This window comes from Musa acuminata, chromosome BXJ2-7, assembly GCF_036884655.1.
Source record: "Musa acuminata AAA Group cultivar baxijiao chromosome BXJ2-7, Cavendish_Baxijiao_AAA, whole genome shotgun sequence".
Lineage (NCBI taxonomy): Eukaryota > Viridiplantae > Streptophyta > Magnoliopsida > Zingiberales > Musaceae > Musa > Musa acuminata.
The window spans coordinates 29,634,446-29,695,393 of NC_088344.1; the positions used below are offsets into that span (position 1 = coordinate 29,634,446).

General features: G+C 38.5%; 5 protein-coding genes and 1 pseudogene across 5 annotated transcripts; 4 read left to right on the forward strand and 2 right to left on the reverse strand.

Moving 5' to 3' along the window:
• The first annotated feature begins 9,588 nt into the window (after window positions 1–9,588).
• On the forward strand, window positions 9,589–11,521 carry LOC135617511 (cytochrome P450 CYP94D108-like). Its single transcript, XM_065117833.1, has one exon. It carries the CDS (start codon window positions 9,695–9,697, stop codon window positions 11,252–11,254), a length of 1,560 nt encoding a protein of 519 aa, XP_064973905.1. The 5' UTR covers window positions 9,589–9,694; the 3' UTR covers window positions 11,255–11,521.
• A 385-nt stretch (window positions 11,522–11,906) lies between these two features.
• LOC135617513 (probable L-ascorbate peroxidase 4, peroxisomal) lies at window positions 11,907–19,345 on the reverse strand. The gene is made up of 9 exons (XM_065117836.1): window positions 19,108–19,345; window positions 16,283–16,407; window positions 15,265–15,314; window positions 13,721–13,786; window positions 13,592–13,640; window positions 12,891–12,973; window positions 12,732–12,811; window positions 12,505–12,607; window positions 11,907–12,316 (listed from the first exon to the last, which is right to left on the reverse strand). Exons 1-9 carry the CDS (start codon window positions 19,218–19,220, stop codon window positions 12,119–12,121), a joined length of 867 nt encoding a protein of 288 aa, XP_064973908.1. The 5' UTR covers window positions 19,221–19,345; the 3' UTR covers window positions 11,907–12,118.
• Window positions 19,346–19,538: 193 nt separating this feature from the next.
• Window positions 19,539–27,140, reverse strand: LOC135617512 (3-dehydroquinate synthase, chloroplastic-like). The gene is made up of 8 exons (XM_065117835.1): window positions 26,659–27,140; window positions 26,413–26,563; window positions 26,156–26,323; window positions 25,856–26,082; window positions 21,974–22,097; window positions 20,168–20,230; window positions 19,949–20,092; window positions 19,539–19,875 (listed from the first exon to the last, which is right to left on the reverse strand). Exons 1-8 carry the CDS (start codon window positions 27,000–27,002, stop codon window positions 19,744–19,746), a joined length of 1,353 nt encoding a protein of 450 aa, XP_064973907.1. The 5' UTR covers window positions 27,003–27,140; the 3' UTR covers window positions 19,539–19,743.
• A 2,742-nt stretch (window positions 27,141–29,882) lies between these two features.
• LOC135617514 (rac-like GTP-binding protein 5) lies at window positions 29,883–34,486 on the forward strand (annotated as a pseudogene).
• Window positions 34,487–35,501: 1,015 nt separating this feature from the next.
• Window positions 35,502–36,569, forward strand: LOC135616190 (ubiquitin-conjugating enzyme E2 5B-like). Its single transcript, XM_065115379.1, has 4 exons — window positions 35,502–35,696; window positions 35,794–35,921; window positions 35,984–36,088; window positions 36,178–36,569. The coding sequence occupies exons 1-4, from the start codon at window positions 35,627–35,629 to the stop codon at window positions 36,319–36,321; spliced, it is 447 nt and encodes a 148-aa protein (XP_064971451.1). The 5' UTR covers window positions 35,502–35,626; the 3' UTR covers window positions 36,322–36,569.
• A 12,292-nt stretch (window positions 36,570–48,861) lies between these two features.
• LOC103975157 (putative UPF0496 protein 2) lies at window positions 48,862–49,962 on the forward strand. The gene has a single exon (XM_009390067.3). The coding sequence runs from the start codon at window positions 48,862–48,864 to the stop codon at window positions 49,960–49,962; it is 1,101 nt and encodes a 366-aa protein (XP_009388342.2).
• The last annotated feature ends 10,986 nt before the right edge of the window (window positions 49,963–60,948 follow it).

Consider the following 60,948-nt stretch of genomic DNA (forward strand, 5'->3'; position numbering starts at 1 on the left):
CATAGAAGACCCACTTCTATGGTACCATAGCTTTCACTCCTTGAATCCATAGCCCTTCTTGTCATCGTGTTGTTCACCGAAGTGGAACTCCTAGTAGCTCCCTATCATACCTCCATATGATATAGTCCATCACGGGATTAGATTCGTGTGTATCGCATTGCCGCGAACTATTCCACCACGATCCACTGCACCATGTCATCTCTTGGTGACATCTTCATTGCATTCTAATCCTTGTGATATGAACTCGGATTATGATCCCTTCATGTGTGGCCTCTGCTAACACATCGTAGGGCCTTTTCCACCTTCAATTGTGTTTGCTCATTTTGTAATTGGCATTCATCCACCTGCTCTTGGGTCATACCTAGATGTAATACCGCTCTAGGATAGTCCATCACCTAGTGGCTCCTAAAGTCCACCTACTTCATTGAAATTAGTGCACCATTATCTGGATCCTAGGCCTCTGCCCCTACCAGCACAATATCCACTATACACTACTCCCTTCATGGCAACTTGAATGATAGTACTATGGCATATTCTTCAAGAGTACCCGTCTCCGCGTCCTCTTGCCTCGTGTCAAGGCCTTCTGAACAACTTCGCCTCCACAAGTTAAGTCACCTTAGTTCCTCCGTCAAATACTTCTTTGAGGTAACGTGCATATGCCTTGAAGCTCCCTTCGTCTTTGGCACCATACAAGATGAGCCTGCTCTATCATAATGAGGGACCCATGGAACGACATGATCTCGCTCTTGCCTCTACAAGAGTTCATGTCCTTGACCTTTGTCCAAGGAAAGCTCTATGCCTCCGCTCCATATTTCATTTTCTTTGTCAGCTCCCTTCATGCGTCTTAGGTACTTTGCCAAGTTGCATCCAAGTTGCTCTACTCCTCGATTTGTATTGAGTTGATGATGGTCCTCACACCCACCATTCCACGGGTCAGCCCTCCATTGAGTTTAATCTCCATATCAACTCCAAGTGTGCCATCATTTGTGTTGCCTTGGATCGCTCCCCCACTTGATCTCGCATTGCATCCCCCTAATGCATTACTTCAAGTGAGATCATACGACGACTCCTCGCCGCTCGCTTAGTTTGTTGAGCTTTTTGAAGTTATTTTTTGAGGTACTCCTCCTTAATATGTGCAGTTCGTTGCATATGGTTCTCCCTTTGGAGAGTCGGGAGTTATCCCACTTGGATATCTATCCCGTTGGAGCAATTTGTCTCTTCACTTCCTTCTCTTTGAAAGTTTTGAAGACCACCATCCCCTTGGACTACTCCACCTTGCTTAAAAAACTATGCATTATTCTGCCTCCTGCAAATGCACTTGCTAGATTGTAACTCCACGTCAATATAACCCCCGCTGCACCCCTCAAGGCCTAGCAACATGCTAAACTCACTGCACACTTCAACCTCCTACGGATGTATCCTTCTCATGCTAAATAGAAAGTTTCAATGCTCTATAGCGCTGAGTTTCGGTCGCCTTGGGATGGCCACGAACACTCCATCGTTCATATACAAGCTTTTGCATGAGTACTAAATTCTTCAAGTTAGTAATTCCCCTCATCTTTGTGAGCTTTGCATAACTCTTTCAGTCGTTGAACAACTTATTCCACTTTATATGGTCTCATCCTTTACCAAGCGCCTCGCTTGCCTTGAGCACCATCAAGTATGGCTGCCATCGTTGAGCCATAGCTCAAACTCAGCTATCCTAACCTTTGTGCGCTATGTATTCTTCTCAGCTTGCTTGTCTTCATGGTGCCATTCTTCTGAATGTCAATCTCAAATGCTCACTCCTTTGAGCGACTCCTTTTCCCTACATCTTCATGCCTGTTTTCCCTCCAAACGGTCGCGCGTGCTGGCTGCCCTCAACGAAGCCCTGTTGGGTCCCCCATGTTTGAATGTCAAGTGTTTCTATGAGTGCTTATCCCACTCTGATACCATTTATTATGGACTTAGCTGGTTTTGCCTCAGTCGTGTGGCACCCTTGCGTGTCCGTCCGCAAGGGTCAGCCTCCCCGAAACCTCTTATGGTCCCTTAGGACCTATAAAAGAGAAATAGGTTAGAGAAAATGCCTCACTCGGGATCCACAAGCAATCATTTTGAGAAACACTTCATAGCCAATGCAAATTACAAATAGACTTTTACAAGCTTTGAACGATCACACAACAAAGGGTCCAAATAGTCCACTACAGATCGAAATCTCTCACAAGTGTCCACATAACACAATCTTTATTTACAAGCATAAAATGGCCACCAAACCCAACTAAATTGGGGCTGTTAAGCCTTCGATCATCCTTCTACATATTGTGTAAAGCATATACAAACAAAAAGATACGAACATACATGAGCATTATATTAAACATCCTATTTACAGTTTTATCCGTGATAGTATGTACTAATTCACCCCCCTCCCCTCCCCTCTTAGTGCCGACTTGATCATAACAGTTGTAAAACAACTGAACAAGTTTAGGATAAATGGGTTCACTTATTTGAAGAATTGGAAAGACATCTGTGTTAGCGAACCATTAATTGGTTCCAAATCATTCAATTCTTCTAGATCTATATATTTTCCCTTATGTATATTTCTAAACTCAAAGGTTGGGAATTTAAGGGCATGTTGAGGGGAATCAAAGAGTATGGAATCAAAGGTTTCATCTAATTTCCTCTTTTCTTTGTCCCTTGAGGATCTTCGAAGTATCATGGAATTATATTAACAATGAGAGAGCTATATATAAGTAGCAAGATCAATCAATGAATTGAGAGAAAAGTTTTAAGGATTACCCTTGTAATGATCTCCAAGAGGGTTGAGATTGATCCTTAGATTTGTAGAAGATAAGGGTTTTCTTGGGTTTCTAGAGGAAGAGCAAGGAGAATGAGAAGTGGAGAAAGGTTTAGTGATGTGGAGGAGAGGTCGAGGAAGGTTTAGGGGTGGTTCTACTACCAGCCCTAACTTTGATTTTTATAGGGCAAGGTTGCGGGTGGTGGTATCGCTAGCTGGGTAGTGATACCGCCACTTGAGCAGTGCTACCACCTATAAGCAGTGCATATTGGCGGTGCTACCATCAGTCCAGTTGTGCCACCGCCGGTGCACTGTTTTGCTCAAGATATCGCTGTTGGTTGTCTTTATCTAGCATTTTTACTTTTCTTTTGAGATGCATCAAACAAGTACTCTTACCTCCTTTTCTTTTGAGACAAGTAAGATCACAATAGAAAGAGGAAGGATTCATATGGAAAAGATCAAATAATACCAATGATCTATGAATTAGATTCTTCTTTTATGAATTGCAAAGAGAAAGAATGATAGTAAATGATCTCAAAAAAGAAAACTCAATTTTCAAAAGTCAAGAAATTCAAAAAATATAAAAGAGGAACTCATGCATCAAAAAGATTTAACATATCTAATTCTCTTCTAATAAAATTAAATTATTTCTCATTTAATGGTTTTATAAAAATATCAGCTAGTTGATGTTTAGTATCAATAAATTCTAAAGATATATCATGATTATTAATATGATTTCTAATAAAATGATGTCTAATGTCAATATGTTTAGTTCTAGAGTGTTGAATAGGATTTTTGTTAAACATATTACAATAGCGTTATCACATTTTATAGGTACGTTTTTCAAGTGAATTCCATAATCTTCTAATGTATTTTTCATCTATATAACTTGCGCACAACATGCACTTGCTACTATATACTCAGCTTCAATTGTAGATAATGTAACCGAGTTTTATTTCTTGGAAGATCAAGAGACAAGTGCATGACATAAGAGTTGACATGTTTCATATGTGCTTTTTCTATCTATTTGACCTAAGAGTTAATATGCATCAACATAAGCAAGTAACTCAAAGTTTTTAAATTTTGAATATCATAATCCTAGATTACGAGTTCCTTTTAGGTATCTAAAAATTCTTTTAATAGCTTTTAAGTGAGATTGCTTTAGATTAGATTAAAATCTAGCACATAGTCCAACATTGAACATAATATCAGGTCTAGTTATTGTGAGGTATAATAAACTACTTATCATACCACTATAAGTCTTTTGATCAAAGCATTCTCCATTATTGTCTATATCTACTTTTGTAAAAGTGATCATTGGTGTATTAATAGTTTTAGAACTATCCATATTAAATCGTTTCAATAAATCTAAAGCATACTTAGTTTGACTAATAAAAATTCTATTACTCAATTATTTAATTTACAATCCTAAGAAAAAAGTTAATTCGTTCATTAAGCTCTTTTCAAACTCTTGACTTATACTTTTGGGAAACGATTCACACAAAGATTCATTTGAAGAACCGAAAATGATATCATCAACATATATTTGGATAATGAGAAAATTACTTTCAAAATATTTAATAAATAATATAGTATCGACCTTGCATTTCATAAAATTATTTTGAATAAGGAAAGAACTAATTTTAATCCATAGAGAGCCTTAGACAATTTAAACACATAATTCAAAAAAATTACATTCTCAGGTGATTATTCAACATAAACTTCTTCGAAAATAAAGCCATTATGAAAAGCACTTTTAACACCCATTTGAAATAACTTAAAATTATTACAACTAGTATAGGCAAGGAGAATCCTTATGGTTTCAAGTTTAATCATAAAAGCAAAGGTTTCTTTATAATCGATACCTTTCTTGGTTGAAACATTTGGTACTAATCTGGCCTTATTTCTAATCACGATATCAAGTTCATCTTGCTTATTTTTAAAGACTCATTTAGTACCAATTTACCAAATGATCACTAGGTTTAGGAACAAGCTTCCATACCTCATTTCTTTTAAATTGATTTAATTCTTCATGCATTGCAAAGGCCCATGAATCATCTTTTAGGGCTTCATCAATGCATTTAGGTTCAATTTGAGATAAAAAAAGACTACATTCGCATAAAATTTTTTAAAAGAAGAACGAGTTTGAACACCTTTTGATGTGTCTACAAAGATTAGCTCCTTAGGATGAGCATATATATACTTCCAATCCTTAGGTAAGGATTCTTTGGAAGAAGATGCATCCAAGTTGCTTAAGGGAAGAGAGTGTTCATTCAAATTTAAAGCATTAAATTCAAAATCATCATCAAAATTATTTTTCTTAAATTTGGAAAGCTCATTAAAAACAACATGAATATATTCCTCTATAACCAAAGTTCTTTTATTAAAGACACGGAAGACTTTAGAAATTGAGGAATAACCAAGAAAAATACATTCATCGGATTTAGCATCGAATTTTCTTAAAGCATCTTTTTCATTTGAAACAAAACATTTACAACCGAAAACTTTAAAATACGAAATATTTGGTCTTTTGTTATTCCATAATTCATAGGGAGTTTTGTAAAGTAATAGTCTTATAAGAACCCTACATAGCATGTCATGTTAACAGCTTCGGTCCAAAAATATTTGGATAGGCTACGATCGATTAACATGGTTCTTATCATTTCTTGTAAGCTCATATTTTTTTTCTTTTAACTACTCTATTTTATTATAGATTTCTTAGAGTAAAAAAATTATGGTTATACCTATTTGACTAAAAAAAAATTGAAAATCATTGTTTTGAAATTCACCACCGTGATCACTATGAATAGATGAAATCATAAAACTATTTTCATTTTGAACAAGTTTATAAAATTTTAAGAAATATTTAAAACAATCACTTTTGTGAGTTAAGAAGTATGTCCAAGTGTATTTACTAAAATCATCAATAATTACAAATGCATATTTACTATCTCCTAGGCTTATTATATCAATTGGTCCAAATAAATCTATATGGATCAATTGTAGAGATGCTTATTTGATTTTTTAATTTGAAACTACTTTTTATTTGTTTTCCTAATTGATATGCATCACAAACTTTGTCTTTGACAAACTTGATGCTAGACATTCCTCTTATAAGTTCTCTAGTTAAAATTTGAGAGATTAGTTACATTCTAGCATGACCTAATCTCCTATGTCAAAGCCATGCATCATTGTTTAAAGCCAAAAAAACACGTTTCATCGTAAAAATCATCAATATCAATAGTATACACATTATTTTTTTTTAAGACAATCATAGATCTATTTTTGTGTAGTATTTCAATGATACAAGCATTAGATTCAAATTTGATAATATATCCTTTATCACATAATTGACCGATGCTTAGTAAATTATATTTTAAACCATCTACTAATGACATCTTCAATTAAAATGTTTGATTTGTTACCTATATTTCCTTTCCCAATAATTTTTCCTTTGTTATTGTCTCCGAAGGTGACAAATTTTTTGTTTTGGCTAGTGAGCTTAGAAAAATGTGTTATCTCTTACTCCTAGATTGTGATTGTAGACATATCTACAAGAAATGAGATTTTCTTTTAGGTACTCATTTAACCTTGAGTTCCTCATAAATATATCTACCTATCATTGAGTGATTTATGGTTCCTTTAGGAACCCAAACTAATTTGTGTGGACTATATTTTTTAAATGGACATTTGTAGGCAAAATGATCATATTTTTCACAAAAATTATATTTTTCTCTAGGTGAGACATGTAATGTAGGTCCTTTAACAAAAATAGTTTACTTTTGTTGAATGTTACTCATAAAGCCAATTCCTTCCTTTCTATAAACATAACTCTTATTAGCAAGGATCATGTTTAGATATTTATTTTCTATTTTAAATTATTTTTAGCATTTCTTGTAGTAAAACATTTTCTTTCTTAAGTGAATCTATCTCATCACACTTAGTGCAAGAAGCTAGCATACTATTTCATGCTCATTTTTTAATTTATTAAATTCACTAACAAGAGAAGTATGCTCCTTCTTTAACAAATTATATTTTTTACCAACTAACTTATATTCATCATATAGATCATTGAAAGAGATAAGTAAATTATCATAAGTTAAATAAGATTCGAGTGTTGAATGGAAAACAAGAGGGTTTTGCTGGCAAACAAGAGAGATGGCTTTTGCTGGCAAACAAGAGGGTTTTTCTATCACTCGTCCTCCTATGTTCAATGGAACATACTACACGTATTAGAAAACTAGAATGAAAATCTTCTTACTTTTTATGGGTTTCGATTTATGGAACATTGTTGAAAGTAGTTTTGAGAAGTCTTCCAAACTAATGAACGAATGAAATGATTTGGAAAAGAGGACTTTCTCTTTGAATGATAAAGCAATGAACGCTTTATTTTGTGCTCTTGATAAGAACGAATTTAATCGGGTTTCTATATGCGAAACTGCACATGAGATTTGGCACACACTTGAAGTCACACACGAAGGCACAAGTAGGGTTAAAGAGTCAAAAATTAATCTTTTGGTTCATAGCTATGAGTTGTTTCGTATAAAACCAAGTAAGACTATTGGAGACATGTACACTGTTTTACGGATGTCATCAATGGTCTAAAAGCACTTGGTAAAATTTTTTCTAATTTTGAACTTGTTAACAAGATATTAAGATTATTTTCAAAAAGTTGGGATCCTAAAGTAACGGTAATACAAGAAGCAAAAGATCTTAATAACTTTTCGTTTAAAGAACTTATTAGGTCCTTGATGACCTATGAAAATGACATGTATAATATAAGATAAACTTGGGAACAACCTTCCAAAGAATAAGGACATGACACTTAGAACTAAAGAAGACCACTTGGGTGAAAACTCAAGTGATGACGAAGATAATGATGATGACTTGCCACTTCTTACAAGAAGGTTTAAAAAATTCTTAAAAAGGAACAAAACAAAACAAGACACTAAGAAAAAAAAGTGAATTAAAAAATGACCAAGTAATTTACTATGAATGCAAGATGCTGGAACACTTAAAAAATGAATGTCCCTAAGTAAAGAAGAAGCAACCAAAGAAAAAAAAGGCGCTCAAAGAAACTTGAGATGATTCGATTGCATCCAAAGATGAGGAGCCAACTAACAAAGAAGAAATTACTAACTACACTCTAATGACGGTCATTTAAATTATTAGGATCGAGTCGACACTAAGACTAAGACGGATAGCGGGTAAATTAGTGCTCACTATAAAATTTTCTTCGATTCAGAAAATTTCAATGATTTTGAAAATTTTGATTTGATGAAACCCATATCCGAATTGATATCAAAAGTAAATGAAATAAACAATTAAAAATAGAGAACAATAGTAATTAAGAGCAAAAGAGAGTGCACACCAAATTTATAGTGGTTCGGTCATTGTGACCTACATCCACTCCCGATTCCTCCTCCGTTGAGGCCACCAACGTCCATTAACGGTCTTCCTTCAATGGACGAAGATCAACCACCCTCTTACAATACTTTTTTCTTTTCACGAGTTTAGGAGATGACCTTTACAAGCCTCACACCTCTTCTTGAATGATTATAAAAGTAGAAGCAGAGGACACTTAGAAATTTTACAACCCAAAATCTCAAGATTTTTGTTCATACTTTCATTCCCTTTTATGCTGAAAAGAGTGGGGTATTTATAGGCCTCAATGGCTTCAAAAATGAAGCCAAAAAATGTCTCATCCCGGGTTTCTAGGATATTGATAGTACCATCGTCATTATTAGGCGATACCATCGCTTGCAGACTGATACTAGGCGATACCACCGCCTAGTTTAGGCGGTACGACCGCTTGACAGAGCCTCGGAGACTAGGCTCTAGTGATACCACTGCCTAGCAGCATTAACTGCCGGCGATACCACCGCCGAGTCTGAACGGTACCATCGCCCAATCTAGACGGTACCACCGCCTAGACCACTTGAGAGGCTAAGCCTCAAGCGATACCACCGCCTAGTCTAAGTAGTGCCATCGTTTGACATGGCTCTAAGTGGCTGAATGGGCCATCCAACCGGCCCAATTCAACCTTGTTAAAGGTCCAATTGGCTCCTAATTGAGTTAGTAACATTTTTCTCAAAACTAACTCAAATTAAAATTCTAACTATGATAATTAAAACTAAAACAATTATGATACAAGTAATCTAAGTTATCCGGCACGTCAATTATTCAATCGAACTCTCGGTAAACTTCTAGCGAACTCTCAACGATCTTCCGACGAGCTTTCGGCAAACTCCCGATGAACTTCCAACGAGCTTTCATTGCATCGTCCCCAATCCTTAAGTGTATCTCCCGATTCATCCGACCTGATACCCGATCATTGACTCTAACCCGACTTCGACTCTTTTTAAATTATTTTATCTTTCTCACGATCATAGTTAATCCTGCATCACTTATCTTAACACATGGATTAGATCATTAATTTACTCATTAATTTCATCGTCAAAAATCGATATTCAACAAAAGTTACACGTAATCTTTTAGAAAATAAAAATCCTAAAGGAATAAAGAAAAAAAAATGCGTTTTGTGCCACTTTGGGTTTTAGTCTTAAATATTACAACACGGTATCGACGTGGCATGTCACGTTACATATATAAAAAATATTTTTTATTCAGAAGCTACAATAACCGATAGTAGCTGTAAAATAAACATTATATAAAATAACCATCTTAAATATTGTGATGCATCTGCCTCGACATTGCTTAGTTTTTAACACGTCAAGTTATCTCTCTCTCTCTCTCTCATAAGAACTGCTGGCATAAAAACTTTGACTACGCGTTTCGCGATCACTCGCGCATGCGTCGATCTGGCATCGCAATGTTTATGTGCCACGAGTTGCTCGCCTCCTTTTCTCGTTGAACTACTTGCGAGGAAGCATGGTGGTGAGGTAAAGAAGGTGATCGGAAATGGAGTTTTTCTTGGGTTCTTCTCTCTTCTTCCTCCTCCCCCTCCTCCTCTTCTCTTTCCTTTGCCCCGCCCTTCTCTTCTTCAGTAAACGCCCCTTTTCCTCTCCGGCCAATGGCTGCAGCAGCCTCAAGGGCTACTTCGTCATGGGACACCTCCCCCACCTCATCAAGAACAGGCGTCGGCTACTGGAGTGGTCTGCGGAGCTCATCCTCGCATCCCCCACCGGCACCGTCACCGTCGCCCCCGTCGTCTTCACCGGCAACCCCTCCAACGTCGAGCACATGGCCAAGGCCAACTTCGGCAACTACCCCAAGCACGGAGCCTTCATCTCGCCCGTCCGCGACTTCCTCGGCTGCGGCATCCTCAACGTCAATGGCGAGGAGTGGCGCCTCCAGCGCAAGGCCGCCAGCTACGCGTTCAACACTACCTCACTCCGCGCCTTCGTCTTCGACAAGGTCGACCGCGAGATCGTCGGCCGGTTATTCCCTTTGATGAGGGAAGCTAGTCAAAGCGATGAGGTGTTGGATCTCCAAGATGTGCTCGAGCGCTTCGCCTTTGATACCATCTGTAGCCTGGTATTGGGGGAGGATCCCGGGTGCCTCGGCGGCGGCCACGGGAGCGAAGAGAAAGAGGGGGAGAGGTTCTTCCGCGCGTTCGGCGACGCCGTACACCTCAGCGTCGAGCGGGCGCTGCAGCCACTCCCGCTGGTCTGGAAGGCCAAGAAGTGGCTCGATATCGGGTCAGAGCGGCGGCTACGGGAGTCGATGGCGATCGTCCACGGATTCGTCGACAGATGCATGCGGTCGAGAAGGATGCGGACGAGCGGGGACGGCGGCACCGATTTCCTTTCTCGGTTCGACCAGAGGGAACTCAATTCCAACGAGCTCATTCGCGACATCCTCATCAACTTCGTGCTTGCAGGGCGCGACACGACGCCCGCGGCACTGACCTGGTTCTTCTGGGTCCTCGCCTCGCAGCCCCAAGTAGCGAACAAGATAAGGGAAGAGATCGAACTCATCCGATCCCGACGAGCTGAGGAAGACGGCAGCAGAGCCTCGTTCACGATGGAGGAGCTGCGGGAGATGAACTACCTCCAGGCGGCGACATCAGAGTCGTTGCGGCTGTACCCGCCGGTGCCGCTGGTGCCAAGGAGCTGTTCAGAGGAGGAGGAGCTGCCGGACGGGGCGCGGATGCGGAAGGGGTGGGTGCTGATGTACAACGCGTATGCCATGGGGAGGAGGGATGAGATATGGGGGGCGGACTGCAGGGAGTTCAAGCCGGAGCGGTGGCTGGAGGAGGAGGAGGGGGTGTTCCGGGCCAAGAGCCCGTTCGTGTACCCGGTGTTCCATGGAGGGCCGAGGATGTGCATGGGGAAGGACGTGGCGTACGTGCAGATGAAGGCGATCGCGGCGAGCATCCTGGAGAGGTTCGAGATGGAGGTGGTGGAGGCGAGCGGGAGGCATCAGTTGCTGATGACCATGAGAATGGAAGGAGGGTTGCTGGTGAAGGTAAAGGAGAGGAGCAGTGGGAAGTGTGCTTGGAGCGCATCATCTATATGAAAAAATATATATTATTGACTAATGAAATGCATTTTATCCTTGATCAATATGTAAGGACATGATCACATGTAAAATTGAATTTACTATCATCAATTTCAATGAAGCATCTGAAGCTACGTAGGTTTCGATTTTCCAAGTTTATAGGTCACTAATTTCACGTCAAGCTTCCAAGTCTATGGGTCATTATTTTCACGTCAAGCATTCAAGTAAAAGAGATCGTCACAGTTTATTCAATCTCATATCTCAAATGAGAGGTTGATTGTTGTAATGATATACAGGGATGGATGCATTTAGTACCATTAAATATATTTTGACCACGACATTCCAAGTTATATGTGAAGGCATCAACAACATATTAGCTAAACAAGACAACAAATGCTTCAAAAATTTTCTATGACATGAAAGCCATCAAACACTTGTAGAAGCAAAATGTTCCAATTACTTAGTTGGTTATTAATTGTTCTAAATTACTTGACTCGCTGCTTTCTTTGTAACTCCAACAGTACGAATTGCTGGTGTGAGGATGCTAAAATTTTTAAGGCATATAAATATGTGAGAAACTTGTATGTGTATCTTTCTGTGGTTTACAAATGAGCCTACTGAGCTTATTCAAACAAAGAAAGTCTAAAGAACCATCAGATACTATAAGATATGAGCAAAGTGCTGTAGTATATGCTTAAGTTCAGAATCTATAAGATTTATTTGTCCTAGAATAACATCAAAGACTCTCAAGTTTATCACAGTATTCCAATAGAAGAAATATAAAACTGTGGCGTATCATCAATTATTACTTCAGTATCACAGTATCTGTCTTGTACTTGGATGCATTAGATATGTGGGGGCAGAAGATGAACCTGACCAAATTTATTTTCTCCTAGAGGCTTCATAGCAGTAACTAAGGATCACAACAGCGGCAGCAACAGCAACTCCAAAAGCACTTTGTGCTAAAACAGCACTAGTTGCAATTGTTTTGGTGGTAGAACCAGTTTGTCGTGAAGTAAATCCCAGTTCTGATAATTTCTTGTGTGATTCTGCATAATCTTTGAAAAAAAGCTCCTCATCCTAGCAAAAGTTAGCTTTGATTGGCTTATGAGATGAACAAAATATAAAAATGTAGAAAAGAAAAAAAAATCATCTAGATATTCCTAGTGTTGTATTATAATGTATCTGTATGTAAATGGTATTTTCTATTAACCAACAAGTTAAAGAACATGCCAATCATCGTAAAATAACATACAAATCAAGTGTACCTTAGCATACAGCTCAACATAGCGTCTAAACTCAGGGTCATGTAACAGAGCATTATCAGTTGGAAGCTTCAAAAGTCCCTCTGTTTCTCCCTTGAGCAATTCACTGTCAAGTGACAAATTTAAGTGGGTTTCTCTAGCATATTCATAGTGCTCTTAAGTAAGCAATAATAAAAATGATCCATGGAATTTTTTTGTTTTGCCTTCAAACAATTCATTGTTCATCTTACATGAAATACGAGTTGTCAAATTTGAGGGGTTCAACTGTCCAGGCACCTTCAAATCCTGACCTTTCAGGATGAGCCCTTCCCTTTAAGAGAAAAATTATTTGTTAGTCGACAAACTTAACGTTCATGCAATGTCAGCAATTAAAATGATAAGGTGACTACCAGTGTGTGTCCACCAGAAAGTGCCACGATATCCTTATCTGATAAACCCATCCTGTAAAAGATGTCCCTCAGATGGGGCGCACCTGCAACCAAATGACATATATATGTACATATGACTGCTTGTAGACAACGGTATACCCTTATAGATCAACATTAAAAGAAGAATTTAAAAGAATGTACTCCATATCAATGATATGAAACATTTTAGAGAACAAAACCTAGTACATTTACAATAACGATCAACTCGTCTCCCCAGCAATGGGTATGTATGCTCATTGGATCTTGAAGAGTCTTTCGATATTCAAGTAAATGTGACAAGAACACTTGGCATCACAAATAAAACATAAACAACACACTTTTACCAATTTGGTATTTGCAAAACAAATCCATTGCATGAATATATGAACTCCACAGGATTGGAAATGTTGAAATATCACAGCAAATAACTCAAAAAGAGAAACTTAAAAACTTCAATTAAAACATAGAATCTGAAAAATATAATAATCCTAACCATTAAAAGTTCTACCAGAAGATTATACAAAATGTAGTTTAACTGACGTCATAAATATCAGGGAGATACTTTTTATTGTTTCCAGAAAAGCAAGCATAAAAATGTCAAGACAATTATTCAGTATTCACATCATGCAAAGTGCTACAGTCCTTTTGGACACTGAAATAAATAAATAAGTTTCATACTGAACCTTGCTTAGCATCAGGAAGCCGTCCTTCTCTTGGGCAAACTGATGAATCCTGGTACAACAAAAGAAAGCATAACCAGTATGTCTTTGTCAGATAACCAGTCGGTTACAAAAAAATGCCTTATCATGTACCCGTCTTCCTGGAACAAAGTCAATGGTCGGTCCTCCAGTCACTTCAACAGCCACAACTCCAGCCAGCTGGACATTATGATATTTTAGTTAATTTTGGTTTATGGCTCATTCGATGACAAATAAGAGTTGACATATAAAACAATCAATGTCCAGAAAAATAAGGAGGCCTAGGGCACAAGGATCTTGCCAATAGAATGTTTAATAATGTTAAGTGTAGCATTATCATGGTGATAGGGGTTGCCCTCTATTAAATAAGCATAGCTATTCTTAAATAGGTAATATGAAATTAATATTCTTATTCTTACCTTAAAGACTACAGAATCTACATCCTCTGGTAGCAAACAAAAAGAAAATATCAAAACAAAAAGAGTAAATATTCAATTAGATGCAATCCAAATAAAAGATAAAATGAGAGATAATCGTCTTAGATGACATGAACACGTAGAAGACATCCGGACGTAATAGTTAGACAAGGTGAGTCGATTATGATAAATGATATGAGACAAGGATGTGGTAAAGGGAAACCTAAAGAACCTTATTACAAATAATTAAAAGAAATCTGAATGCTCCTAATTTACTTAAGAGATTGTTTTATTCAATGAGGATGGAACATGCAGAAGACATCTGGACATAATAGTTAGACAAGGGGAGTCAATTATGATAAATGATACGAGACAAGGATGTGGTAAAGGGAGACCTAAAGAACCTTATTGCAAATAATTGAAAAATCTGAATGCTCCTAATTTACTAAGAGATATTGTTTTATTCAATGAGGATGAACCTTGGTGAACTAGTAAAATTGCTTCTTTGCGATTTGGCTGATCAAGAATTGAGATGGAAACATTCTCTCTGGTTGGAGGAACAAGGTAATATATTTTGACCCCCCCCTTAAACCCCGCAATGGCACGAGTCTAATGGGATCTCTGGTTTTGAGCTCAATAGTGTGAAAAGCTTCATGTAGCTGATGCCAAATATTGGGGATATTAAGCCTTATTGTTCTTGTTGTTGTGAAGGAGTAATTATTCAACTATGCGACAACATATATCGGTTCCCAAAATTCGAATTATATCACTTGCTTGCACATGTCCTTCACAGTTCATATCTCATCTAATGTTACTGCCATATCTTAAAAGATGAACATAGGACTATAAATGTCAGGATGACAATTCTAAACCAAGTGAGATGTCACCTTAAATTTTCTAGTCTTAACTTCTGCAGTCAGTGACCTCATAAATCAATCACTCTAGCTTAGTTGAGCTTTTTTAGTCATGCTTCATGATGGTTTTGTAGTCAAAATTGCTGACTTTTGCTGTCATCGTATTAGTGGCCCACATAAATCTCTGCTATAGCTTAGATGGGCTTTTCTAGTCATGTTTCATGATGACCTTTGGTATTCCTTGATAAAACCCAACTAGTTCCCTTGAACTTAAACAAGCAACAAAAATTAAAACACAAGAACCATGTTAACATCTCTTACATCTTTTCCAATCCACATAACTTTAATTTATTTACTACTAGAATCAGAAAGTTAAGCGTATGGTCACCTGGTAAAGATCAGCATATGTAATCCTGGGATGCTTCCTCTTCACAGGCTCTGATGACAACATAAACAAAAATAAAGGAAAAGAATACTGAGGTGACAGCAACATTGGTTTGAATGAAGACAAATTGAAATAAAAAATATAAATTCATGAGATGAAATGGTTTGTCATTGGTAAAGCTACAACGTATATGTGAAGAAGAAAAACTGTGGCAACTTCCAGAGATGTATAACATTAAATAAGGTACTAAGAACTGGAATTATACGATAAGTACTCTGATCTTTTGAAAAATCCAATAGCAGTTGAAGTCATCATTTCACTTATAAGAATAAAATTTGCAGTTCTGAACTAAGAAAACTTTGTGAAAGCTTCAAAACCTATTATCTCAACTTGTGTTACATTAAGAACCAGAGAACTATTGAAGTCTTTGTATTCAGTCTGCACTTGTGAAAAATGCACCATGACCTTTAGGAAGCACCCTTGCAGCAAAAGATTAACTGCATGATGCAAACTGCAAGACATGATTTTTCTAATTTCTTTCAGAATTTCATCTTTTACTAATCCTGAAGAGAAAGGGCAAAGTGAAGATCTAGAAAGTGAAAGTGAGATATCAATTCTGATTGTCAGACTGTGAAACAACGATAATAATTAGTTACTACTTCGAGTATATGTGATTCAAAATATAAATCGAGCAAACAACCACATAAGAAGTTTCCTTAATGAAGCCCTCTTAATGTCAGTTATGTTCCATATTGTTTCCACTTCAATAAGAAAATGATAGGATAAAGATAACAATGATGAAAATGATGGAAAGAATTTCTATGTCCCTGTAGAGTTGCAGTAGATTTATCTAGAAGTATGATTGCTTATATCCTTGCATTCCTATAATTTTATTGGGATCTGAAGCCTACAGAGTACAAACAAAGATGCAAACGTGAAACAGCAAGCAATAAGTTAAGGACAGTTTTTGTATAGATACCAAGTTTTTATGCATTCATATACAAAAAATTAAAAAACATACCACAGAGATCTATTGCTATTTTTAAGCCAGCATTTGAACCATGAGTGAACTCTTCCTCATGCCTAATTGAGCCATTTGGGCCACCAGTTTTGGTATTTACATCAAAAGTTCCAGCATCATGCCATCTGAAAGAAAATCAGAAAGACTCAACTTTGGAATTTTTCTAATAAACAGTAAGCACCAGAAGAACTACGTTATAAACAATTCTACTTTCAAAAAATTCTTAGGATTTGAAATATGATGGGGTAACCTTGCAAAACAGAAAAACCTTTGCAAATGAAACCATGAAGGAACTTGTAACATATGACCTGCAAAGAACTCTTTGGATAAAAAGCTTCTAAATGGATAAAAACACTCCAAGTGCCTTCAATAAAGTGTCAATTTAAACTGTACATACTTTTTATATGGTACTGGGTGTGCCCTTTATTTATACTTTTATATGGGATACCATGAAACAAATCATGTAAACAAAAATGGTAGACAAAGTTGCGTAGGATGACTAACATATCAAGTCAAAAATGCTCCAATACTGAAAAAGTAGGATTTAAGGCCTAGAGCCCCATAGAAATACAAAAATAGCTAAAGGAAACTGCCAAAATGTGCTAACTCAACCAAAGCCCTTCTGCATAACGTTTTATGCAGTTAACATTCGAAACACAACCATGTTTACTAAATTAAAAAAATCGAATTATGCATGTATGCGAGGTAATCATGCAACGCACATTCTTTCAACACTAACTATCTCATAATAATCCACCTTATATAAGCTTCATGTGCTCCTTTCCCAGGAACATAATACTAGACAACATCAAAAAAAAAAAAATATATATATATATATATATATATATATATATATATATATATATATAATATTGTACTGAAATGTTACAGAACATTAACCTAAGCTACCAGAACAAGCAACCATAAGATAACTCTATATATTTTTCTTCCATATTTAGCCAATACAGAGATTCAATACCTCTTTTTTTAACTTCAAATACTACAGAGACCATCCGAACTAGGGGTTGCATGCCAGACTAAAACACAAAAGGAAAGAAATTTATTATATGGCAAGTCAAGCCCATCACAATCAGCCACTAGCATGCTGTATGTACTTTATTGTTCCATGATGTACATGATGTGCAGGTATGTACCTCATTTATAAAATCCAAAGAAAGATTATAACATTGTTTTATTCTTATAAAGAAAGTCACTAAGCAAATAAAAGAACAACAAATAACTCCAAGATTATTGACAGAGACAGCAGCACAGACTGTTGAATGCCAGGGTTAGACTTGTGCTGCATCAACCTTTATGTATAACAAGAGTTACAAGAAACCAAAAAATTCAAACTTTTCTCTGTAGGACAATGTCCAAGCTTCCAAAGTAAGAACTTTGTAATTTGTATCTATCTTATAATCAAAATGAAATTCTGAAACCATGATACAGCAGTCCAGATCCAAGCTACTTAAGCCAATAGATCTCATAATATTTGAAGTCTACAAAGTGTATAAATGTAACTACTATAAATCTTTTAGGCTTCATTGATTGGGTAGTTTATACACTAGCATAGCATATGTTGTCTATGTCAATAATCAAGGTGTTACTCAAGAGAAGGAAATAAATGTTATGGAAATTATCACATATAACAGCAAGGAAGTTAAGGTTGTTGCCAATGAATTGCACAAATTTAGATCCTCCACACGAGAACACTGGAAGAGAGCAAACTTGTAAGAGGACATGAAGCAAAATGGCACAGTGATTATTTAAGTAATATTATTTTACCAACTCATTTATCCCACAAACAATTCCTATTATCACCAAATAAATACATATAATAAAATATAACATATAAAACCATTAAAAGAAATCATATCTTGTCACATAACCATATCATTTTCTTATGAAAAACCTCCACCAATGAAATTTTAACTTATAGGTCCCATTTGATTATGTTCAGTTTCACCCTTCATTTCATAATGTTCTTTTACCTATAGCCACAAAAATGTCCATAATGTTGGAAATTTTCTTAATGATGTAGGGTCTATAACGAAGGATATAGGTGTATGTAAGAGCCTGTGTGGTATTAAAAAGGAAAGCCCACAATAGCATAGAACAAAACTATGAGTGCCCAGAGAGCTGAAATCACGATGATTTAACCTATGCGTAACATATATCTCATCCAGCCAAGGTATGAAAGTTGAGTTTCCATATGATAGAAGCAAATTTTTTTTGTCAATTGGACACAATTTTATAGCCAAAAGACACATACCTTTATAAAAGGTGTTGAAAAGGAAAAGTTTACAAAAAGTGTTTTCTGAGCTAAAAGAAGTTCCGTTCAACCCAGCCATAGCTGAGTCGATATGCATCCAGGAGAGCTTCAAAATCCCCACAGCGCCTTGTTGTGTGGTTAATTCATAATTGATGTAGAAGAAGAGAGAAAAAAAAGGGTTCTGAGGCCAACATCTTGCCTTCAGCCAACACCATCCGGTAAAAATCCGTACAGCTGTTAACGCGATGCAATTAAGGGATTCAACATCAAAATTCACCATGTGATGTATCCGCTATCTTTGACAAAAGAATTCATCGAGAAATAAATTAATTAATCTAGACAGTACTTCTGCGCGAAAGGATGTTTTCGAGATAAATCGATTTGAGGGATTCCGACATCATCACATGGCATCACCACATAGATCACTAAAATAGCAACAAAGGTGAAAATACTTGGATCGAAAGAAAACACGCGATTTCGGGTAGCGTAAAGGAGTTTGCATGACGCATCATCATCGAGAGGATGGGTCTCGATTCGGGAAGGTCGTACTCACGCGAGGCGAAGCATGATGGGGGCGCAGTTCTTGCTGGCGATGAGGGCTCGAAAGTCTCGGCGGGCCTTCTCGATCTCCTTGAGGTACTCCGCGTCCACCACCGGGGCCGCCATTCCCAGAGGGAAATCGCGAAGAGGCAAATGGAGATCTCGGGGTTCTCGGTTTCAACAGGCGAACGAGTAGACGCCAAGGAGGAGAGAGAAAGATATGGTTCTATTGGCCACTCGCTTCCCGAAGCGCTTCACCAACCACACGCAGTGAGATGATAACAGTACTCGTTTGACACTGCCTTGAGATTGATCAGGCTTCGAATCGAACCCAACATCAGATCGAGTTCCAACCGTCTGATGCTTCTGGAGGAAGTAGATAGATCAACCCTTCGAATGTTCGAGTAGATGGTTGCATGCGTGGAATGAATGACATGTCAAACATGTGGTAACCAAGAAGTCATACATTATTTCTGATTACCCCTCTCTCTCACACACACAAACATACATTATTTCATACATTGTTTACAAGGAGACTTATTTATGTTCGAACAAATTTACTCAGACGAGCATTTTGATGCAAGAGCTGATTCGATTTACCAAAAAACGGCCCCATGGAAGTGACTGCAACTGCAAACAAGTCCAGCCATCAGTTCTTGGAGAAGGCTCGGAGAGTTTCATCCAGTGCTCTCTGGTCATAGTCACCTGTGAAGACACAGCTACCCAATGGACCCTTCAAAAGGATCAACCTCAGCAATCCATCAGCCACCTTCTTATCCACCTGTGATCAAGGAATTGTAGTTAACATCAGGAAGCTACCTAAAAAGAAAAAGGATAGTTTATCTGATACTTACTGCCATGACAGATTTAAATTTCTCCACAGTCATCATCTCGGGGGGTTGAGTTGGAAGCTTGGCCTTCTGCAGGATGCTAAAAACACGCTTCACGATAGTATCATCAATCCAACCTAGGCGATGTGACATATCCACTGCCATAACCTATTACACGATGAAGTATACTTGTCAAAACAAGATAAAAGGGAATGAGAACAAGAAGTCCATGTAATGCCTCACCGTTCCAGCTGCAACTGCTTCTCCGTGGAGCCACTGCCCATAGCCGAAGGCCGTTTCTATAGCCTAAGAACAACAATAAATCAGTAAACAACCAGTCAAGATTATTATGAACGACAAGCATAAGGTTAATGAATCTACAAGGCAAATGAAAAAGCAAAAATAATATGGATAATGAAGGTTCGCTAAATGGTATTAAGTTAGGTCCAAGTCATGGTTACTTCTCTAAGTTCTCTTTAAACAATTTTCATGTTTTAATAATTCAATTCCTATAGGCCAAATTACACAATTGCTCTTTTTGGCATTAGTTTCTTTCCAAAGGGCTTTGAGGCACACAAAATGGATGATACCATAACCAAGTCCAAAAGAGAAAAGTGAGACAACCATCAATGTGCAGAAAGATATTATCATTATTGTGACAACTGTTACCATGCATACATACAGTAGTTCCATATATTAGAACCAAGCATCAGAACTTTTACCACGTATATAATTGTTCCATATATTAGAACCAAGCATTAGGATTTCTTAGTTGAATTGTCACTTCCAATTGTTAGTTTTTAGTTAAAAACAGAATTTGAAGACCACTGACGGTAAAATTGAAAAAAAAAACATTCCACTAAACTCTTTCAGCAGGAAAATTATGGACTCCTCTTCGAAAGGGCACTACTGGCTGCTCTGCTCAAAAGATGAGAAGAAACATGATAAAAACTTATGGTCTAGTCCATTTCAACTTGTTTTTCAAGCTCAGTTGAATAGATTCATGGGCCAAATCCTAGTCATTGAGCATCGGTGTCATGTAAAATTCCTTTCCACTTATCTTGGGTCAGTAATTTGTTAAAAGGTTGACCAGGGATAGATCAGACATGTACTTGACAGGAAAACTGCACATTATGATCATCTGAAAAGTAATTTAGCTAAGAGGCATTTTCCACATTTTAGATTCTTGCAACAAATACTGATGCATCTGGGGATCAATACTGTTTTTTTATTTACTTCGAAAGGGCGCTACTGGCTTTCAGCAGGAAAGTTATGGCTGCTCTGCTCAAAAAAAAAGAAATCCACCAAACTCTTTCAGCAGGAAAATTATGGACTCGTCTTCGAAAGGGCACTGCTGCTGCTCTGCCCAAAAGATGAGAAGAAACATGATACAAACTTATGGTCTAGTCCATTTCAACTTGTATTTCAAGTTCTGGTGAATGGATTCATGGACCATATCCTACTCATTGAGCATCGGTGTCATGTAAAATTCCTTTCCACTTATCTTGGGTCCGAAATTTGTTAAAGGGATGTCCAGGGATAGATCAGACATGTCCTTGACAGGAAAACTATGCATTTTCCAAATTTTAGATTCTTGCAACAAATACTGCAGCTTCTGGGGAGCAAAACTGCTTTTTAATTTACTTCTGTGTAGTCATTGATGGAAATCCCATGATCATAAGCTTTCAGATAGTTGTCAATTACAGCACAATTACAATTGGATGAAGCTCTTTCCACCTTGTAATGCAAAATACAACAAATTATATGTTGAATAAATACAAAATTGATGGCTCAGTTTGGAAGCCATTTTGATAGAAATGTATATTTTGGCCAGTATGACGTTTGTCTGTTACTAGCATATCAAGTAACAAGTTGGACAAGAAAGCTGTAAATCAAATTTCATATGCTTTACACCATTCAATAGAAGTGACAACCTTAGCACTTCAGATAGTAAAAGAAGAAAAAAATATCTGGAAGCATAACTATCAAGTAAAAATGTGTTAAAAACAGAAGATAGTAGAAAATTTAGCTTGTAAATTCAAGACTCACATGACCAAATGTGTGTCCCAAATTCAGGGTTGCCCGCATGCCACTTTCCTTCTCATCCAAGGAAACAACTTCAGCTTTGTTTTCACAAGACCGCTTGATAGCATATGCTAAGGCACTTGGGTCTCTGCAACAACATTGAACATCTGTAAGGAGATTCAGACTACCTAAGTTACACATGCAAGGATTGTCTTAATGTTTGTCAACTGATAATATCATTGATTACTTGGCAAAAGCCCAAGATGAAAGTTACACCATAGCTTAAACATAACACAAGAGAGCTATGTAGTTATTTAAGAAGTTGCAATTCTTGCATTGAAACAAGTATGCCCACACTCATTGTCCTTGGTTTGGAGGCATACTAAACATCATTTTACATTTTCACTTGTTCTGAAAAAATATTGAAAGTTTCCTTTGTCGGATGTGCTAGCTATGGTAGATGTCAGAAATAAATAGATGATAAACATTGCAAATAATAGTAGATAATCATTGGTAAAAAAAGTCAAGCTATTTTGGATCAGCCACATGCATCCTTTGTAGTCATTTTTGTTAAGTAACAACGCTTTATGGAATGCTCCAATGTATATTTCCATGATATTCCATGTTCATGCAATCTTTTTAAGTTGGAACTTAGTACCTAAATCAGTCCTCCCACTTTCTCCAAGCTTAAGATCAATTATGTAAAGGATTAAAACGTGTATGCAGATTGGCATAACAAGTTGTGAATAAGCAGTAAACCATCTTAGCAAGACAGAAGCTGTCATACTGAAAGATCAATCAATCCAAATGCTCCTAGTTGCCATAGTGGGACATGTTAGTATCCTTTCCATCGCCAAAATGAAAATCAAATGAAACTTAAGTGGGCAAGTTTAGCTAATTATTTAAAATACTCACTAGGATTTAGATGAGGGGGCAAGTTTACCTACTTGCTAAGCCACCATACTGAAAGATAAATCAATCCAAATGCTCCTAGTTTCCATAGTGGGACATGTTAGTATCCTTTCCAATGCCAAAATGAAAATCAAATGAAACTTAAGTGGGCAAGTTTAGCTAATTATTTAAAGCTTCATAAATATTTACAAAACTGATATCTTTTTGTTTACCTCAAAGATGTTTCAAATGAAGGTTAGAACAGGAATTTAGACAGAGCCTACCTCATCAGGCAAAAACTATCACATGTATGAGCTGATCTTTTTGCCCAGTTCACAAGATTTGCATGTAGGAACTTCCTTCTTATATTTTATAGGATATATAAACTAGGGTTTTTAATTTCGAATGATACCGCTCGTACAGAGCGGTACATACCGGTCCACCAACAGACCGGTACACGAACCACCCTCTACCGGGCGTTACCGTCGATTGGGGCTGTTTTCGCCCCGTTACCACCCGAAATCGGTCAATGAGGGTCGATTTCGATCGTCGTCGCCCGCTACCGAGCAGTATTAGCCGAGGTAGAAGAAAAGGGAGAACCTAGAGATCCAGCGCCGCTCTCCCTCAACGATCCAGATCCGTCGTCACCCTCCCTCGCCGAACGTCGCAGATGAGATATCGCCTCCTCCTCGTCTAAGGCGGCGAGGCCTCGATGCCGTCATCGACTTCTCCTAATCCACGCGGGGAGCAGAAGCATCGGCGTGGGGAGAAGAAACCTTGGTGACGTCACCGAGGCTTCGCGGGGAGACCTCGGCATCATCAGTGACTTCTCCTAATCCGCGCAGGGAGAAGAAGCCTTGGCGTGGGGAGAAGAAACCTCAACAACGTTGCCGAGGCTTCGCGAGGAGAAGAAACTTCCAGCAAAGAAACCTCGGCGACGTCATCGAGGCTTCGAGGTTTACTTCTCCCCACACGGGAGAAGAAACGACACGATGTCGCCTAGATGACGTCATCCCTTTTTTATTTTTTAACTTTTTTTATTATATATATATATACACACACACACCAAGCGATACGCCAGAACGTACCGCTCGATATACTCGTACTATATCGTGCCGAGGTGAACTCGATACTCCTGTACGGTATGAAATTAAGAACCTTGATATGAACAACTAAATTTTCACTTACCTTAAGCCGACAACAATTGATTTATCTTAGAATTAGCATGCATACTGTTGAATCTCAGATTTTGATTATGAAATCAATTGATAAGTTTGTGATCTAATATGTGTTTTGAGTGACGCAAGACTAGCTTCGATCATGGAGAGACAATTTAATTAAAGTATGAAGAATCAATGTTGGACCGAAGTATAACATGTCAAAAGATTGGATGTCAAGCCGAAGGATCGATCGATGTGTCGGCAGAAGGCTTCGTGCCATGAGTTCGGGCATCGAGCCAAGAAGATCGAAAATTACGCCAAGGAAATCGGATGCTGTGGGAAGACAACATGCCGATTGGGCAATATGCCGAAGGAGAGGACGATGCACCAAAGGGTCGGACGAAGCGTCAGATGAATCGATGACATGTCGGACAACATGTGATTTATGCTTTGTAATAATTGTCTAAATCGAAGTAGTTTTAGGTCTAATTGAGTCGGTATTGAAGTGAAATAAAGCCAACTCAATTAAGGGCCAATTGAGCCTGAATCAAGGTTGAATTGGGCCTGCTGTTTGGCCCATTCAATGTCCTGTCGCAAGGTCTAGCGACGGTACCGCCAGACTGGACAATGGTACCGCCCAAGCACAGTCTTCCAGACTGTGTTAGGCGATGGTACCGCCCAGTGTCAATGTGTCAGGCGATAGTACCACTAGACTCGACGGTGGTACCGCCCAATGTCACAAAGTACTGTCGATGGTATCGCTAGTACCCCGAAATCCCGATGATTCAAATTTTTGGCTCTAAATTTGAATCCATTTGGGGCCTATAAAAACCCCACTCATTCCTGCTCAGTTTACACAAGAATTGAGAGCAAAAAAGAAATAAAACTCTGTTGTAATATTGTGAGAACTCCTCTCAAGCTCTAAGTGTTGGGTGAAGTTTAAGAGAGGGATGAGTGGTTGTAAAGGTTATCTCTTAAACCCATGAAAATGAGAAAAAGAAGTGTAAAAGGATAGTTTATCTTCGTCCGTTGGAAAGAAGATCGGTAGTGGAAGCCGGTGGCCCCAAGTGAAGAGGAATCGGGAGTGGATGTAGGTCACAACGATTGAACCACTATAAAATTGGTGTGCCTCCTTTTCTCTACTTGTTTACTTATTCTACAACTGCTTTACCTGCTCATTACTACTCTTGCAAATGTTTTAAGTTTAAACATCCTTTTTATACGATTTCATCGAACGAAATTTTTAAACCGACGTGATTTTACGAAAGCACTAATTTACCCCCCCTCCGCGCTTAGTGCCCATTCACGATCCTAACTCATACTTCTTAGAATAATTTTTTTTTAACAATTAAAATTATCAGCAACATGTATTTTTGGCATATCAAAATTAAATTTTCCATGTGAAAGTAAGAGATGTGATGGAATTTAATCTATTTATTTTTTTTCCCAATTGTTTTTTCTTTCTTAATGTATCCACAGTTGTAGTATGCTATTTTAGCTTTTCATGGCACTTCTCTGTTGAGAAACCCCCAAACTGAATAAAAAAAAGCCCATTGTCCCAAAAAGAAAATGAAAACAAGTGAAGTTTCCAAATCTAGAAGCAGATGAATTTGTATAAAACCATATATAAATATCCACTAACTAGTTTCTTTTGTTCTACCACCATAATTCAGTTGTCATATTACAAGATGTACAAATTCCTTCAATTAAGGGTAACAAGATTTATATGATTTGCAAAGCACAAATGCCAAAGTAATCTTAAAACAAACAAACAACAAGACAAAATCACTCAATTAAGTAAAGGAAACATGAAATTTCCAATAGTAACTTGTAATAAGGAGAAACTCTCAATTACCTTGCTAATAGAGATTGCATATTCTTTTCCTGCCACTCAAAGAACTCTGCATCCCTAATAAGTCCATACTTCACAACCTCAGCTATACCAGATGCTAATTCCCTATCCGGCAATGAGTTCAGAGTATCGGTATCTATTAGCACGCATTGTGGCTGGTAAAAGGCACCAATCAAATTCTTCCCAAGGGGATGGTTTACTCCAGTTTTCCCCCCAACTGACGAATCGACCTGAATTCACGTAACATCATATAAAATTTGCTATTACCGATTAACACCATAAATTTATATGCTGAGCAATTACCTGAGCCATTAGAGTAGTAGGAATCTGAATGAGGTTAACACCACGAAGAAAGGAAGCAGCAGCAAAGCCACACATGTCGCCAATGACACCACCACCAAGTGCCACGAATGTACAACGACGATCCATCCTAGACTCTATGGCCTTGTCAAAGACCTTCATCAGTGTTTCCTACACAAATTCCCCAGACAGTTCAATTCCACAAGAACCAGACTAGAATAGAAAGAAGAAAACGAGGAGTATACTTCCTAGGCACCAACCATATTCTTGTACTTCTCCCCATCCGGCAGAATCACACTCTCCACTGTAACCTTCGGATTTCCATGAGTCAACGCTTTGACGACTTTGTCAAGATACAGCGGTGCGATTGTAGTGTTAGTTACCACCAGGACGCTCTTTCCGTGTACATGCCTAAAACAACCATTCGATATCCTCAAACAAAAGAAAACAAATTGAACACCCAGGAAATCAGGAAAGAAGAATAACATAAATCCTGTAGCGGGTACCTCTGGAGCAGATCGGGTTCGTCAAGCAGGCCAGAGCCGATGTAGATCGGGTAGCTCCGGCTCCCGAGATCGACATCGACGACGGTCGATACCCTAGAATCGGCCCTCTTCGTGGCCTCCTCCATGACCGCGGAGGCGCACGCCGAGATCCTGGATCGGCTTCGAGCTGAGATCGGGGCGGGCGCTTTGAAACGACCAGAGGGGACCGAGGACATGGAACGGAGGTCAAGCCGGCGGAGAGGTAAGGAAGCGGCAGCGGGAAACAGGGAGCGGCGAGGGGCGACGGAGATATTGCCAGACGGGCAAACGGCGGAGTTGATCGAAGGAGCAGAGGACGTCGCCATGGAGTACAGGTCGGGGCTTGGAGTAGGGAGGCAAAAGAGGAGGGCTTCGCTCTCGATTCAGCCCACCACCGTTCCTTCCCCGCTCGGCCTCTCGTTGGAGTTGTACCGCTAGCTAGCGGGTGCAGGGCGGGGTAGGTGGACCAACACCGCCGCCTGCGAATGACTCGTCGCACGTGCGAAATATTTGACGAACGTGCGCGCTTTTCTATGCGGACGAAGGATCCGACCGTTCATTTCGGAGCGGAAGGCATCGTGAGCGCTTGCTTGGAATTAACATTCGCATAGGAAATTATTATGCGGTCACTAAGTTTTGGAAAGCGACGGTCGGTAGGTGGCAGCCGAATGCTGCCTGCGACTTGGCTACTTAGTTGAGTTCAACCTGGTCAAAACGAACCCGATCCGAACCGACCCGTAGATTGGGTTGGCTGATTTGGGTTCGGACAGAATACCTCCAAATTGCTCTCTACCGGAACTCAAATCATGGCTAATTAACAAAGTTCTTAAACCCGTTCGACGATCAACTTTGGCATTTGTTATTCGATTGATATCCATCTCGATCTCGATTCTCGAGTTCCTAAATCGGATTTAAGAAGAACGATCCCAAATCCAATTGATAGTTGTTCTAATTCGATTTAAGATCGTCAAATAAAGTATATTATCATCCTTATATTAAGCAATGAGTAACAAGTGGAGTACGTATCACTTCACCTTGTCACAAATGGAAGCTAATTAAATATCTAAGTACTTGAATTCACATTAAATCTAACTTAGATATATTTAGATGTAATTATATATATATACATAGTAATATAGATGTATTTATTTTAAACTCATTTTATTAGTACCATAATTAGGTTTTGATGGGTCAGATTGATCTATCAGTTTTTCAATATTTGTGTACTCGAGTGGGATTTAATCGGTCAATTCTATCGAAGTAGTACGATCATAAATAATAATATATATGTGATATGAACTTGTGCACTAAATTTTTCTGAGAGTTTTCAAAGGATTTTTATTGAATTCTTTCGATTAGTCATATGAGAGGGTGAATATGAGCCTAAGTAGTCGATTAATATAAAAACACATTGTAGAAAATTATGTGTCTAATCTTAATCCAACAATTAGACTCTATTTGATATACTAATAATATTATTATCAATTTTTTTTTGTAAGATTCTGCATTTAAATCTTATTTTCATTGCTTATTTTTTATTAACAACAACAACAACAACAGGGCAATGTCTAAAATATCATGCATTTATTTATGTCATTATGTTTAGATCATTTTAACATATGTTAAGTCAAATTCTAATTGTTCGACCTAAGTTGAGACTATATATTCACTTATGCAGCTTAAAACCAGCATTCCTAAGATCAAAAAGTCATCTTGTTATAAGACAATATATCCTAATATTATTAATAATTTTTTGATTCAAGGAGTCATCTCGATATAAAAAGAAAAAAAAAATCTCCACTAAGAGGGTCACCACACGGGGAGGGACATGAGGATGTAAAAAAGGGGATTCTGATCAATTTGATACTTAAATTAGTTTATTGTTTAAAGAATTGTATCGAGTGATGAACTTGAGACAACTTGAGGGTTTTATATAGTGTTGCATGAGTTTGTTCAAGGTAATTACATGATTTCATTGATCATAAATATAAACAATATAGCATCAAACCCAAAATGTATGGGATAACTTTCCATTTTTAATGATGTAGTTGGCTTTGTAACGTCGAATCGATCTTCTAGTTTGCACCATGTTGGTTGACACATTGACTAAATAGAGTTGACGTATTAGTAAGATGGTGGTGATGTGTCGAGTCAACGATGACGATGTTTTGATTATGTGAAGATGATGTATTAGTTACTAAATAATGATATATATCCATAATTCCTGTATCATTTATTTATAACTACAACATAATGATATACAAAATCAATAGATATCAATTAACAATTAATTATGATTTATGATTAGATAACTTGTTACGGACAATTTTAGATATAAGTCAAACGAAATAACGGTGAATTTATTGAGATCACTGAATTTATAATATGATAAAGTAGCTTAGTGTTAGGGATATGGTACCGTAGTTTTTGTTCGAAAATTATCTGAAAAAGATAGTGAACATCAAGAAATCTAAGAAAAGTGACAATAGAGAAGAATAGATAAACTTCAAGACTAAAAACTTAACCTTTATTAAAGATGAAAGATGATGATGGGTGGGTTGAGTCAATTTCATCAATCATAAGCAGTAGTTGCATCCTCACCAAGTAACTTTTTACCCTTCTTCATAAGGGACATTACATTCAATAGGTAACTTCTCCTCTTTATTAGATGAGAATTATAAAAGGTTAAGTCCTCAAATGAAAAAAATCTAATCTAATATTTGATTATTTTTTATCTATTATTCTAAAAATTTATTATGATCACGTGGAAGTATTTAAGTTATTATTAAGTAAAAACTCTTTTATAAAAATTCTTACGTTATTATTAAGTAAAATATTTTTTTTTCTTATTTTAATATTATTTATCAAGATATTAATTGTTCAGGAAAATGATCTTTGTTGAGATATTCTGACGAGAACCGAGGGTGAATCCTCAGAGACTAATGATGAAATATGAAACTTTAGAGGGGCTTAAAAGTTAAAAAGACTAAAATGATTGTTCTAAGTGACATATGAAACTGACGATGAAATATAAAACTTTAAAGGGGCTTAAACGTTAAAAGGACTAAAAAGGATTGTTACAAAGTTAGTGAAATATGAAACTGATGATGAAATATAAAACTTTAAAAGGGGCTTAAAAGTTAAAAGGACTCGAAAGGATTGTTCCAAATTAGTGAAATATGAAACTTTAGAGGGGCTTAAAAGTTAAAAGGATTGTCGAGGAGAAAGTAGTTGGCCTCAGGGCGATGGCCGCAGGGCGACCGCTTCAAGTTCACGATTTCCCGGCCCTCCTCTCTCTCGGCGCCGCCTCTCGCCTTCAATCTCGAGCGCGAAAGCAAAAGAGATCCCTTTTGTAGATTCATCTCTTTTCCCTTCTTGGACTGTCTCGCATTAGGGTTAGGCATCCGCTGCTCCTTTCTGCTTTGCCGCCTTCTCGTCAATGGCCGACGTCTTTGATTTGGCTGCGGGGGATGGGTTGCGGAGGTGTAGCTGAAGCAGCAGCGGTAGGTGACTTAGCCGGAGGCCGAGGAGAAGAGAGGGAGAGGGAGGCCTCCTTTTTCCTTTTCCTTTTCTTTACTGTGCCTGATGCTTTGGATGGAGAATAGGAAAGGAGGAGATGAGCGCATCGAGTTTTATAAAGTGCGTCACGGTGGGGGACGGCGCTGTTGGCAAGACCTGCATGCTTATAGCCTACACCAGCAACACTTTTCCCACGGTCAGTGCTGAAAAATCCGATATTTTCCGATTTTGTTCCTTTGATGATTCTGATACTTTTTCGGTCTAAAAATGGGGAAGGGGGAGAAACTTGGTGGTGTAGGGAAACTGCACTCTTTACTGAGGTTGTCTAATGGAACGCATATGTAAAAATCATCCCTTTCTCTTGTTCTCACTTGGTAGGAGTTTTTGCGAGAAAAATAATCTCAAATTGCTAGGACACTATAATTTATAGATTGACGATCTGAAAATTGCTGGTCTTTTTAAATTTGTTATTGCTGATCAGAAAAGTGCATTTGACAAAGAGGGGAAGCATTAATTAAGTCGGACGTCTTTCGGAACTAATTATATTGGATTTTTATCCTGATCACTCATAGCGTGAAGAAATTTCAATATCTTCCATATTTTCACCGAGGAACGACAATGGAGCAAATCAGAAAAAGGATCTGGAGGTGACCTAGAACAGTCCCTCACTGCATTTAAAAAACTTGATATTTTTCTGGATTGCGAGGGTAGCTGGCTATGTCACTGGGTGCTTTATTTCCTCTCTCAAATCCAAAAAGCATGTGGTTGTTTCTGTTGAATGTTGCATCGTTTGCCATGATGGAAAAATGTGGCAATACCATTCTCTTAATTATGGCATTTAAACTGTGCATGCTGAAATTTCATTTCTTTTAGCTTTTTGGAAGTGAAAATGTGATGCATTTCATAAGTTATTTTTTTGGTTAATCTCTATTCCTGAATTTGGCACATCACGTTAGTTTTAAGACTTCTTCAGATACAATTTTCATTCAAGATGATCATTCCTTGACAAACTTGTTATTGTATATGACATCTCTAAATGTGTGGAAGTAACAATTTAGATATTTATGTACTTCATCTTATAAGCAGGATTATGTTCCAACAGTTTTTTGACAACTTCAGTGCAAATGTAGTGGTGGATGGTAACACAGTTAACTTAGGTTTGTGGGATACTGCAGGTACCTTAAAAAAAATTCTCTCTTCTGCCTACTGATGTTTACAGTGTGATTATCCCAGTGTCCCTTTTGTCTTCGAATTGGCCACCCGGTTATAATATCATGCTTTGATTAAACAGGCCAGGAGGATTACAATAGATTGAGACCTTTGAGCTACCGTGGTGCAGATGTTTTTTTGCTTGCTTTTTCTCTCATCAGTAAAGCCAGCTATGAAAATGTTGCCAAGAAGGTAATAGACTGATTGCCAGCTTGTTACATCTTTATTAAAAGCTTTTTTCTTTCTTTTTACTGAAAAATGTAAAATTTGTGAGTGTCTGATTCTTTGTTTTTTTTTTTTTTTTTTGGCAGTGGATTCCTGAGTTGAGGCATTATGCACCTGGTGTTCCCATAATTCTTGTCGGGACAAAGCTTGGTAAACTTTCATTTGCTGCCGTTTTTTTTCTTGAGGTCAATTTCACTAGATTGGTATGCATCGCAGCTGATATTTTGCACACTGTTTCTGTAGCTTTATGTCTCGTTTGTGTTGCGATTTGACTTGGTGGCTTGAAAGCCTACCTCTTGCGGGCATCCATCTACAATTCAAGCTCCGTTGCTTTTAAGTTCCTGTTTTTGAGGTGGTAGTTAATATGAGTCGAGGAAAAGCTTGATGACTGTATCCTCTATTGTATGGTTAGAAGATAAATGAATCATGAAGAACTGAACATGAATTGGTGCAGTCATGACTAGAGGACAAAAAGTTTAATGGTTTGACCTCTAATAAGATTGACTACCCACCTGATGGCAATAACAGAAACCTTTAATAGGTGGCTGACGGTTGGACCATGATGATACCACTATACTGACTGGTGTTCTATCATGTTTTGGTATCAATATAAATCATTTTACTGAAGAAACATTAAGGAAAGAAGAAACTTACTGGTTAAAATTCTATGTTGTCCTTTTTGTCGTGCATTAAGGTTGAATATTCTTCATTTTTTCGCTTCTATTCTACATCTTTCTCCTCTATTTTCTTCCTTTCTTATTTTGTTATTGTCTTATCTTCTTTGCCACTGTTAGGTTTAACAGGAAGCAAAGGTGTGCAAAGTTTTGAACCCTATATGGAAGCCTTTTTTGAAAAGTCAAGCCATGCTGGTCCAACATCATAAACTAAGCCTATAGAGGAGATGAAGGATGTTATGACCTAGTGAGAATGCTGTCGGGCTAGATTTTCTTAAACCATGCAGCAAAGCTAAATTTTGTATCAAAACCATTTCATATGTTTTGTCTGTATAAAACCTAGGCAGTAAGCCAGTTCCACCTGCTGCCTAGTGATCAGACCAGCAAACTGTCAGTTGGACTACACTGGTTCTGTACTCTCTCTGATCATCCTTAACATGCTTAATTGCTCATCTAATGTGCAAGATGAGTGCTTGTTGATGGGTTTGTAGAAATCAGTATTTGATTCTTTTATTGTGGGATAAGAGCTCTAATTATTAAGGATACTCAAGGCAAACAATTAAGGGTAAAAAGGTAAAATTCTTCTGCATTGTAATTCTTTGAACTTTGGATCCATGCTTTAATTTTTTATACCATCAACACATCTGCACTTATCTCTTTTTCTCCCATAACTGCTTTCTGAAAAAATGTTATGAAATTAGATTGCAATGATATGATAACCATCCTTAAATGAGCCTCCACCTGATTATCTCTCTTTCTGCATGATCATGATTTACGTTGACTATTATGAATCCTAGGAACGGAAGGAGCATGCACATATTTGTTTCATTAGAAATGTCAATTTAGCTTTAACTTAAAAGTCGTCAACTGGCTTAGTTTGAGAGAATAGTAGCTGCTTCTTTTAGCACCAAAAATTCCTAGCTTGCACTTGCTATCAATAAATATCAGTATCAGCTGCTAAAAGAGTATTTTATTAATTAGTTATGAAATAATTTTCATTGATCAACTGGCCTTTTCACCCTTTCTTCTTACTCCTCTCTCTATTGATCTTTGATGTTCCCCCGAATTGACTATTTCTGTCTTCTTTCTTTTGACACATCAGTACATGATTCTTTGCTAGATTATGGAGTTAATATTGATCTTCCTGCTGTGTTTCCTACTAGCATATTTTCTAATGATTATTCTGGATGGCCATAGTTTATTTATGTCTTCACTTTACAACATAGGGATCTTTTTCTGGTTTCGTATTCAGATACTTAAGTCTGCTTGATTTATACAAATATAAAGGAATTCAACTGGCAATTTAGGAAGAGATGGGTAATAAAAGTCACATTTCCCAAGCAAAGCAGTTGGACCATTATCTACCAATTGCAATATGAGGTTTTAATTTTTGTTGCTGCACCTTGAGCTTTTCTATTTTTTGGCTTTATATTTATGTTAAGCCAATCTTTGTCTTATTTTGTGGACTTAATTGTTGCTCACTTCTTTTATGTTTAAAAATGCTACTTGATACTTGTTATATGGTTTTATAGTCTTTTCATATCGTGATGGGTTTTGTTTGCAGATCTTCGTGATGATAAGCAGTTCTTTATAGATCATCCAGGTGCAGCTCCCATAAGTACTGCTCAGGTAAAATATATTAGTCTGCTGTGTAACGGAACCTTGATTTATACATTTTCTCTGTAAAAGTGCCGATGATAATTAGAGTGGCTCTCATAATGTTCCAGGGGGAGGAGCTGCAGAAGCAAATAGGTGCTGATGCGTACATAGAGTGCAGTTCAAAGACTCAGCAAGTATGCACTCCCCTTGTGTTTACCCATCTTTTGAATTCATTCTCATCATTCTGATGCAACCCTGCTTGGTGTAAAAATGCTGTGATCTAGAATGTCAAGGTGGTATTTGATGCGGCCATCAAGGTCGTGCTTCAACCACCCAAGCAAAAGAAGAAACAGAAAAGTTGTTCCATATTGTAATAATCAAGCTTGTGAAAAAGGCCATGGTGGCCAGCCATCCTTTGGGGGGGCCTTCAAATTGGTCAGCAGCATTCCCAGAGTATCATGTTATTTGCTTTTCCTTTTGACTTGTCGTGATATGTAACTGACCTTCCAAAGCTTGTACCTCCTGATGATGACCTATTCATATTAATGTTTAGGTAAATGTTTAATCCATTTTCCTTATGCCAAGGTGGTATACTGAGTTTATTGTACTTTAAGTTGATTACTCCAATGACTTTTCTACTTTGCTAGTTTGATGAATGTGTGTCTAGTAGTTCCGTGAAAGTATCAGAGCCTAATGGTGTCAAAACTAGGTTGTTTGTCGTGATTTACTGTTGATTTGAGGATAAATTTTATCAGCTGGTATCTTTCTTTTTAGCTGCTTGCTTGATGATCATCATGAAGTTGTATGTAAATCTGGGAGTTATTGTTCTTTCTATCTGCCATAAAATTTGTGTTGTCATCTCTGTTTTCCTCTCTGCCTTCCTTTCTTAGTGTCTCGGCTGTAGCTTCATGCATGCCGATGCCAAAAACAGGGTGGGGCTGTTCCCAACATGGGTTAAAACATACTATTCTGCAGCTTTATTCATCCTTATCTCACTGTTTGATATATACATGTAACGATCAGCAGGAATATTTAAAGAACAGGTGTTATAAGATCATCATATCACTTCCCAAACCTTTAGGTAATCCTCCATTGACGAGTTTCCACGGATTTGCATTCAGATCTAATGGTTGGGAATCCAAAAAGACACCAATCGTGGTCTCTCTTGTCATTCACTCAATTGGCTTGTCATGAATCTACTACTTTTCTTAAGATGCACAGCTTTTATTAAAGTTGGCATCAGTAGCAGTGTTCTCAGTGATGACAGCCACTGCTTTCATATACTACTATCATCTATAAAGCCTGAGGAATCAAAGAGAGAGAGAGAGAATCGACTTTGGACCGGTTAAGATAAAAAGGCAAGTGAGATTGCATCTTTTTAGCTCCTTTTTCTCCATCTTTTCTAGGAAGCTTTATGAGACCATTGGATGCAGAGAACAGCAAAGAAGCATATCTCAAAGGTGGCGCCACTCGTCCACTTGTTGCTAAGATTGTGTTCTGAGTTGATTTGGCCATCCAGATTGACAGGATTTGCCTGTTCTTAATCATGGTGATTCCTTCCCTCCTGCTTTCCATGGTCGACGAACGCAAGCATCTAATGCCCAGAGCTCATTCATCGCCCCTGACCTTCCTATATATCACCCATGCCTTCCTTCTACCTCGCCACAAGGTGAAGTTGAATCAGACGTCTGTCTCTCATCCATCGATCCACTCGAGGTGAGCGAATGGCTTTCAGGAGAATAATCAAGGAGCTCAAGGATCTGCAGAAAGACCCACCAACTTCCTGCAGTGCTGGTACACTCTCATATCAATCTCAGCTCATGAATGATCGAGTTCTTTAGGTTTGGATGAGGTCTGCTGATGCAGCCAGCTGAATCCTTCTTCTTCTCAGGTCCTGTGGCAGATGACATGTACCATTGGCAAGCCACAATTATGGGGCCTAATGACAGCCCCTATGCAGGTGGACTCTTCATTGTCACCATCCACTTCCCACCGGACTATCCATTCAAGCCTCCCAAGGTATCAAAGCTTTTATTTCTACTGCAGTCTTCAAACAACTGACCTTTACATAATCCATGCAGGTGGCATTCAAGACCAGAGTCTTCCATCCAAACATCAACAGCAATGGCAACATCTGCTTGGACATACTGAAGGATCAGTGGAGTCCAGCACTGACCATCTCGAAGGTAAATCTTCTCGTCTTTAGATAGGCAGTGGAGATTACATACATCAGTACCATATCAAAATCCTCATGTGTGACATGGATTGACTGCAGGTGTTGCTATCCATTTGTTCCTTGCTCACTGACCCAAACCCTGATGATCCACTGGTTCCTGAGATTGCTCATATGTGCAAGAATGACCCTTCAAGATACGAATCTACTGCTCGCAATTGGACCCAGAAATATGCCATGCTTTGAGCCACAAGAAACATCCTTCTTGTCATGTAATAAGTTTAAGGACATTTTTTAGTAGGTCATGTTGAATTAAGACTCTCTCTCTCTCTCTCTCTCTCTCTCTCTCTCTCTCTCTCTCTCTCTCTCTCTATATATATATATATATATATATAAAGATTGGAGTAGAATAAAACAAAGTTGTGTTCATTGCTAAATTACATATAAAAGGAATAAAAAGAATTGTTACAGATATCAGTCAGATTGATTGTTCACTTTCATGACTGATTCGATTATTGGTTCTCATGCAGTTTTTTCCATTGCAAGAATAATCTGATGTCAGATCTCATTATAAATGATATATTGCTTTCTCTAATGTTCTAAAAGCTACGATGCAGCATCGAGAGGTGGCAAAATTTCCATTGTGGGGATTATCGTGTCAGACTGGGATCGGATCCTCCGACGACAGACCCGAGTGCACAAGCAACCACGAGATCCGACATCCAAATATAATAAATACTTAGCATCGGATCTACGAATTGAGGATCCGTACCCGATCCGGTAAAATGTCACTTGGTTGGACTCGTATTGGATCGGTTGAATGGGTTATGGGGGTCAAATGATGGCGTAATTAAGGTCAATCTAAACGAATTGGTTTGGGTTATGCGTTGGATGCATTGTGTGAATGAGTAGAGATATTTTCCAATATTTAAAAAATTAAAAATATATTTTTATTATTTACGACCAATACTTGTAATATCAAAGACAATCAGATTAGATAATTCCTCGGGAAGGAATTATCTTTAAAACTTACACTCCAAAATGTCCTTTAAAACGTAATTCTAGAATTAGATTCTCAAATCTTAATAAACTGCTTTATGAATAAGGAATCTCTATCTCATGCAATGCAATCAAATAAGTCATTCGAGGAAGAACTAGGAAGATTAACATGTTAAGAAAGGTGCAGTTTTATTCGGATCTTAATAGGTGTTTTTTAGACCATTGAAAGGCTAATAGTTTTCGTTTTCTGAAAAAAAAAATATTTAAATCAATTAAATTTACAAAAACATAGAATATCTATGTATTACTTATAGCTTTAGTATCATAATTAGTTTTTGAAGGATATTAATATAAAATAGAGCATACCAAATAACTACGTTACAATAGCTTTAGATTGACTGCAATGTCTTGTAAGCAAGTATATAAATTCTTATATATATATATATATATATTACATTCAAAATTAAAAGAATAAATAGAATAATCACTATTTTTTTTTGTGGGTATATAATATATAGGCAATTTGACCCGTCAACATATTAGAACGATCCTTAGTTCATTTTGTACATTGTAATTCTTATTAGTATTATGCATTATGGTGGAATTAACTCATTAAATTAAACTTAGAAGATTTAATGTGCCGACGAAATCGCTAGCTCAGGTCATGAATAATTTGGTTTAAGTAAGCTAATATTAACCATTTGCATCGATTATCGATAGATATTTGATTCTCGATGCTATACTGAAGCTTCTAGCTTTTGAACTCGGTGATTATAATATATCAGCTTGTAGGAAGAAAATTAGACAAAGGTGTTGTTCGTGTCTAGAAATAACGATGGGTTTGAGTTATATTTTGCCCAATCGACCCACTTCTTCAAAGCCTATATTTAATGTCCAAATTTATTAACCGGTGATTACAAATTTATGACTTTATTCAGAGTGTATGGATAATAATAAACATTCACAATATTCATAATAATTCTTTTGTGTGTGTGTGTATATATATATATATATGCTTCTAAAATTTTGGATACAAGTCTTACATGCATTTATTGAGATATAGGATATAGGATTGACTTGCTTGATGATGACCATTCCAAGTCAATCCATTGACAGAGGAATTCTGCGGACAGGAGATTAGGCGGCTTTATTATATATAATTAATGGTGTTACATCAAATTGTTTGCTCTCTCTCTCTCTCTCTCTCTCTCTCTCTTTCTCTCTCTCTCTCTCATGTTACCGCTATCCACTTCATAAATATCCTCCACGGATCTCTGTTTGTCGTTCAGATGTTCTCTCATTCTCATCCTCCCTAAGATTGAACTGTTTTCCTGCAACTGGTATTCCGATCCGATTCTTGGTTGTTCTTAAATCCTGGTTTCTCATCATCTTATTTGTTCTGAAAAGCTTGCTTCCGTTCTTTACGTAAGAACCATGTTTAAATCTTGTTCTCTGCACAGCTGCAGCAATTATCTGAATCCATGGGGGAAGGGGATATCGACTGGTCGAAGTTTGATGCCTTAATTGACTGTGACGGCTGCCAATATCTCGTCTCCTACGGAGACAGCCAAGAACAAACATACTTGTAACCCTCCGGGGCTAAACCTCCCCCACACCCACACTTGCTCTTTAATATATCTTAAAGGCCTTCGTATTCATCTATTTTAATTCGACACTGCTAAAAGTAAATTTAATATACTTGCTTTTGTTCCTACTTAATCTAAAATCAATTAAATTAATATCATCATCAATAAATTACATATACCATCTAAATTTATGATGAGTATACTGTTTATTTGGCACGTTGATACTTTTCTCCATCTGTGTTTCTTGTGGATTTTCCAGGTCGAGAACTATCTGAAGAACAGCAGCTTGCCACAACTGACGTGCAAAAACATGAGTGATATGCTGAGCAGAAATGTTACGAGGAAAGCACAGTGTTTGTTCACTTCATGAAACAAAGCAATCCATGGAAGAAGAGAACTAAGAAAGGGGGAATTAGTGCTTGCTTATTGATGTGTATTGTATCTGTGCTCTCATGTTGTGTTATATTGTAAGATTATAAGCTATGTGTGTTGCAAAAATAAGATTATGGAGTAAGTCAACCTATGGTTTGACGTGTTACTTGGCTCATCGCCCTTTTGACTTTGACTCATATCTAAACCAAAAACACTAGTGAGAGAAGGAGAGAGATTTGAGTGAAACAGACCTAATTATAGGCTTCAAATCTTATGAACATTAAGAGATATCTGAACAAAATCTTCAGTTGTTGTTTTATCACTTGTTCTTCATGAGTACTTAAGGTATTTATCCACATCATTACAATGAAAACTTGGAGTTAACAAATAGAAATCATGCATACATTTTCAACTTTAGATCAGTCCTAATCATCATGACAAGACAAAATGATTTTTGGATGGAACTTCATGGCTTTTTAGGTTGCATTAATAACTTCATGTCAATGTATTTATTCTTTACGATATAGCAAGTAACATTTAATTTGCTTTAAGAAAACTCTAATCATGTTATAATCTTCTTTATGTTGACCTTTAAGAGAAGAAGTCTCCTCATGATGTTGTTACGTGAAGCACGAGGGATATAGTCAAACATCAAGAAGAGAGAGAGAGAGAGAGAGGGAGAGATATAGAGTCAATAAAGGACAAACATCAAGAAGAGAAAGAGAGAGAGAGAGAAAGAGAGAGAGAGCGAGTGAGAGAGAGGGGAAAGGGGGGGATGAATGTGAAGGTGGTAGAGGAAAGAAAGGTGAGCAAGAGTATATAGCTTGTGCTTGTGGCACTTTTGTCCCCAATAAGCAGCTTATTTCTTGCAGGAGAGAAACAAAGAGAGAGAAGAAAGAATTGATTAGGGTTGAAAAGACGAGGAAAATGACACATCCAAACAATGAGATTGCCAGCTCTCTTACATGGCGATATGGCTTTGCACCTGCCTCTTCCTCCCCTTATTTCTCTCTTACCTTGTAAGCAAGCGTTTGCCTTTCTCTTCTCGGTCCCCTTCTTCTTGCACACACACAAAAAGAGAGAGAGAGAGAGAGAGAGAGAGAGAGAGAGAGAAGTTGGGGGGGAGGATGAATGTGAAGGTGGTAGAGGAAAGAAAGGTGGGCAAGTATATAGCGTGTGCTTGTGGTGCTTTTGCCCTCAATAAGCAGCTTGTTTCTTGCAGGAGAGAAAGAAAGAGAGAGAAGGAATTGATTAAGGTTGAAAAGACGAGGAAAATGCCACATCCAAACAATGAGATCGCCAGCTCTCTTACATGTGCAACAGCTTCTTTTCATGGCGGTGTGGCTTTGCACCTGCCTCTTCCTCCCCTTCTTTTTCTCTTGTCTTGTAAGCAAGCGTTTGCCTTTCTCTTCTCGATCCCCTTCTTCTTGCACACACACAGACACACAGAGAGAGAGAGAGAGAGAGAGAGAGAGAGAGAGAAGTGTAGGGGGGAGGGGGGGGGGGGATGAATGTGAAGGTGGTAGAGGAAAGAGAGGTGGGCAAGAGTGTATAGCATGTGCTTGTTGTGCTTTTGCCCCCAATAAGCAGCTTGTTTCTTGCAGGAGAGAGAGAGAGAGAGTGAGAGAGAGAAGGAATTGATTAGGGTTGAAATGATGAGAAAAATACTGCGTCCAAACAATGAGATCACCAGCTCTCTTACGTGTGCAATGGCATCATTTCATGGCGGTGTGGCTTTGCATCTTCCTCCTGTTTTTTCTTCCTTGCCTTGTAAGGCGTTTGCCTTCCTCTTCTCGGTCCCCTTCTTCTTGAGAGAGAGAGAGAGAGAGAGAGAGGGGTTGGGGGTGAATGTGAAGGTGATAGAGGAAAGAAAGGTGGGCAAGAGTATATAGCATGTGCTTATGATGCTTTTGCCCCTAATAAGCAGCTTGTTTCTTGTAGGAAAGAGAGAGAGAGAGAGAGAGAGAGAGAAAGAGAGAGAAGAAGGAATTGGTTAGGGTTGAAAAGATGAGGAAAATGCCACATCCAAACAATGAGATCGCCAGTTCTCTTACATGTGCAACGACTTCGTTTCATGGCGATGTGGCTTTGCACATGTCTCTTCCTCCCCTTCTTTCTCTCTTCCCTTATAAGCAAGTGTTTATCTTTCTCTTCTCGGTCACTAGCGTGTGCTTGTGGCGCTTTTGCCCCTAATAAGAAGCTTATTACTTGCAGGAGAGAGAGAGAGAAAGAGAGAGAAGGAGGAATTTATTAGGGTTGAAAAGATGAGGAAAATACCGCGTCCAAACAATGAGATCGCCAGCTCTCTTACGTGTGCAACGCCTTCGTTTCATGGTGGTGTGGCTTTGCATCTTCCTCCCCTTCTTTCTCCCTTGTCTTGTAAGCAAGCGTTTGCCTTCCTCTTCTCAGTTCCCTTCTTTTTACAGAGAGAGAGAGAGAGAGAGAGAGAGAGAGGGGTGGGGGGGGGGGGGGGGTAGTGAATGTGAAGGTGGTAGAGGAAAGAAAGGTGGGCAAGAGTGTATAACATGTGCTTGCGATGCTTTTGCCCTCAATAAGCAACTTGTTTCTTGTAGGAGAGAGAAAGAGAGAGAGAGAGAGAGAGAAGAAGGAATTGGGTAGGGTTGAAAAGATGAGGAAAATGCCATATCCAAACAATGAGATCACCAGCTCTCTTACGTGTACAACAGCTTCGTTTCATGGTGTTGTGGTTTTGCACTCGCCTCTTCCTCCTCTTCTTTCTCTCTTGCCTTGCAAGCAAACGTCTATCTTCCTCTTTGTGGTCCCCTTCTTCTTGCACGTAGAGAGAGAGAGAGAGAGAGAGAGAGGAGATGAATGTGAAGGTGGTAGAGGAAAGAAAGGTGGGCAAGAGTGTATAACGTGTGCTTATAATGCTTTTGCCCCCGATAAGTAGCTTGTTTCTTACAGGAGAGAGAGAGAGAGAGAGAAAATGAGGAATTGATTAGGATTGAAAAGATGAGGAAAATGCCACGTCCAAATAATAAGATCGTTAGCTCTCTTATGTGTGCAACGGCTTCATTTTATGGCGGTGTGGCTTTGTATATTCCTCCCCTTGTTTCTCCCTTACCTTATAAGCAAGCGTCTGCCTTCCTCTTCTCGGTCCCCTTCTTCTTGCACACACAGAGAGAGAGAGAGAGAGGGGGGGGGGGTGTTGTGGGATTGAATGTGAAGGTAATAGAGGAAAGAAAGGTGAGCAAAAGTGTATAACATGTGCTTGTGATGCTTTTGCCCCCAGCTTGTTTCTTGTAGGAGAGAGAGAGAGAGAGAGAGAGAGAGAGAAGAAGAAGGAATTGGTTACGGCTAAAAAGATTAAGGAAAATACCGCGTCGAAACAATGAGATCACCAACTCTCTTACGTGCTTACATGTGCAACAATCTTCCTATTCTCGGTCCCCTTCTTCTTGGAGAGAGAGAGAGAGAGAGAGAGGGGGGGGGGGGGATGGGGATGAATGTGAATGTGGTAAAGGAAAGAAAGGTGGGCAAGAGTGTATAGCGTGTGCTTGTGATGCTTTTGCCCCCAATAAGCAGCTTGTTTCTTGTGGGAGAGAAAGAGAGAGAGAGAGAAGAAGAAGGAATTGGTTAGGGTTGAAAGACGAGGAAAATGCCATGTCCAAATAATGAGATTACCAGCTCTCTTACATGTGCAACAGCTTCGTTTCATGGCGGTGTGGCTTTGCACCTGCCACTTCCTCCTCTTCTTCCTCTCTTGCCTTGCAAGCAAGCGTCTACCTTCCTCTTCTTAGTCCCCTTCTTCTTGGAGAGAGAGATAGAGAGAGAGAGAGAGAGAGGGGGCGGGGGGTGTGGGGGGGGTGAATGTGGAGGGGGTAGAGGAAAGAAAGGTGGGCAAGAGTGTATAGCGTGTGCTTGTGGCGCTTTTGCCCCCAATAAGCAGTTTGATTCTTATAGGAGAGAGAGAGAGAGAGAGAGAAGAAGGAATTTGTTATGGTTGAAAAGATGAGGAAAATGTCATGTCCAAACAATGAGATCACCAACTTTTTTCCGTGTGCAACATCTTCGTTTCATGATGGTGTGGCTTTGCACCCGTCTCTTCCTCCTCTTCTTTCTCTCTTTCCTTGCAAGCAAGCGTCTATCTTCCTCTTTGTGGTCCCCTTCTTTTTGCACAGAGAGAGAGAGAGAGAGAGAGAAAAAGAGAGAGAGAGAGAGGGGATGAATGTGAAGGTGGTAGAGGAAAGAAAGGTGGGCAATAGTGTATAGCATGTGCTTATGATGCTTTTGCCCCCAATAAGTAGCTTGTTTTTTTACGGAAGAGAAAGAGAGAGAGAGAGAGAGAAGGAGGAATTGATTTGGGTTGAAAAGATGAAGAAAATACCACGTCCAAATAATGAGATCGCTACCTCTCTTATGTGTGCAACGACTTCGTTTCATGGTGGTGTGGCTTTGCATCTTCCTCTCTTTCTTTCTCCCTTGCCTTGTAAACAAGTGTTTGCCTTCCTCTTCTTGGTCCCCTTCTTTTTGCGCACAGAGACAGAGAGAGAGAGAGAGAGAGAGAGGGGGGGGGTGTTGGTGAATGTGAAGGTGGTAGAGGAAAGAAAGGTGGGCAAAAGTGTATCGCATATGCTTGTGACACTTTTGCCCCCAATAAGCAGCTTGTTTCTTATAGGAGAGAGAGAGAGAGAAGAAGGAATTGATTACAGTTGAAAAGATGAGATCACTAGCTCTCTTACGTGCTTACATGTGCAACAGCCTTTCTCTTCTCGATCCCCTTCTTCTTGCAGAGAGAGAGAGAGAGAGAGAGAGAGAGAGAGAGAAGAAGAAGGAATTGGTTTAGGTTGGAAAGCCGAGGAAAATGCTATGTCCAAACAATGAGATCGCCAGCTCTCTTACATGTGCAATGGCTTCGTTTCATGACGGTGTGGCTTTGCACCTGCCTCTTCCTCCCTTTTTTTCTCCCTTGTCTTGTAAGCAAGCGTTTTGTCATGCCCCCTCAAATAATATCGATGATTTTAAAAATTTTCATCACAAATCCATCTAGGATCCAATCTAACATTTGAGGACACTGAAAAATATTCTATCAAATTCACATCTATAAAACCTGTGCAGTTTATAATCATATATCACATCACTCGATAATTCACATTTATGGCAACCCAAGCCAACTTAACAAACATGAACAACATTTATAAATCCACAAGCTAAGTAATTTATACAATCAGAACTCCAACCATTTACCACAAGTTCATATCATCGTAAACTAGACTTAACATTTCGAAACTCCAAATAAGAGAGATCGTCTAATACTTTTATAAGGTATATCCATTTCGGTTTATCGGCAACATTTCATTACATACAAAATACGCTTATACAACAATAATATAATAACCAGCAAGACTTGCCCATAATACTGAATAGCTCTCCACTGTCTCGGCCCAATTCAAACATCTCAAAGAGTGACAAGCTAACCTGAAAGATTTATATAACAACAGAGTGAGCTAAAAACAGCTCAGCAAGTGACAAAGTATATTCAGAACAAAAGGAACGAATTCAAACAAGTAAGGTATTCACAATGCAAGACAGAATCCAAGAGATTCAAGGATATCATCTCATTAGATACAGAATTGCAAATGTCATTTCATTCATAACATATTTGGTTCATAACAAATGGAGCATAGAGTAATTGGAGCATATCAATAGCGTACGAGATGTTCCGGAGCATATCAATGGCAAATGGGACATTTCAGAACATATCAGTTCATAGCAAATGGAGCACAGAGTAATTGGAGCATACAATAGCGTATGAAATGTTCCGGAGCATATCAATGACCAATGGAACATTTCGGAACATATCAATGGTATGTGAAGCATTTTGAAGTATATCAATGGCATAGGAAACATTTTGGAGTATATCAATACAAAATATGAAACAGAAGCTCATACGTCGTACCCTAGCATAGTGCATGTGAGGTTTAACTCAGTGGTGGCTCCACACCGTGATGAGTTCTCGACTCCATCCACGGATAGCCATTTCCTACTCGAGCCCTCTCACCCTGCCCAAGTGCTAGGTCGGCTCTGAATTTTATATCAAACAGATAGAAGGTGAAGTGGGATTCCAAACATAATATGGTCCATCCATTTCTGAATGACCACCAAACATAATCTAAAGCATCACGGGCTCTAAGCACATATCCTTTACCATTTCTGGTAAAGGTCCAAATAATCCCACAAACATCAAAGTACAAAAGGGTATTGTAAACAATAAATTGGGACATATCGGAAGCACATGCGGAACAACGAAATGTACATGTGCCTTTATGAGTCAATACGATGCAAACATAATCCCTCACAAATGTATTCAGATTTGAAAGGAAATGAAAGCAAGAGTATACAAGGATTCTAAGCAATCACATATAGCTCAATTTAAATAAGAAGGTTAGATGAAATCAATTTCCAAAAGAATGAAACCAGAATATGCGAAATCCACCAAAGCTCGATTTTTGGCAGAATTCAAGAGGCACATTGAATAAATGATTTAAACTATCAATCATGCTCCAATTTTACTCAGAAAATATATCATTGGAAAGATATTTCAATCTAGTTTCTGATGAAATAAGTTTCATACGAATCAAGGTTTCCAACAAGGAGTTACCATTGATTTAGTAACCAAAGGTCAAAAACAAAATTACTGTTTTACAGAATCTGTAGGCTCATTTGAAACAGAAGTTTGGGCATGCAAACTTACTCTGAATTCTTAAAATAAGCTATCAAAAGAAAGGTTTATGAGTCTATATTCTGATCAAATAAGTTTTGTCCAAATCAGAGGTCAATACATGAAGTTATAACCATAACAAGGTAGAAAGGTCAGAATCTCGGATGTTGCACAGATTCGAATCGTTACGTCTAAACAGGAGATATATCAAATGCAAGGCTAGAACAATTCAAAGTTCCTCATATTCAAAGCAAATGTAGAGATAAAATTACAGTAAGGAAAGATTAGAAAGCTTACAATAGGAAGGATCGAAACACTTACAATAGGAAGGATCGGAACACTTGAAATAGGAAGGATCGGAACACTTGCAATAGAAAGGATCTAAACACTTGCCTTTCAAAGATTTTGATCCAAAGATCCAAAGAAGGTGTCAGCCCAAATCCTTCTACTTTTCCTCCGTGTCCTCTCCTTGTTTCGTTTTCTACATATGTCTTCTCTTTTTCCTCCACACTGTAGCTCATGCAGAACATAGAGGCATAGTCACATTCTCTCTCTTACTCTCGTTCCTTCGTTTTCTTTTTCAAACATAGCTGTCGCAGCCATTGCCGCTGCCACTACCACAACCCCTTCCACTGTACTACTTCATTCCTCCCTTCTCTTGTTTCTACTTTTTTTTTCTTTCCCAAACACAACTGTCGCAGACGTGGCCGCCACCACCGCAGCCGCAATCACGACCACAGCCCCTTTTTTTTTTTCCCTTTCCTTTCTTTCTATTTCCCAAAAGCAACTGCTGCAGCCACCACCGCTGTTGCAGCTACCGTAGCCATAGCTACAGCCACCACAGCCGCAGCCTCTTCTTTCTCCCCTGCTCTGTTTCCTCTCCTTCTCTTCCAGCTGCAGCTGCCACTGCCGCAGCTGCCTCCCCTTCTCCTCTTCCTCTCTTCTCCCCTTTTCCTTTCTCTTCTTCTTCCTTTCCTTCTCTTCTTTCCCAGCTGCACTGCTGCAGTCGTAGCCTCAGCCATGGCCGCAGCCTCTTCTTCCTCCCCTGCTCATCTTCCTCTCCTTCTTCTCTTCCAACTGCAGCTACCATCGCCGCAGTCGCAGGCCCTTCTTCCCCTTCTCTTGTTCCTCTCCTTCCCTTCTTCCTTCCTCTCCCTCTTTCCCTGCCACAACTGCAGCTGCCACAGCCGCAGCCGCAGCTACTACTTTCCCTTCTCCTCTTCCTTCTCCTTCCTTTCTTCTTTTTCTCTTCTTCTCCTTCCTCCCCTTCTTCTCCTCGACGAACAGCACCTCCTCTCCTCTGTTTCCTCCTGTAGGAAACAGAGGTGTCGCCTCTTCACCCGCTTCTACTTCTTCTCTTCTTCTTCTCCTTCTTCTTCTCCTCTTCTTCCCTTCTCCTACCCGACACCCTACACCTTCTCACTGCAGCCCATGCCGCAGCCATCCTTCTTTTTTTTCTTTTTCTCTTCTTCTTTTTCCTCTTCTTCTTCTTCTCCTCCCTAACGCCCCACACCTCGTCTCCTCTGTTTCTGCCTGCAGGAAACAGAGGTGCTGCAGCCCTAGCTGCTGCCACCTCTCGCTCCTCTTCCACTTCCCTCTCTTTTTCTTCTTCTTCTATTCTTCTCTTCTCCCTCTTCTTCCTCCTCTCTTCTTTTCCCTCTTCTTCTTCTTTTCTTCTTCTCCTTTTCTTCCTTTCTCCTCCCCAACGCCCCACAGCTCCTCGCTGCAGCCCTTGCCGCAGCCACCTCCTCTTTTCTTCTTCTTCTTCTTCTGTTTCTCTTCTTCTCCTCTTCTTCCCTTCTCCTCCCTGATGACCCACACATGAACTCCTCTGTTTCCTCCTACACGAAACAGAGGTGCTGCAGCCCTAGTTGCTGCAGCTATCTCTCTTTCCTCTCCCTTTTCCCTCTCTTCTTCTTCTTCTTTTCTTCTCTTCTCCCTCTTCTTCCTCTCTTCTTTTCCCTCTTCTTCTTCTTTTCTTCTCCCCACGCCCCACCGCTCCTCTCTCTCTATTTTTTGTAACTTAACAGTTTAGTCCTTGAAATATATATATTTACATATAGATCCTCCTATTTATAAATAAATTTTTATTAATAATTTTCATAAGTGAGAGATATTACACGTTTGCCTTCCTCTTCTTGATCCTCTTCTTCTTACATAGAGAGAGAGAGAGAGAGAGAGAAGAAGGAATTGGTTTGGGTTAGAAAGCTGAGGAAAATGCTATGTCCAAACAATGAGATCGCTAGCTCTCTTACATGTGCAATGGTTTCGTTTCATGACGGTGTGGCTTTGCACCCGCCTCTTCCTCCACTTCTTTCTCCCTTGTCTTGTAAGCAAGCGTTTGCCTTCCTCTTCTCGATCCCCTTCTTCTTACATATAGAGAGAGAGAGAGAGAGAGAGAGGGGATGAATGTGAAGGTGGTAGAGGAAAGAAAGGTGAGCAAGAGTGTATAGTTTGTGCTTGTGACGTTTCTGCCCCTAATAAGCTGCTTGTTTCTTACATGAGAGAAAGAGAGAGAAGAAGAAATTGATTAGGGTTGAAAAGATGAGGAAAATGCCGCGTCCAAACAATGAGATCGCCAGCTCTCTTATGTGTACAATGGCTTCGTTTCATGATAGTATGACTTTGCACCCGCCTCTTCCTCCTCTTTTTCTTCCTTGCCTTGTAAGTAAGCGTCTGACTTCCTTTTCTCGATCCCCTTCTTCTTGCAGAGAGAGAGAGAGAGAGGCCTTTCTCTTTCTCGCCTTTCGATGCTTTCTAGCTTATTGCATGACTGATACATCAGTTGATGAATACATCGTGAAGGCTTACATGCCTTTTGGGTGAACACTTCAACTGCAGAAGACAACAAAATGTGGTGGAATTTGATGCCTTTCCCTCATGCAAATCCAACTTCAGCAACTTTTTACCATCTTTTTAATTTGTTCTGTAATATTTTCTTTCTATGATTATATATACATATATAGTTTATTTATGTAGACAAAATTTATACGGAAGCTTAAGATAAAGATACAGAAGGCTAAAGTCTCCTTTCTGTTGTCTTACTTGCTCCCCAAGCAAACATGCTCATCTTATTGGGATCCTTAGGCCTCAGCTGCAATCTTTCCTTGCCTCTTCGTTCTTCCGAAAGGTGAAGAGCTTCTTCCCATGACGAGCCCATTAAACGTCAATGAGGAGTACAAGAAGACCCTCAGAACGAAATCTTTCGTCGACATGTGCTCCAAAGTCCATCAACAGTTCCGGCGGACCATCTCATCTTCCGAGGACGATGATGGTGATAAGGATGAGGCGAGTCATCGTCCAACCGTATCATACACTAAACACTCCGAGTTCCTTCTCGAGCTCAGTCAAGAATCTGTTGTCGAAGCAGCCACGGCCACCATTGATGGCTGCAGCGCCTACCTCTATCTCCACTCCCTACTCCTCGAGTATTTTGATGTCACATTCAGGGCGTGCACGGCGTGCACTAATGTTTTGGCATCCATCAACCGCGCCAGAGAACTTCACCGGTCGATTCGCCATCTTCTCATCAAACTGTCATCTACTTGTTTATTTGATGGTGATTGCACCGAGTTCGACCGTCTTGCTTCCCTTCTCCAGCTAGATAATCCGCTACACCCACAGAATCTTGCCAACTTTCACTCTGTGCAGTCCCGTTGTAGTCTTCTGATGCAGCAACTGGCAAGAGCTCATCGGGGAATCCTCAGAAGGCTGAGATTTGTCCGGCTAACCAAGAAGGCCACCGGAATCGTAATGATCAGTACATGCAGCGTCGCCTTGGTGGTCGCAGTGGTCATCGCGGTGCACACGCTGATCGGTTTCGGAGTCGTGGCGGCGGCGGCTCCGGTGGTGATGGCGACAAGGCCACGGGCGGGTATGAGGCGGGCGAGGACCGAGAGAGCGAGGGATTTGGGAAGGCTGGGCGCGCAGGTGGACGCAGCGGCCAAGGGTGCGTACATCGTGGGGAGGGACTTGGACACGGTGAGCCGAATGGTACGGCGGGTGCAAGACGAGGTGGAGCACGAGCAGGAGGTGGCGAGGATGGCGTTGAGGGCCAGGGAGCGGCAGCTCGTGAGGGTGGTGGCCAGGGTGGTGGAAGGCGGGGCGGCGGGTATGGAAGCGCAGATGGAGGAGTTGGAGGAGCATGTCTGCTTGTGCTTGATCACCATCAACAGGAGCAGGAGGATGGTGGCACAGGAGATGATGGAAGGTGGTGCTGAGCCTGCAGTGGCCAACGCAATGGCTTGATTCTCTCTTTGTTTCAGGTCTCTCTAACTTTGAAGAATTTGTTCTTCATTAGAGATAGCCGATTGAATAATGATTTCAATCATAGAACATGATTTCCTTTCCGAGTGTTGTGATAGAGTTTGAGCTCTTTCCACCATTACAGCTCGAACATGAGCTCTTTTCGCATGTAACAACTGTACACTTTGAACTCGTCAATACTTGACCTAAGCAATTGATAGCATCAAACCTGAAAGTTACCTGCTAATCAGAGAGCAAGTGAGAGAAGAAAGCATAGGATCAAACTAATAGCTTTTTCCACACTTAAAATATAAAAAACAAGTGATTAAGACCGAGACAAAATCTTTATCAGTTAAACACATATAATTATCTAACAGAATGTAAAAGATGGTGAAAAACAACTTACTGCAAAATTCTGCCAACACTGAACTCTGAAGAATTGCTACTATGATTGGAGTAAAAAAGGAAAATGGAAACTTTTAGGAGACTAACCATACAAAAGCAACAAGGAGTAAGAAAACAAAAACAATTAACAATTAACAACCATTTGCAACATTGCATTCCTACCTTATACAACAATTAACAACCTTATTACCAAAAGATAATCCTAGTAAATAACTAAATCAACAAAGTGAGATAGACACTCTTACGACCAGGCTAGCATATTATGACATAATGTTAAACCAATTATGTGAACAGATGATCCAAATTCTAAGAGCTCTTCAATACCTTGAAAAATGACCCATGAATGAAGAGGCTGATGAGTCAGTTAGGCAATATGTCCATTTTTTACGATCCATAACTTTCAATCAATAAATCCTAGGTCCATCTATAGGGCACTTGTTCACAATCATGCTCTAATAATTCTTAATAATCAAGTTTTTCACCTTAACAATAAATTCCTATAATCTACTAGAAATTCACAAACATGAATAATGAGCCAATGAGTTCAATTTATTAACAATTTGGGGAAATAACTAGAAGACTTTAATGGTTAGTTTGACCCAAATGAATTTGTTGATGAGTTAGATAGTATGGAAGACTACTTTGAGTAGTATAAAACGATTAATATTGAATGTATACGATTTGTAAAAATAAAAGTAATAAGATCGTTAAGAAATATTGGTAACATATCTAACATAGTCTTGAACAAAATGAACTAGAAATTGAATATACCTATGTTAATATTGTCTATATTATTATTTCTATGTCTCGTAATTCTAATGAATGGAAAAGGATAAGTATTTTCAAACTTTTATATGAAATAAGAAAAGAACTTACAAGTTAGTTATAGATAGGGGTAGCACAACGAACATGGTCTCAAAACATGCATTCAAAAGATTAAATTTTAAGGTAGAGTCATATCTGATCCCGTTTAAAGTAGTCTGAGTTAACAAAACCGCTTTGCCATGATTGAAAGATGTCTGGTACTAATTAAAATAGGTGATTACCATAAGGAGATTTATTGTGACGTCCTACAAATAGAAGTAGCCCACATTCTTTTAGATCGACCTTAGTTGTATGACCCTAATGTTACCAATCATGGAAGAGAAAACACCTATGTCATTGGGTATAAAGGCAAAAACATTATCCTATGACTAGTAAAATCATAAAAAAATAATAAATCAGTAACTCCTAAGTCTCTTCTACAAGCCTCAACCACTAAGAGATTTCACTTATTAAATTATAAATATTTTAAAATAGAAAGCTTAGACAATAGAGAAATTCTTAGGCCTTGCACTTGTCAAATTGCCAAAACTCGCAAATACAATACTGGCCTATTCACCCTATTACTCACCCTATTACTCATTCAACATTCACAATGGCAAGATGTGAGTTTCGATTTTGCCTTTTAGACTTTTAAAAATGGCCTATGATCATTACTCTATTCTGATTATTGTTGATAGATTTTTAAAAATAACCCACTTTATCCTATGTAATAAGACAATGATATCTCATACATTGCTAAATTATTTCTTTGATAAAATGATTAAATTACTTGGCTTTTCTCAACCATGGTGTCTGATAGGGATGTGAAATTTATTAGGTATTTTTGAAAAATTTTATAAAAATTATTTGATACAACATTGAATTTCTCTTCAACCTTTTACCCTTAGATTAATGGTCAAATTGAGGTTGTTAACCATTCTTTAGGATATCATCTTAGATATTTAGTTAGGAAGAAATCGAGAAACTAGGACTTAACCTTACTCTTTGCTTGATCGGAAAAAGATCATTTGAAGTTATCCTCGGCTATACTCCTTATACACCCATTGATCTTGCACTCCTTATGCTTAGCTATTATGCCTCGGAACCAACCCATTATTTCACTAAATATATTCATGATTTGCATACTGATATTGAACATAAAATTGTTTTGAGTAATAAAAGTTACAAACTTATATTGTAGAAGTCAAAAGTTTTAAGTTGATGATTATGTCTTTATTCACATTCGTCCTAAGAGATCTATTAAAAACTTATTCAAAAAATTACATGTCCAAGCCATTAGTCCTTTTCTAATTATCTAAAAACTAAAATTTAATGCATATATGCTCGATTTACCTTCTGACTTAAATATTAATTTGGTTTTTAATGTTGAGGATTTAACTCCATAGCATGGTTATTTTTAAGCCATCTTCTCTATTTATCAATGTTGAGGATGATACAAAGGTCATTCTCAATGATCACCTTATTATATATGCTATTAATATTACTTAATACTTTCTTATCAAGTGATATAATCATCCAGCTACAAATACCACTTTGCTTACTTTGGAGGAACTTCATAAATTTACACTAGACTTATTGAAGTAGTACCTTACATATCACTATCTAGGATTGAGTCTTTTTTAATTGGGAAAAAGTGATGGATAACCATTGTGGTTTACAAAAGATTTCAAATAATTTATTCTAGACATAAATATCAACAAAAAAAATCATCAATTAATTAATCTAAAATTTTTAAAAATTATGTTAAAAATTATTATTATTTGATAATTTCATAAACTCATTTTGTATTAAGTACATAATCATTTACTATTTAGGTATTTTAAAAATCATATTTTAAATTTCTAAAAGACATACAAATGAGATAATTTTTGAAAATATGTTTTCATTAATTATATCAAGATTTTTAAATCCCTAAGATTTATATTGATAGCAAATCTGCTATTACGAATCAGTCTACTATAAATGATTAAAGCATATCAATATAAAATTTTATTTTATAAGAGATGATGTTAAAAATAAAGAAATGGTGTTACTTCGTATCAAAACAAGTGAATAAATGGCCGATATACTTATAAATTTTTTTAAAATTTAAAGTATTTTAACAAGTTCTTAAGAAACTTATTACGTTAAATGGAACAAGTTTAAAGGAGGGTGAATATTAAAATTAAATTTATTAAAGCATCATCAAGAGGTTCACTGTATTAAGGGAGATGTTCATTGCATCGAGAGGAGACATAAAGTAAATATCTATAGATGAATAAATCAAATTGATTATTGATTTTTGAAAAGATTTTTTAAAAAAGAGTGATTCATACTAAATATAATTAATATAATGTATCTTTCGAGACTATATAAACTTTTTATTTTAGGCCATGAAACATATAAAGTTTATTAAAATTATAGAAAGATTTGAGTGAAACGATTTTGTCCTGTCTTCCTGTTATATATATATATATATATATATATATATATATATATATATATATATATATATATATATATATATATATATATAACAGTAAGACAGGGCAAAATCGTTTCACTCAAATCTTTCTATATATATATATATATATATATATATATATATATATATATATATATATATATATATATATATAGTTCTATCTCTTCTTATTATCAATTTCAATAAATATGATAAAATAAAATCCCGACAACATTAATTTTTTACCGACGAGCAACGAGAAAAATTAATTTCAATAAATATGAGGATCTTAACTCTCTTACCGCTATTTATTGTTTTGCTGTCGCTCGTCGCCTAACAGCCTATTTGTAAATCACGAAAACATTTTTTTTATATGAGATAATAATAATGAAAATTAGATGAGGAAATAGGGTAACATCAAAGTAATTTATAGATTATATTTGTTTATATTTTATGGATGATTAGTGAATTAGGGGAAAGAGTGTTTTAATTATTAAATGAGTTAAAGATTCACCGTCCAGATCATGGTAAGTATCTAATAATTCTATCTAACTAATTTTAAAAGTTATATATATATATATATACATTTGTAATTAATATATATGTTTGAAGCTTATGGAAATGTATGATTTGTAGTTATTAAATGAAATATGTATTAATTTAGTATCGATTCGTAATTTTAATTATTTAAAAGAATTGAAATGATTGATTCTTGTTAGTTTAAAATATTATATGAATTGTCAGATTTGAAATGAAAGATACAAAAGAATTTATTCAAATATTATTATTTTTAAATGTATATTTGATATCTTATATTGCAAGACTAGTATGTTAATGACCTTACCAATGGAGTTTACATATTGAAATATGTTCAGAAATTAATTTCTCTAAGTCCAAACACACCAAACTATGTGTTATGCACACCATATAAGTTAAAACATAATTATGAATTATTGTCATGGAGATACAACATAGTCATAGCCCTTAGTATTGTTATGAATATAATTTTTGTCATGTATCTTATATATATATATATATATATGATAATTAAGAGGTTATTTCCTTCTTCTATAATTGTCAATATATTCTACCTAATAGAATAAATATTATAATATCATATAAAAATAAATGAATTACGATCATGAATTTAAACTTATGTGATGAAATGAACCAAATCAACCAAATTAGTGCTTTCCACGGTCGTCGTGCCTTCGGTTTGAGCGAGCAAGCGAGCTACCGGAGGGGCAAAGCGTCCGATCGACTAGGATTCCGCATTGCTCCGTCGTGTACATTGTTTTGCCTGCAAGGAGGCAGGTGCTCCCATCGACCTAACGGGTATCGTTAATTTTCCTTCTTTCGTTGCTTCCTTTCTGCTTGTTTTTCCTCTTCTTGCCGATGCGCTTTTGTTCGATTCGTTTGTTTCTCTGCTGCCTTTCTTGTTGTTTAGTGGGTTCGCTGTGCATGACATCGCACATTAATTGTTCCGTTAGCAGGATGATTTGCTTTGTTGTCGATCTGTTAGCAAATTTCTCATTCTTGATAGCCGGTATCCGGAACGGTGGATGTTCTATGATCTGTTTCAATGTATTTAAATCCGTCGTCGTTGCCTGAAGAAGATGAGCAACCTTTTGAGGAACATTTTGAGGGTGGAATCATACATGATGAAATCGTGGAGTCTGCCGTTGCCACAATGCGTCGAGTATGTACCTTTCCTCTTTTACTTCTATTGCGTCATGTAGCTACTTGTTGCCAGTTATTATAATTGTTGTAGTTGATTGTGATGTTCTGTCTTTGTTTCTTTATTGATGGTAGAATTGTTCTATTTGGCAGGGGTGGTTGTTAGTTATCTTCTTTCCTTTGTTCGTTGCCTAATTATATTGATATACATGCAAATTATATCGATTAGTTCAGTTCACAATCAAAGTCCAAATTGTATTTGTGTTTTTTCTGGTGTAAAGCAGATGTTTTCTGTTGCCCTGCACATCTGTCTATTTTTGAACTTTTGAACTTGTAGGAAGAGCCTTTTCTTACTCTAGCTGGTTTGTCATTGAGTTTGGAAATTAGATTTCAGATTTAAGGTTTTTTTTGTTGTTGTTTTTAGTTTTTCTCAGCTAACTTATCTGTAGATCCTGTTAGTCAGTTTGGCAGTTGATATTATCTTAACATTTCATGTATCATTTGCAAGATTCTAATTTTTATGTTTCAGTTAGGAATGTACAAGGATAGGTACCTAACATAGAATGATAAAGAAACAAAAGGAGACAAGGAATAAGGAATTTGAGATGGCACTCATCTGTGCTGGCTCTAAAACTTCACACTTATCCATCATTTATGTGGTCGTTGGCTTTTGTATAAAATTTTAACCTACTTTAGATCTTTGCATGCGGTGGGTGTGGATATGGGTATGTGGTCTCAACTTGAAGGTGTTGCAAGGTTTCAAAGGATAAGAACAGGCAGTGTGAACAAAATGTGTTTATATGTGTATATGCACATCTTTATGTGTGCATGTTGTTATCCTTCTTTAAACACAAAACAGTTGTACTTCCTTAGGAGAAGAAGATCTAAAAGAGGAACTAATTTTTTATTGTATAATTTTCTTTGCTTCATGAAAAAAATATTAATAAAGCAGAAAGCTTTTAATCTTGATATTTGAATGTTCTATAAGAGAGAAAGCTGGTATAATGTTTAACATACGAAATATGGTTCAGGGTAGACAGATTATAATTTTAAATAGGATCCAAAATCATGAATATAAGGATTTCTATGAAGCATTTGGGTTTATGCATGGTTCATGCTATTAAGCTCTAGATCTAACTTACTATACTTTTTTTTTTCTTTTGCTTTATCCCTACGCATTTTTCAGTCATTATTTTGGGTAAATATCTCTGTTGGCATTCATTTTAATATCAACTAAACATGGTGAATTTGTTTTGACATTCAAAACAACGCTGCCAATGTCCTTAATCGAGTTTCTACAATCCTATCGATAAGGAATGTCAGGGTTATAGGATTTGAATAATTAAAAGAAGAATATATTCAATGTCCAGACTTTAGCTACATCCATCAAGAAGTCTGACTTCATTCTTAGGGATGATTATCTTTTTTGATTCACTAAATTGTTTGTTCCTCGTCCTCCCTTGGAGACTTCGGAAATTCACATGGGTGGACTCTATTTTTGTATTAAGTGCACTCTTGTACTAAGTGCACTCCTTTTTTTTTAATGTTGTAATAAATTATCTTAAAATTGTTTAGTTATCTTAAAAGTCACATTTTGGGATTCTAAAAGGCGTACAAGTTCCCTACAATATTACTTTGGGAATCATTACCTATATTGATTGTATTAAGGCCCCTAAACCCCTATAGATAGTGAGGCTTGTGAATGGATCAAATACCTGAATGAAAAAGTTGTATCTTCTCTACTCTTATAGTCTCTCACTCCTCTCTTTCTATCTTGCTCTCTTACTTTCTCTCTACTTCTCTCTACTATGTTCTACACTATCCACATTTCTGGAATAGTTGAAATGATTCATATTTTGTAGGACATTATGTTTGGAAGTGTCACTTATGTGAGCTAGTCTTGCAATAAAGATGACCATGGTAATACGCAGTAGGTTTTAAAAGTGGAAGAGGTAAATAAAAACAAGGTCTTCTATTTCGAATAATATCGTCTATATATAGTACGTACTGGTCCACTAGCAGATCGGTACACGGACCACCGGTACCGGACGGTATATATATATATGTATATGTATATATATATAGGCGATGTCGCCTTGACGACATTGCCCCGCTTGGGGAGAAAAGAGGCGACATCGCAAAAAAAAAAGTTTACTTTATATATATATATATATATATATATATATATATATATATATAAAGTCGCGAGGCACCCTTGCGGCAAAGACGCGAACTTTGCTTGCGTTGCCTAAGTCGCGAGGCACCCTTGCAGCAAAGACGCGAACTTAGCTTGCGTTATCTAAGTCGCGCTTCGCCCTTGCAATTTACGTCCACAAAGATCATCCCACTTGAAACCTCTCGAAGGTCCTGAAGGACCTGTAAAAAGAGAAAGTTGATTAATTCGAAGAACGAGCGACGGACAAATCCCGATGTCTCGCGAAAAGGGGAAGCTTTACAAGCAATTCAACGAGCACCTTGCATGCATAAGAGAAAAGAGGGAGAGGAGGAAAACAAGGACTTTAGAGGGTTGAACGAACAACTGCAAGTCTACAAACAGCTGCAAGTCCACAAACAACTGCTTACCGGGTGCCGGGCGTAACAACAAGTTCCCGTCAAGGTAACGTGCGAACTTGCAAAAGATTGTTCAACGCCCGACACTATACCAAAGCCCCATCCCCCATGGTGCCACCCGGGTGGTTCCAAGGTGCTGAGATGGCTGACGTTTCGCGTACGACAGCGGGCTGCAGAAAACAGCCTGTGGCACGCGAAAATGGAGCTGTTTTGGGCTATTTTGGGGCTGTTTTGCTTGGTTCAGTGAGCGGTCGCACTATAGTGTTGCAACTTATTCGAACTTATATTTTTATAAGCAAAAGGACTTAAAACCAAGACAAAACATGCTGTCAAGCAGCAGTACATGTAGATGAGAGCGACGAATGGTTCGTTGAACGGAGTTGTTGTGGGTGTGCGACGACTGTTCATGACTTTCTCCCCCACTTAAACTGTCGGCGCCCTCATCGACGTTTTGACACGGACTTAGCTGATTTTGCCTAAGTCGTGCGGCACCCTTGCGTGTCCGTCCGCAAAGGTCAGCCTCTCCGAAGCCTCCCATTGTCCCTTAGGACCACCAAAAGAGAGAACGGGCAAGAGAGAATGCCTCAATCGGGATCCACAAGCAAACATTTCCGAAAAACACTTCATAGATAATGCAAATTACAAACAGACTTTACAAGCTCTGAATAGTGGCACAACAAAGGGTAAGATGGTCCATTACAGACCGAAAAGCTCTCGCACGTGTCCACATGACACAACATTTATTTACAAGCCTAAAGAGGCCACCAACCCAACTAAAATGGGACTATTAAGCCTTCGACCGCCCCTTTACATTCTATACAGGGCATGAACATGCCAACAGACACGGACAGATATAAGCATTACATCAAACACCTTGTTTAGAAGTTTGTCCATGACATTCTCCCCCACTTATCCCTTCGACGTCCTCGTCGAAGCCTTTGTGAACACTGCAACTCTTCGCCTTTGCTGAGTCTTCAATCTTCTGCTCCAGCTGCAATGCACCTCCTGGCTCCCAGCTGCTCTCCGCTGCTGTTTTTGAGTAGTCGAACTTTGATCCACCATGCTGCTTCAACTCACCAATGACTCTGACTCTGGTGTGGGGTTGGCCGAGTTGTGTTGATCCTCGTTGATTCCTGCGGATCCACCAAATGAAGGAAAAGACCATCCTTACTGCGCCAGTTTCTCAGAATTTCCACATGCTGCTTGAACTGGGTGGATGCTTGTTGGAGCTTTAACGAGCATCGCCTTGCAAACTTCTGAAGTTTTGGGTCCTTCCTCTAGAAAATCTACTCATTGACTCTTCTTTCAGTTAGTTGTCACATCCAAGTAGGTTCGCATCACTTCCTCTTTCGATTGGCATTTCGTTGGGAAATGAAGCGGACAATCTACTCTCAGTAGCACTGATCACCGTTGGTGAGGATTTGACAACTATTGTCTTCCATTATCTTCGAAGGGTCTTTGAACTTGTGCAGAGCTCCTCTGCTGGATAGATAAGAGAACTGAGGTACTCGGTTTCGCCCATTCTCTTAAGAGTTGAGAAGGCAAAGGTTACTTGACTTCGCCCGCCTCCTCGAGGTTGTACTTCACGCATCGAGCTGGTTATTGGCCTTCGCCTGCTCTTTGCTCACACTTCTGAAGTACTTGAAGTGTTTGCACTCCTTGCGTTGAGTTAGCTACTGTGATTCACCTTCTCAATGCCATCGAACTTCTGGAATGCGGGAAGTTTTCACCCCAACTTGGAGTAATTCTCTGATAGATGAGGTCGCCTCTGGGATTGTACCATCTTCTCCATCAACCCTGTCGCCTACTCCACTGAGTAGCAAAGGTACAGCACCACGTACTGCTTGCTTCGTTCCTTGGTCGTGCACTCTTGCATGACCCGAAGTCCTTCACTGACGACTATCTTGATGAGAAACTTGTTGACACCGGTCTTACGAAGTTTCTTGGCCTCTGCCCTTCAGCCTTGTCTCAGTACTTGGAGATTGCCTCTGCATGCTCCACCTCCTCGGCCCCTTTCACGACCAAGCGCTCTCCCTCCATGAGAGCAAGGGATCAATGACTTTTACGGAAGTCCCGCCTCTGCGGTACCATGGCGCTGCCATGCCCATGGCACTACTTTCCGTCGCCTCGCATCTGCATCCCTTTTCTTCACGATCAGTAGATATGTTTCCGTGGCACTCCTCTGAGTCCATCTCTATTCTGACTGATGCTTGATTTTGGGTAGCTAAGTCCCTCTGGACTCGTCGTCGCTTCCTCGTCCCTTTCGACCTCCTGCTTCAACACCTCTGTGTTCTCCAAGCAGTCTGTTTGGTCGATGGAAAGACAGACTGCAACTCTCATGCATGGCCTCTGCCATCACGTTGTAGGGTTTGCACCAATTATGTTCTCCTTAGCTTCCTTGGTAGCAACGTTCGCTTACTCGGCCTTGTCCTCTGACTTGCCGGGCTCCCTTAAGCGAATATGAGCTCTGGAGCAGTCCAACTCTCCAGCTGCTTCGATCATACCTCTGCATGATCAAGTTCCTCCTATGGAACTCACTGGTACTTGCATTCGAACTTTTCCCTTGGTGGAACCCAGCCCCCATATGCTGATGACCAAGGTTTTCATCCGATGCAAAATTCGATGCACGCACGGAAGACCCGCCTCTGCGGTACCATGGCCTTCACTCCTTGAATACATAGCCCTTCTTGCCATCGTGTTGTTCACCGAAGTGGAGCTCCTAGTAGCTCCCGATCATACCTCCATATGATCTAGTCCCTCCCGGGACTCAGTCGTGTATATCGCATTGCCACGAACTGTTCCACCACGATCCGCTGCACCATGTCGCCTCCTGGTGACATCTCCATTGCATTCTGATCCTTGTGGAATAAACTCGAATTGTGAACCCTCTATGTGTGGCCTCTGCCAATACATCGCAGGGTCTCCTCCACCTTCGATTTTGTTCGCTCCTTTGGCAATCGACCTTCATCCACCCACTCTTGGGTCACACCTAGATGAAGCACCGCTCTAGGACAGTCCGTCGCCTAGTAGCTCCCGAAGTCCACCGACTTCACTGTAATTTGTGCACC

Excerpts from the sequence above, each read along its gene's own strand:
- LOC135617511 (XM_065117833.1), top strand. The coding sequence starts at position 9,695 with ATGGAGTTTTTCTTGGGTTCTTCTCTCTTCTTCCTCCTCCCCCTCCTC.
- LOC135616190 (XM_065115379.1), top strand. The coding sequence starts at position 35,627 with ATGGCTTTCAGGAGAATAATCAAGGAGCTCAAGGATCTGCAGAAAGAC. Across the intron at positions 35,697-35,793 it reads ACCAACTTCCTGCAGTGCTG|GTCCTGTGGCAGATGACATG; the intron begins GTACACTCTCAT and ends TCTTCTTCTCAG. Across the intron at positions 35,922-35,983 it reads ATCCATTCAAGCCTCCCAAG|GTGGCATTCAAGACCAGAGT; the intron begins GTATCAAAGCTT and ends TAATCCATGCAG.
- LOC103975157 (XM_009390067.3), top strand. The coding sequence starts at position 48,862 with ATGACGAGCCCATTAAACGTCAATGAGGAGTACAAGAAGACCCTCAGA.
- LOC135617512 (XM_065117835.1), bottom strand. The coding sequence starts at position 27,002 with ATGGCGACGTCCTCTGCTCCTTCGATCAACTCCGCCGTTTGCCCGTCT. Across the intron at positions 26,324-26,412 it reads GGGAGAAGTACAAGAATATG|GAAACACTGATGAAGGTCTT; the intron begins GTTGGTGCCTAG and ends GAATTTGTGTAG. Across the intron at positions 26,083-26,155 it reads CTACTACTCTAATGGCTCAG|GTCGATTCGTCAGTTGGGGG; the intron begins GTAATTGCTCAG and ends ACGTGAATTCAG.
- LOC135617513 (XM_065117836.1), bottom strand. The coding sequence starts at position 19,220 with ATGGCGGCCCCGGTGGTGGACGCGGAGTACCTCAAGGAGATCGAGAAG. Across the intron at positions 13,787-15,264 it reads CATATGCTGATCTTTACCAG|CTGGCTGGAGTTGTGGCTGT; the intron begins GTGACCATACGC and ends CATAATGTCCAG. Across the intron at positions 12,812-12,890 it reads TTTCTGGTGGACACACACTG|GGAAGGGCTCATCCTGAAAG; the intron begins GTAGTCACCTTA and ends TTTCTCTTAAAG.